The sequence below is a fragment of the Spermophilus citellus genome, assembly GCF_964194105.1.
Source record: "Spermophilus citellus genome assembly, chromosome: 1".
In the NCBI taxonomy this organism is placed as follows: domain Eukaryota; kingdom Metazoa; phylum Chordata; class Mammalia; order Rodentia; family Sciuridae; genus Spermophilus; species Spermophilus citellus.
Window position 1 is genome coordinate 130339658 of NC_138182.1, and position 72089 is coordinate 130411746.

At 35.7% G+C, this 72089-nt stretch overlaps 3 protein-coding genes across 5 annotated transcripts; 1 reads left to right on the forward strand and 2 right to left on the reverse strand.

Annotated features, from left to right (window-relative positions):
* Positions 1-13050: 13050 nt before the first annotated feature.
* On the reverse strand, positions 13051-43514 carry HMMR (hyaluronan mediated motility receptor). Of its 3 annotated transcripts, none has more exons than XM_081289071.1 (18): positions 43066-43514; positions 40517-40615; positions 39995-40074; positions 38451-38498; positions 36773-36868; positions 35567-35653; positions 35303-35403; positions 28916-28990; positions 28613-28788; positions 28017-28165; positions 26050-26264; positions 23903-24019; positions 20210-20356; positions 19800-19952; positions 19597-19696; positions 18301-18477; positions 15088-15250; positions 13051-14510 (listed from the first exon to the last, which is right to left on the reverse strand). In XM_081289071.1, exons 1-18 carry the CDS (start codon positions 43109-43111, stop codon positions 14491-14493), a joined length of 2049 nt encoding a protein of 682 aa, XP_081145197.1. In that variant the 5' UTR covers positions 43112-43514; the 3' UTR covers positions 13051-14490. The 3 variants fall into 3 exon arrangements, with proteins under 3 accessions (XP_081145197.1, XP_081145196.1, XP_081145198.1); XM_081289070.1 differs by having other exon boundaries at positions 36680-36868; XM_081289072.1 differs by lacking the exons at positions 39995-40074; positions 40517-40615 and having other exon boundaries at positions 36680-36868.
* A 149-nt stretch (positions 43515-43663) lies between these two features.
* On the forward strand, positions 43664-49981 carry NUDCD2 (NudC domain containing 2). Its single transcript, XM_081289100.1, has 4 exons — positions 43664-43920; positions 45915-45963; positions 46172-46323; positions 49501-49981. Exons 1-4 carry the CDS (start codon positions 43732-43734, stop codon positions 49582-49584), a joined length of 474 nt encoding a protein of 157 aa, XP_081145226.1. The 5' UTR covers positions 43664-43731; the 3' UTR covers positions 49585-49981.
* Positions 49982-58958: 8977 nt separating this feature from the next.
* CCNG1 (cyclin G1) lies at positions 58959-65262 on the reverse strand. Its single transcript, XM_081289113.1, has 6 exons — positions 65034-65262; positions 63726-63989; positions 61423-61676; positions 60960-61038; positions 60781-60879; positions 58959-60561 (listed from the first exon to the last, which is right to left on the reverse strand). Exons 2-6 carry the CDS (start codon positions 63987-63989, stop codon positions 60370-60372), a joined length of 888 nt encoding a protein of 295 aa, XP_081145239.1. The 5' UTR covers positions 65034-65262; the 3' UTR covers positions 58959-60369.
* Between the last annotated feature and the right edge of the window lie 6827 nt (positions 65263-72089).

The window sequence follows — 72089 nt, forward strand, 5'->3', positions numbered from 1 at the left end:
TCCCAACACCATTTGTTGAAGATGCTATCCTTCCTCCATTGCATGCTTTTAGCCCCTTTATCAAATATAAGATAGTTGTAGTTTTGGGGATTGGTTACTGTGTCCTCTATTCTGTACCATTGGTCCACTCGCCTGTTTTGGTACCAGTACCATGCTGTTTTTGTTACTATTGCTCTGTAGTATAGTTTGAAGTCTGGTATCGCTATACCGCCTGATTCACACTTCCTGCTTAGCATTGTTTTTGCTATTCTGGGTCTTTTATTATTCCATATGAATTTCCTGATTGTTTTATCTATTTCTACAAGAAATGCTGTTGGGATTTTGATTGGGATAGCATTGAACTTATAGAGAACTTTTGGTAATATCGCCATTTTGATGATGTTAGTTCTGCCTATCCATGAACAGGGTATATTTTCCCATCTTCTGAGGTCTTCTTCTATGTCTCTTTTTAGGGTTCTGTAGTTTTCATTGTATAGGTCTTTCACCTCTTTTGTTAGGTTGATTCCCAGGTATTTTATTTTTTGGGGGGATATTGTGAATGGAGTAGTTGTCCTCATTTCCGTTTCAGAGGATTTGTCACTGATATACAGGAATGCATTTGATTTATGCGTGTTGATTTTATATCCCGCCACTTTGCTGAATTCATTTATTAACTCTAATAGTTTCTTTGTAGACCCTTTTGGGTCTGTTAGGTATAGAATCATATCGTCTGCAAATAGTGATAATTTAAGTTCTTCTTTTCCTATTTTTATGCCTTTAATTTCTTTCGTCTGTCTAATTGCTCTGGCCAGTGTTTCGAGGACTATGTTGAACAGAAGTGGTGAGAGAGGGCATCCCTGTCTTGTACCAGATCTTAGAGGGAATGCCTTCAATTTTTCTCCATTCAGAATGATGCTGGCCTGTGGCTTATCATAGATTGCTTTAACAATGTTGAGGTATGATCCTGTTATCCCTAATTTTTCTAGAGTTTTGAACATAAAGCGATGCTGTACTTTGTTGAATGCCTTTTCTGCATCTATCGAGATGATCATATGGTTCTTATTTTTAAGTCTATTGATGTGTTGAATAACATTTATTGATTTCCGTATATTGAACCAGCCTTGCATCCCAGGGATGAATCCTACTTGATCATGGTGTATAATTTTTTTGATACGATTTTGAATCCGATTCGCCAGGATTTTATTGAGGATTTTTGCATCTAGGTTCATTAGAGATATTGGTCTGTAGTTTTCTTTCTTTGAAGTGTTTCTGTCTGGTTTAGGTATCAGGGTGATGTTGGCCTCGTAGAATGTCTTTGGAAGTTCTCCCTCTTTTTCTATTTCCTGAAATAGCTTGAAAAGTATTGGTGTTAGTTCCTCTTTAAAGGTTTTGTAAAACTCTGCTGTATACCCGTCCGGTCCTGGGCTTTTCTTAGTTGGTAGTCTTTTGATGGTTTCTTCTATTTCCTCTATTGTTATTGGTCTGTTTAGGCTGTCTATATCTTCCTGACTCAATCTGGGCAGATCATATGACTTAAGAAATTTATCGATGCCTTCACTATCTTCTATTTTATTGGAGTATAAGGATTCAAAGTAATTTCTGATTATCTTCTGTATTTCTGAAGTGTCTGTTGTGATATTGCCTTTTTCATCCCGTATGCTAGTAATTTGGGTTCTCTCTCTTCTTCTCTTCGTTAGCATGGCTAAGGGTCTGTCAATTTTATTTATTTTTTCAAAGAACTAACTTTTGGTTTTGTCAATTTTTTCAATTGTTTCTTTTGTTTCGATTTCATTAATTTCAGCTCTGATTTTAATTATTTCTTGCCTTCTACCTCTTTTGCTGTTGTTTTGCTCTTCTTTTTCTAGGATTTTGAGATGATATATGAGATCGTTTATTTGTTGGTTTTTTCTTTTTTTAAGGAATGCGCTCCAAGCAATGAATTTTCCTCTTAAAACTGCTTTCAATGTGTCCCATAGATTCCGATATGTTGTGTCAGTGTTTTCATTTATCTCTAAGAATTTTTTAATTTCCTCCTTGATGTCTTCTATGACCCATTGATCATTCAGTAACCTATTGTTCATTCTCCACATGATGCATGATTTTTCCTTCCTTCTTTTATCGTTGATTTTCAGTTTCATTCCATTATGATCAGATAAGATGCATGGTATTATTTCTACTCCTTTATATTGTCTAAGAGTTGTCCTGTGACATAATATATGATCTATTTTTGTGAAGGATCCATGTGCTGCTGAGAAAAAAGTGTAAATACTTGATGTTGGGTGGTATATTCTATATATGTCAATTAAGTCTAGGTTGTTAATTGTGTTGTTGAGTTCTATAGTTTCCTTATTTAACTTTTGTTTGGAAGATCTGTCCAGTGGTGAGAGAGGTGTGTTGAAGTCTCCCATGATTATTGTATGGTGGTCTATTAGACTCTTGTACTTGAGAAGAGTTTGCTTGATGAACATAGCTGCACCATTGTTTGGGGCATATATATTTATGATTGTTATGTCTTGTTGGTGTATGGTTCCCTTGAGCAGTATGCAGTGTCCCTCTTTATCGTTTTTGATTAACTTTGGCTTGAAATCTATTTTGTTTGATATGAGTATGGACACTCCTGCTTGTTTCCGCAGTCCATATGAGTGGAATAATTTTTCCCAGCCTTTCACCTTCAGTCTATGTATATCTTTTCCTATCAAATGCGTCTCCTGTAGGCAACATATTGTGGGATCTTGTTTTGTGATCCATTCGACTAGCCTGTGTCTCTTAATTGGTGAGTTTAAGCCATTAACATTTAGGGTTATTATTGAGATTTGGTTTGTTCCTCCAGTCATATTTGTTTATTTATGTTACTAAACCTGATTAGTTTTCCTCTTTGATTACTTTCCCCCCTTTACTGTCCTACCTCCCACTGATGGTTTTCAATGTTATTTTCAGTTTCCTCTTCCTGTAATGTTTTGCCAAGGATTTTTTGAAGAGATGGTTTTCTAGCTGCGAATTCTTTTAACTTTTGTTTATCGTGAAAGGTTTTAATTTCATCTTCCATCCTGAAGCTTAATTTCGCCGGATACACGATTCTTGGTTGGAGCCCATTTTCTTTCAGTGTTTGAAAAATGTTATTCCAGGATCTTCTAGCTTTCAGAGTCTGTGTTGAGAGATCAGCTGTTTTCCTGATTGGTTTGCCCCTAAATGTAATCTGCTTTCTTTCTCTTGTAGCTTTTAAAATTCTCTCCTTATTCTGTATGTTGGGCATCTTCATTATAATGTGTCTAGGTGTGGATCTCTTATGATTTTGCACTTTTGGCGTCCTGTAGGCTTCTAGGATATGGGATTCTGTTTCATTCTTCAAGTCTGGGAAGTTTTATCGTATTATTTCATTGAATAGATTGTTCATTCCTCTGGTTTGGAGCTCTGTGCCTTCCTGTTTCCCAATGACTCTTAAGTTTGGTCTTTTAATGTTATCCCATATTTCTTGAATGTTCTGCTCATGGTTTCTTAGCAGTCTTGCTGAACTGTCTATGTTCAGCTGCAGTTGGGGTGTCGCGATACCACACCGGCGGGACCCTTAGCCTGCTCTGGGCACAGGAGGCAGCTCCACTCTGCCCCCCAGGCCCCCGCAGCACCCAGCAGGACCCGGACCAAGAAGCAGTCCCTGTAGGATCCCCAACCCTGAGCCAGAGCCGCTTCGGGAGCCAGGAGCCAGTCTCTCCGATCCCCGCGACGTTCTGCTAGGAGCAGGCTCCTCAGGGCAACCGCCACGGGTTCCCCAATCCCAGACCAAAGCCGCCCCGGGAGCCCAAGCCTGGCCGCACCAGACTCTCCCTGCTCGGTGCACGCTCCGCTGGGAGCAGAGTCTAAGACGCACTTCCCGCGGGCTCCCCAGCTCCGGGACAAAACTGTTCCAGGAGACAGAGTCCCGCTGCCCCTCGTCGCAAGTTTCACTTGTGGCTGGCCTCAGCTCGCGGTCCCCGCAGGCTCCACGGCCCTGGGCTCAAGCAGCCACGAGAGCCAGAACCCAGCCTCTCCGATCCCTGCCACACTCTGCTCGGAGCAGGCTCCACAGAGGTACCCCAGCTTCAGGCCCAGGCAGCCCCGGGAGCCCGAGCCTGACAGCTCCAACCTCTCCCAGCTCAGTGTACGCTCAGACAGGGGCAGGGTCAAAGACGCAGTTGCCGCGGGTTCCCTAGCCCCGGGCCAAAACTGTTCCGGGAGTTAAAGCCTCGCCGCCCCTCAGCGCACAATCCACTTGTACCTGGCCTCCGCCCGGAGTCCCCGAAGGATCTCCCGCCCTGGGCCAAAGCAACCCGGGGAACTAGAATCTGGCCGCTCAAAGCCCTGCACCCGCCTTGCCAGGGGTGAGGCCTGAAGAGTATTCTCCTCAGAGTTTCCAGTCCCGAGCCTGAGCGATCTGTCTGCGCGACGCAGGCAAATACCAGCCTGGAATCACCTGTTCTGTAGTTGAATGGGCTGAGATCAGTAGAAAACAGGGATGATTGCATCAGCTCTCCATGATGGCGGCTGCTGTCCTCCTCTGTGTTCCGACCGGTGTCGGGAATCGAACTGGACCGATTCTCTCCTCTATTTCAAAGCTGGAACTCAGCACTCAGCGCGGCCAGTGTGCCACTGGCAGGAGCCTGCAGAATCCGCTTCGCTGTAATCCCGCTCTGGTGCCTCGAGGCTAATTAACTCGGGCGCGTCCCAGACTCCATCCACAGGGCGGTCCGCCGACCAGGTACTGCTTCCCTCCGTGTGGAGAAATCGCCCGCGACCAAGCCCCTGCAGCCGAATCCCGCGCGCTGGAATTCTGTCCTCTAGATTCTGGAGCACCTCAATTTCACTGGGGATTCCCACCAAGGTAGCCTTCAGCCATTTCACCTCGTGTTTCTCCCGCACAGTGGCTCAGCATACTGGTGTGCTGCACTCCCTTCGCCGCCATCTTGCAATTCTCTAAATTTAGTTTTTTAGTTGTAGATGGACACATTACCTTTATTTTATTTGTTTATTTGTATGTGGTGCTGAAGCCAGATTTAAAGTTAGGTAGTCAGTTTAGTTAGGTAAATCTGGTCTAATATTGAGTAAGATCTAAAATGGAGTCCATGTTGAGAATGAATTCCAGGAAACGCAGGACAACTCATCGAAAGTTAATGAAGTCCAGGAAAAGCCCAAGGCCAGAGCCCATCCCAAAGAAGTGTTAATGAACAGCCCCCAGCAAACTTGAAGGTGCTGACTCAGAAGTCCTTCCTGCCCAGATTACTTCTTTGGCCCACCTGTGTCCCACCCCTCCGGCCTTCCCACCTACATTCCATCACTGAAAGAAAACAAAATGGAGAGACAACCGCACTTCCACAGATTCCATCTCTTGGGTCCCCTTCTTCCTCCTGGAGAAGTCTTTTCTGCTGTCCTTTAATAAACTTCTATTTTCCACTCTGACCTTGCCTCAGCGTGTTTCTCTGGTGTAATGGGGAAGCAAGGACTGTCACTGGTCAACAGCGGTAACAGTGCTAGGTAAGTGCTCTACCACTGAGCTACAACCCCAGCCCCTGGTGTTTATATTTAAATATGTACCTTAAAAATTAACTTTGTCGGGGCTGGGGATGTGGCTCAAGCGGTAGCGCGCTCGCCTGGCATGCGTGCGGCCTGGGTTCGATCCTCAGCACCACATACCAACAAAGATGTTGTGTCCGCCCATAACTAAAATAAATAAAATATTTTAAAAAATAAAAAAAAAGAAGACAGGAACTGTCTTCTCTTAAAAAAAAAAATTAACTTTGTCAAGGTACAAAAACTAACCTATCAAGCTTAGAAGAAAATATAGGGGAATATCTTTATATATATATATATATATATATATATATGAATATCTTTTCTTTTTCCTGTTTTTTGGTTTTTTTTTTTTTTTTTTTGGTGGTGATGCTGGGGATCAAATCCAGGGCCTCGCAATATGCAACTAAGCCATGTCCCCAGTCCTTGTGTGCTTGTCTTATGTCAATTTAAGTATCGGGTCTAACTGAAAATGCCTAAAATGTAGAGTCAAAATTTTTCCTTTCATATTAGTGTTTTTAATTTTATCTATTCCATTAGGTGAGAAACAGTATCTCAATATGGTTTTAATTTGAAATTCCTAGATGTTGAGCTTCTTTTTCTGTGTTTGTTGGCTATTCTAATATCTTCCTTAGTGAAGTGTCTACTAAAAACTTCTGTACATTTTAAAAATTGTTTTTTTCAAATTATTGAGTTGAAAGAATTATTTAAATATTTCTGAATATGAATTTGTATTGGAATTGCTTTTCCTTAGTCTGTAGTTTATTCATTCATTTTCTTTTAATTCAATTTAATTAATTAATTTTGGTACTGGGGATTGAACCCAGAGTTGCTCTACCACTGAGCTACATCCCCAGTCCATTTTATTCTTTATTTTGAGACAGGTTCTCGCTAAATTGCTGAGGTTCTTGCTAAGTTTCTTAGGCTGGCCTTGCAATCCATAAATATGTTGTATATATATGCATATATGTTTAATACATTTTTTTTAAAGCATATACATGTATTTAAGTACAAATTTTGCATGGTACAGACACTTTGGTAAGCATTGAAATGAGTAGAATGCCTTCAATGAAGAAGCTGGAGAGAATGACCTGCTAAATTCTGATGAATCTTCTTTGCCAGTTAAAGAAGCTTCCCTAAGCCCATGGAAACAGCTTTGCCATGCTTGGTGATAGCATCATACAGCCTGTTCTAAGGGGATTAACTTAATTTTGATTGCCTTTTCCTTCTACAAGATATTACACTAGTCTATTACATCGATGACATTATATGACATGTCAGTGAGGAATGAACGAGGAATAGAAAGCAGTTTAGTATAAGAGAAAGCACTGCAAGAAGTCCCAACTATCTATCGCACAAGCTACTCTATTGCTCAGAGCCTTGAAGATTGTAGGCAAGAACTCTACCCTGAGCTATATTCCTAGCCGCCTTCTAAAAATCTAACAAAATTTGACTGGTGACTTGGATGACTTCTGATTTAAAGGACTATTCAGTGAGCTGAACTCAAGTAACCTTTGTAACAAGGTAGATGTCTCAATATCCAGCTCCATCCACAAATAGGAACCCAGACTTCCTTGAGTCCCCACCCTATTTTAAGGGATGTTTATGTTAAAGGATATTGTAGATACATAGGGCGTGAGTTGTGCCAGATATGCACTGGTTTCCCATGTCCAGTGTAATGATTAATTTTATGTGTAAACCTGAAAGGATCATGGGGTGCCCAGATATATGGCTAAACATTGTTTCTGGGTGTGTCTGTGTTTCCAGATGAGATTAACACTTGAATTGCTGGATTGAGTAAAGCAGATTCTAAATCAGGCCCAAATAGAAAAGCAGAGGTGGAGAGAATTCATCCCTTCTACCTGTTTGAACTTGCAACATTGGACTTTTTCTGCCCTTAGATGGAGATTTGCACCATCTGCTCTTCTGGTTCTTAAGCCCTTGAACTTGGACTGAATTGTGTCTGTCTTTTGGGCCTGCAGCCTAAAAATAGCTGATTATGGGTCTTCTCAGTATTCAAAATCATATGAGCCAAAATTCTTCATAATAAATTACCTTTTCTATTTATTTCCCACTGGTTCTGTTTCTTTAGAAACCCCTGACTAATATGGATTTTGGTATCTAGAGTGGTTCAAAAGGAACAAAATGTTAAGGATAAATTTTCTGAATTGCTTTTCAGGGATTCTGAAGTTGGCACTCTCATTAAACTTAATAGCCCTCTTTCCAGATGGAATATGTATATAGATGTAATAATCCTCTTTGCAGTAATAAAGACAGTCCATGGCATGGTTTGGCAATAGAGATACATAAAATATTTTCATTGGGTACTCCTAATCAACCACTTATAAAAGGCAAGGAGCTAGGTGACTATTTCAAATGTTTTAGGAAAACTGTTGGGTAAAATGAGGTAGACTGATTGTTCCTAATATCACTTGATAAAGTGATGCAAACAAAGGATGAGTTCAGGAATTCCAGTTTTTAGCTCAAGTGACCAAACATGATCTACAAGTGTTTATGTGTGCCCTTATAGAGACTTATCTCGCTTCACTGCACAGCTCAGGCTGATGAAAATTAAACACAGAATCTCATCTTCCCACTGGCTGACTTGCAGCTGAAGTTGAAATCCCAACTTTTCAGGATGTCTATTATTAAACTGAAGGCACCGATTGGGAAAGAATGGAATCCTTTAAGTTGTGATAACACATGAAAAGACCTCCATGAAACTGGAAATACAAGGACCACTAAATTCTGGTAAGTCTTCTTTGCCAGTAGAAGAGGCTTCCCTAAGCCCAGTGGAAGCAGCATCCCTGTGTTTGGTTATAATACCCTCCAACCTTGCCTGAGGGAATTAACCTCATATTGTCTGTGAAAATTATAATGGCCTCCCCTCCCACCTCCCAGCCAGTTGCCAAGGTAGACAATGCTGACTCTTTGAAGGACTTATCCTCATCACCCATCTTTGGGATAAATAGACCTATAACTAGACTCAAGCCTCATAGGCTCCCTAAGATAAGGAAGTGTTACCCATGAAAAGGTGCACAATACTCCAAAAGAAATTACCTGAATTTTCTCATTTATATGAAAATAATCTGGGAAAATGTGTAGGGAAGGATACTAAGGATGTGAATAAATGATGGGAGAAACATAAAGTTGGATCCAGTCATATTGCTGCTTGGGAATTTAGGAGTTTACAGTTTGGATAGGTGAACCATGAAGAAAAAATGGCCTACTGTTATAGTTTGGAAATGAGGTGTCCTCCAAAAGCTCATGTTTGAGACAATGCAGGAAGTTTCAGAGGAGAAATGATTGGATTGTGAGGGTTTTAACTGAATCAGTGAATTAATCCCTGATGAGATTGAGTGGTAACTAGAGGCAGGTTGGGTGTGGCTGGAAGAAGTGGTTAATTGGGGGGGCATGGCTATGGGATATATATTTTGTATCTGGAGCTGGAGTCTCTCTTTGCTTCTTGATTGCCATGATGTGAGCTGCTTTCCTCCGCCACCCTCTGCCGTCATGATGTTCAGCCTAGTAATGGAGCTGGCCCTCTCTGGACTAAGACATCTGAAACCATGAGCCCTCAAATAAACTTTTCCTCCCCTATAGTTGTACTGGTCAGATCCTTTAGTCACAGCAGTGAAAAAGCTGACTAAGACACCCATAGTGAGCAAACTGGAAAGCTAGTCCTGCCTTGATTTAATGTAGAGGAAGGGATTGAAGGTCTTAGGAAGATTGGAATGTTAAGACTTGTCTCTTAAGACCTATTCACTCACACTAGGAGGTTGAGAAGAAGTATCTTTTCAACAATAGTGTGAGAGATAAGTATTTGTCAGCTTTTCATCATTTTGACAAAATACCTTGGAAAATCATGTTAAAGGAGGACATTTATTTTGGCCCAGTTTCAGAAATTTCATTTGGTGTTGCTTGGTCCTGTTGCTTTAGGTCCATGATGAGGCAGAACACCATGGCTGGCAGCATGTGGCAAAACATATGTTCACTTCATGGTGGCCAGGAAACAAAGAAAGAGGAAGGGTCTAGGTCCCAATATCTCCTTCAAGGGCCTACCCCTATGGCATAACTTCTTTCACTAGGCTCTGCCTCAAATATTTCTACCACCTCTTCTCATTGCCACCAGCAGGTAAGCAAGTCTTCAACAAGTGGTCTCTGGGGGACATTTAAGATCCACATAGTAACAGTATCCTGGTGTTCTTTTCAGAGCTTCCTGGTCAATCTTTGTAGGCTAGACCTCACACTGTGATAACTGTAGTTACTGATATGGGAAATTTAAATGAAAGGGGAATAATGGATCCCAGGGTAGTGGGGCCAAGTGATTGGGGGAAAAAAAATCACCAAAGTTAATGTGTCACAGTTTTCAAAATAGACATCAGAACCAGAGGAGTAATAAGAATAGTCTGCTTGCCTAGACCAATGGCTTTGGTGATCATGGTTTTCCTGTGAGTGAAATAGACAGGAAGTCTATTAACTTCTTACCTAATATGTATAAGCACAAAAGTTCTAGGTCAAGTGAACAAAAACCTAACTTGAATCATAATGATGAAAGAATCTTAGACCCTGAATTAATTCCCAGACTTAAGTCAGTATACAGAAGTCCTTGAGCGAAGCAGAGGCTGGGTCCTTTAAGGAAGGATTTTAGTACATTACTAAGAATTTAGTGTTGGGCTGGGGATGTGGCTCAAGTGGTAGCGCGCTCGCCTGGCATGCGTGCGGCCCGGGTTCATCCTCAGCACCACATACCAACAAAGATGTTGTGTCCGCCGAGAACTAAAAAAAATAAATATTAAAAAAAAAAAAGAATTTAGTGTTAAGTGTCTCCCAGTCTTTCCCAAAGGGACCTACAGCCTTTTGACAGGGTTACTATACAAGGTAAAAGACAATAATCAACTTTTTTGGAATACTGGATACTGGCATTGTACTGACACAAATTCCAACAAACCCAAAATGTCAATGTGGCCCACCAAGTGTTGAACAGTGTCTATGTAGGCCCATCTCCCAGTGTATCCTGTGGCTATTTATCTTGGTCTAGAATACATACTCAACAGATGGCAAAATCCCCATATTGATTCCCTAACCTGTGAAGTGTAAGCAACTATGGTGGGAAGGCTAAGTAGAAGCCACTAGGACTTTTATCTATTAAACCAAGAGCATTATAGATGCTCTTCAACTTAAGATGGGATTATACCCTGGTAAATTCATCCTAAATTGAAAATATCATAAAGTGAAATATGCATTTAATATACTTAACATGATAGACATCATAACTTAGACTTACCTACCTTAATAGGCTCACAATAGCTTACGGTTGGGCAAAATAATTTAACACAAAGCCTACTTTATAATGAAAGTATTGAATATCTCACATAATCTATTAGCTTAACAATGGGGATATCTCTGAGTAATGTATCATTATGCAGTTTCATCATTATGCAAACATTAGAGTGTGCTTATACAAAGCTAGATGGTAAAGATCAATCACTTGATGTATCCTTTTGAAACAATCCAGAGACATGGTAAACATGAGAAATGTAAAGCTTCTGCCACCCTAACATGGTTGCAACTGTATTATTATTATTATTATTATTATTTCTGTGGTGCTGGGGATTGAACCCAGGGCCTTGTGTATACGAGGCAAGCACTCTACCAACTGAGCTATATCCCTAGCCCTGCAACTGTATGTTTTTTATAAGTAGGAGTATACTCTTAAAGTATAATAAATACATAAGCCACTAACAGTCATATGTTATTCAATGTTATACATAAGGAATGTGCAATGACTGGCACATGTTTCACATGACTGGCAGTGGAGGAGCTTTACCATGAACACATAATGTTCTGTGCTATTATGTTATGTTTCCTATAATGTCACTAGATAATCAGAAATTTTTCTGATTATCTAGTGACATTATAGGATGTATGATGGAACAACATATATGCATTCTGTCAATGACTGAAACATTGTTATGCTGAGTATGACTGTACAGTAATAAAAACAGAATGGTTGTATGGTACAGGAGACAGCGATTGGCATTTTGTAGACATAAGGTATGAAAACACAAAACACAATTGCCAAAAAATGCTGGAAACACACTAGAGTATTGGTTGTTTTCCCTCCTTATCATGTGGAATATGGAGAACTGTGGCTGGCTACTACTGCTCAGCATGCAAGAGAGCATTATAACCCATAGCTCTGGCCTGGGAGGATCAAAATTCAAAAGCTGAAGTGCTGTTTCTATTTAACGTGTGCCACTTTGGCAAAATTGTACATTTGAAGTAATTGTAAACCAAGGACCATTAGTACTAAATTCTTAAGGGTCTTGAAGAGATCAGTGCTATAAGTTCTCAAAGGATGCAGGGGTGGTGATCCCCACCACATCCATATTCAACTCACCTATTTAATCAGTGCAGAAGACAGATGGGATTTGGAGAATGATTGGATAATCCTAAGTTTAACTAGGGGATGGCTCCCATTGCAGTTGCAGTACCAAAAGTGTTTTCATTGTTTGAACAAATTAATGCAGTTCTTGGTTTCTAGTACCTAACTACTGATCTGACAAATTTCTTTTTCTTCATCTTTATTTACAAAGCTGAGAAGAAGCATTTTGCTTTCAGCTGGTAAGGCCTAACTCGGAAGTATATAAAAACTATCCACCCTATGTCATAATTTAGTACACAGAAATATTAATTGCTTTCTCCTTCCACAAGGTATTACATTGGTCCATTACATAGATATTAGGTTGACTGGACTCATTGACTCGGAAGTAATTTAGTCTTATGAGTAAGACATTTGCATGCCAGAATATAATCTGGCAAAAATTCAAGGACCTCAGTAAAATTTCTAGGGGTCTGGTGATATATGTTGAGATATCACTTCTAAGGTGAAGGGAATGTGGTTGCATCTGCCCCTTCCCATAACCACAAAAGAGGTACACCACCTAGTGGGCCTCTTTGAATTTTGGAAGAAATGTATTCTTTATTTGGGTGTGTTACTGTGGTCGATACTGAGTGACCTGAAAAACTGCTAGTTTTGAGTAGGGCCCAGAATAGGAGAAAGATCTGTAATAGGTCCAGACTATTGCTCAAGCTTCTCAGTTGCTCAGGCTACATAATCTGTCAGATCCAATGACACTTGAAATGTCACTTGCAGATAGGGATGTTCTTTGGAGCTCATAGTAGATCTCTATAGGTAAATCAAGGGGTATATCCTTTTTGGAGCAAAGACCTGCCATCCTATGTAAATAAGTACACTCCTTTTGAGAAACAGCTCATGGCCTGCTGTTTAGGCCTTAGTGGAAATATAACACTTGTCCACAGGCCACCAGTTATCATGTAACCTGAGCTACTGATTGTGAACTGGATGTTATCTGATCCACCAAGCCATAAAGTTGGATGTAAACAGAAGCACCCCATCATTAAATGAAACTGGTATATAGGTGATAGGGCCCAAACAGGCCACAAAAGTACAAGTTACATGATGAATTAGCCCATATGCCCACTACTGCCTTTTTTTTGCCGTTCTGTACCTGTGACCTTGTAGGAGTTTCCTATAATCAGTTGATAGGGGAGAAGGCTTTGCTTTTTTTGTAGATGATTCGATATGATATGCAGCCACTACCCTCTACAGTGGAGAGCTGTAACACTGTGGCCATTTTCTGGGACATTTGGGTATGACAGTGGTGAAGGGAAACCCTTCCAGTAAGCAGAACTTCCAGCAGTGCACCTGTGTGTTTACTTTGCTGTTACTTCAGCTTGACTAAAAGCAGTCTTAAACCATTTGATTTTATTGGACAATTTTTCTAATTTCTGTTTGCTTCTAAACCTATTTCAAATAATCACAGCTTAAAATTCAACCATGTATTAAGGTTTGACAAAATAATTTATTAAGAAAAACTATTCTGTGATTGTCTGTTAGTCCATCAACATTACAAAAATGGTGTTTTACAATCACACAATTGTGCAAATCAGATATAGCAGAGGGAGAATTACCATTTTCTAAAGAGTATCATTTGTGATTACTGGGAACAAGGGCCAGTGTGGTGGTGGTGGGGGGAACAAAGAAAATAAATATATCTTAAAGAAGAATTAATGTAGCTTCATAAAATGAAAATTTAATAACTGAGTAAATTTACTCTGTGATTTTATTTCATATTACACAAATACTAAACAAAGTTTCAGTAGATATACAAATCAAGTTCTCTAAAGAGGTTACTTGCAAAGTTTCTAAGATTTTTTAGCATATCTAATAATTATCGAATAATTTGTTATCGAATAAAGTGCAGGTTTATAAGCCTAATTACAAATTAAGATAGAGTCTAGGAATCTTTAAACTATTAAATAACTCAGTGACTTTGATAAATGATAATGAGGTTACTAGGAGTTAAGTCTGTCCTTATTTCATGTTTGAAATGGACAAATGGATGGATGATGAGTAGGTCAGAATAGACATTATTAGTAAATCAAAGCAGAAGCAAGAATGAGCAAAATGTATTTAAGCCTTTCTAATCCTTTTCAGATTAGAAAAGACTCCAGAATCAAGCTAAAATAATCTGATAATTAGAAACTTGAAACTGAGGTTACAGAATAGGGGAATAATAATCTGAAGGGTCATTTTTAAAGAGATGCTAATTTGATGGTGTGTACTGAAAACCGAAAAGCCAATTAGAATGTTTAGAATTAAATAATAAAGTATTAAGGAGTTACTTTACAATAGAAAATGTCATCAGAAATTTTGGTTAAAAAAAAAAAAGTTGAACTCCCTCCTAACTGAAAAAAGTTGAACTTCCTTTACATATCTGAGGATAGGAAGCTCAAATGCTCAAATTCACATTAAATATAACATTATAAGACACCCATTGTAAACATAATAATAACATCAACAATAATAGCAGTAAGTATAAAATAATCTTCAACAGGTTTTTCAGACATTTACTTGCATGATTCTTGACACTGCACAGGAGTTCAGTAGCAGTTTGAATTGCCTAGGAAGATTATTAAGAAGTATTATTATTTTTTTAAATTAAAACAAATTTCATCAAGTGTTATAAATTAAAAAGAGGCTTCTCATGTTCTAGAAGGCAGATGGAACAATATTTATACTCTGAAGCTTAATTTTGTTTATAGTTCTTTATATACTATTTAACCTACTTGGATTTATAGTGAAAGACACAAAGATTCAGCCAAAAGAGAAAATTTGCTTCTGCAAAACTACAAATTAGAAAATTATTATTAAAGGCCTAACAGACATTTAGGTTAAAATGTAAATGTTTTATACAGGGAATAAAAATTTTGGCAGGGAGAATATAGAAGCAAAAAAGTAAAACAAGGCTTCAAGGAAGATCTAATTTTAAAGGGGCTTAAAGAATAGACAGGATCTAGATCTACAGAAAGAGTATGACAGGAGGAAAAAAAGCATTATATGAATCAATCTTAGGAAGAATTTCCTATCTATAAAGGTATCAACAAATTTCCACAGTTCATAAAAAAGGTAAGTTGCTAAATGCTATGAAAGCACATCCAAAGGAAGAGGACAGTTCTATACATGTACTCATTTCTTACCTTCTTTTAATGGAGTTTTGAGGGCAAAATTTTCTTTACTTTCATGATGAAAGGCCTTTGAAGGATCAAAGTGTTTGATACCCAGAACTTTATTCAATTCCTCCTGAAGTTTTCTCTCATTTTGTTTCTTTTTAGCAAGCTGAGATCGGAGTTTTGACACCTCCTACATGAGAAATGTATAGAGAATAAACAATTATTAAAGATCATGTTGGTAGAAATGTATTATTACCAATGTTGCAGGCAAACTGGGCAAAAATCACTATTACACTTTAAAAAGAAATTACAAAATGCCTTTGAACAGCTATGCAAGTGAGATAGACTTTTAAGTCTTTTTGTTTCTCTGTAAGTACAAAGTTATTTTTCTAATAAAAGTTCTACTCAAAAGAAATTGCAGAAATCAACTACTGGCATGATACCATGCAAGCTCTGCTAACCTACTTTCTAGTGAAAAAATTTATAAAAAGGCAATCAATTAAGGCCTCTGAAAAATGGCTACAAAGGCAAAATACTAAATGAAGAAACATTTATTCAAAAAGATCCACAAAAAAATCTGTAGGAAACTTGAAAGTCTGGGGAATTTCAACCCCAACTGCTCTAGCCACATAATCCTTCCTTCCCTCCCAACTTCCAGAGACTTCTTGCCAGCAAGATCAAGGCATCAGACTTTCTCATCTTGCCCAAAGCTTCTATTGCTGTAGTTATATCCTTGCAAATGCAGCTGAGGGTAGAAAATCCCTTCTCCTGCTCAGCCTCACCTGTGGTACAGGGGTTTGACTGGGACACAGTATGTTGAAAATACTGTGACCCTGATCACCCTTGCTCAGGCTCAATTTCATGCCAGAAAAGGCAAGCTGAGAAACTTTCCTTGCAAGACCTCAGCTCTAAGGGCAGATGTAAAATTCAAAAAACCTCCCACTATCCCCAATTTCAGTTCTAGAATTATAGCTCAGATATTGTCTGAAGGAAAAACACACCATAAAATAGCTCCTAATTTCTTTCCAAGGGAAGTGATTTCACTTGGAAGAGATTTCACATGCAGAGATGAAGCCTAAGTGTGCTCTAAAGAGCAGAGGTGGTTGTGGCCACTTGAATCTAATGTATGAAATATGATATGTCAAGAGCTTTGTAATGTTTTGAACAACCAATAAAAAAAAAGTTAAAAAAAAAAAAGAAAAGGAACTGGGAGAAGATTAGGGATAGTCTAAATTGTAGGTGGCTAATTTTGTAGGACAGAAATGGGGAATAAAACAGCTGGGATGAGCCTTTCCAGAATCAGAACAAATACCACACAGTACTCTCATATATTACTCCTACAAATGAACCAGAATTTGATTGGATTAATATTGTAGGCAATTTGTATACCTTAGAACACTACTGAAAACAGCCATGAACCAGCAACTAGAAGAGTTATCAGTCATGTGTGTCAGTAAAAGACAGGAAGATAGCACTACCAAAGCAAGACTTACGCCAGAGTAACTTTTTTTTTTTTTTTTAAAGAGAGAGTGAGAGAGGAGAGAGAGAGAGAGAGAGAGAGAGAGAGAGAGAGAGAGAGAGAGAGAGAGAGAGAGAGAGAATTTTTAATATTTATTTTTTTTTAGTTCTCGGTGGACACAACATCTTTGTTTTGTATGTGGTGCTGAGGATCGAACCCAGGTCGCATGCATGCCAGGTGAGCGCGCTACCGCTTGAGCCACATCCCCAGCCCTACGCCAGAGTAACTAAGCATACCCAAACTATACCTCCCTGAATAGCAACATCAGAGGTACAACAGTGTTGGGAGGCAAGGTTGTCATGTTTGGCAGTATTCACCCTAGATCAACATTATTAGACAAGTGAAAACTACAAAGCAGGTATTAATTTATACACACTAGAATGGCTAGAATCAAAATGTTAGGTGATATCAAGTAATGGTGAGCATATGGAGAAAATGAAACCCTATATTGCTGATAGAAAGTAAAATGGTATAGCCCCTTTAGAAAACAGTTCCTTAAATGATTAAACAGAGCTACCATAAAACCCACCAATTTCACTCTTGGGCATATAACCCAGAAAAATAAAAATACATGTCCATATAAAAACTTGGATTTTTTTTAGGGGGAGTATATTGGGGATTGAATGCCAGTGTGCTTTCCCACTGAGCTACATACCCAGTCTTTTTTTTTTTTTTTGAGACAGGGTATTGCCAAGTTCCTGAGGCTATCCTCAAACTTGGGATCCTTCTGTGTTAGCCTCCCAGTTGCTGGGATTACTGGCTACTGCCCCTGGAGAAAAAAAACTAGTATGGAAATGATTACAGTACGATTATTATAATAGCCAAAAGGCAGAAAAAACTCCAAATGGCCATTAACTGATGAATACATAAATGTTTATTCACACAATGAATTATTATTAGTCCATAAAAAATGAATGAAGTACTAAAACATTCTACAACATGGATGAATCTTAAAAATATTATGCTGCTTGAAAGAAGACAGTCAAAAAGACTACCTATTATGAGGCAATCAATTAGTAGTTGCTTAAGGTTGAGGCTGGGATAGAATGAGGAGATAAGAGGGTAATAGTAAAAAGAACAGGATTTTATTTTGAGGTGATAAAAAGTGATCTATAATTGTGATGCTGCTGCATACATCTGTGAATAAACTAAAAACCACAAATTGTGTATTTTAAGTGGATGAATTATATGGGATATGAATTATATCTCAGTAAGCCTATTAAAAATGTAAGCATCTTGGGCCAGGGGTGTGGCTCAATGGTAGAGCACTTGCCTAGCATGCGTGAGGCACTGGGTTCCATCCCCGGCACCACATAAAAATAAAACAATTAAAATAAAGGGTATTATGTCCATCTACAACTTAAAAAAAAATTAAGTATACAAGTGTTTTTGAACATTGTTTGCTTTTATGGTACTTACATCAAGGAATTTGCTATTTTGCATACAGAAATGGATGTGTAAAGCTTTATACATTCTTCCAACTACACCAGTAATTTTAAATGTATTAAACCATAGCTGGAAAACCTGAGAACACTGAATATCCACCTCGTAAACACTAAAATAAATCCATTAATTCTCCGAATTTTCTCTGTAAACTGTTATTTTTTTTCTGAATTAGAAGACTTTCATCATACTTAAATATTATTAAGATATTAAGCCTTTAACTTGAATACTAAATAAAACTAAATGCTATTAATAAAACTAAATGCTATTTTACAAACCGATTTCAGTTGGCTATTTTCATCTTTCAATTTCACAACATGCTTGATTTTTTGCTTCAGATTCTGATGACCCAATAATTCCGCATATGAATCTCTTATTTTATTTAGCTGCTCCTGAGTTGCACCATGTTCACTCAACAAAGCCTGTTTCTCTGCTTCAAATGCATCCAGTTGAAGCTAGAAAAGATTTTATAAATGAAATAAAGACTTAAAATTATTAAATTTTACAGGTTTCATACAGAGCATAAAAAACTAAACCCCAAACCAAACCAAACCACAGTATGCTTACCTATTTTCCAGGATCTCAACAGATTTTCTGATAAATCTTTTAAATTTTTTAGTTTTCATTTTAAATATCATTAAGACAGAGGAAAAGAAACAAGAAAACCAACTAGATCTATCTGATACAGATAGATCTCATGTTATAACCAATGTGCTTCTACTGTATTTAAGTGCCAAACTTAGCATTTATCCATTTCTTCTCTTAAAATTATACTATTTGAGCTGGGTGCAGTGGTGCTTGCCTGTAAAGCTCGGGAGGCTGAGGCAGGAGGATCATGAGTTCAAAGCCAGCATCAGCAACAGGGAGGTGCTAAACAACTCAGTGAGACCCTGTCTCTAAATAAAATACAAAATAGGGCTGGAGATGTGGTTCAGTGGTCAAGTGCCCCTGAGTTCAATTCCTGGTACCCCCACCCCCCAAAAAGATAGTATTTGAGATAGATCATAACAAAATGCACATCACAAAGTAACATAGATTAATCATCGAAAGTTTATTATCAGGACAGCCTTCTGATTGAACTCTGGGGTACTTGTCCACTGAGCCACATCCCCAGCCCTACTTTTGTACTTTTTAAGGTAGAGACAGGGTCTCAACTGAGTTATTTAGTGCCTCGCTGTTGCTGAGTCTGGCTCTGAACTCTTGATTCTCCTGCCTCAGCCTCCTGAGCCACAGGGATTATAGCATACGCTACTGTGCCTGGCTAGAAAGCAACTTTTAACCTGTAAAGAGTACATTAAAAACTTATGGGGGCTGGGGTTATGGCTCAATAGTACAGTACTTGCCTAGCACGTGTGAGGCACTGGGTTCGACTCTCAACACCACATATAAACACATAAATGAATAAAGGTGCATCAATAACTAATAAAAAAAGACAAGGGCATGAAAATTTAAGTCTAGTAAAATTTTAAATTATATTTCAATAAAGGTGGGAAAATTTTATGCATAATCCATTTTATAAATCTTTAATTGGAACTTAAAATAAACACATATAAGTTTAATTCTAAGAGACAAACCTGAAAAGGTTTTGTTTTCTTATACAGTTCTTCATAAAGGAGACGCCATTTATTAACTTCCTCAGTTAATTCTGCCACTGTGTTTTCTTTCCCAACTTTTCTATATGGGAAAATTAAATTAAGAAAACATTAATTATGAAAATTAATTATGAATTAGAAAAAAATAACCATTACATGGTACTCACTTTCCCATTCTAACTTACCTTACTTCTTCCTCTTCCAGTTGCTTCTTAAAGTCTTCATCTTGTTGTTTGAGTTGGTTCTGCAAATCAGTTATCTTTTTAAGAGAAGAAACTGTCATTTCTTTAATTTCTACTTCTTTCAGTGCTGATTTGTTCTGTAGATCTACAAGCATCCTTTGAATTTGAGAGAAAAGTCACTAAATATTTTAGACATTGATTTTTCTTTCACTTCTTGCTTTTTAAAATCAAACCAAAATACCCCAAATAACTCAAGTATCTTAATTTTATGGATTTAAATAAAAATTTATAATTTAAGATGACCAAAACAAGCCATGGGACAATCCCTGCACCACTTAGTAGCTGGATTTTGACAATATTAAGAAGTTTTAATGGTTCTAAGGTATTAGTGTGAGCAAGCAGCTTATTCATACCTTGCATATTCTTGATTTGTGCTTTCAGTTGTCAGTATCTGATGTTGAACATCCTCTGCTCTTTTTTCAGCCTTGGCCACTTTTTCCTGTAGTGATGAGTTCTCCAGTCTAAGATCTTCTAGCTCACTAATTATTAATGCTTTATAGCTTATTAAAAAGAAAAACAAAGTTAAAGTATTTTTCTAACTACTATGAGAATGACAAATAGAGTGAATCAGTTTACATTTCACATACTCTTCAGCAAAGTTAACAAAACTTTATAATATATTCCTGCACTTACACATATAGGAATTCAGGCTTCTAAGGTAAGTGTTATGAAGGGAATGTACAAAGCACTTTAAGTTGGTAAAATAGGGGAACCTACATTTTGGTTGGTGATTCAGAAAAGGCCTTTCTAAGAAATTTAGAATTAAGCTGAGACATGATGTGTAAGGAGGCATTAGCTAGGCAGTTAGGGGAAAGCATTTCAGAGGATAAAGCTGATAGTGAGGTAGAACAATGTCCACTAAGGGGTCAGAATGGAATCTAATGAATAAGAGAGGCAGAAACAGAAGCCAGAGCCATGAAGCCAATCAGGGGCACAATGGGTTTACCTAAAGAATAAGGCAGAAACATTAATTTGTATGTAGATTACTCCAGAGATATGTGGAGGATGGATCCTGACAATTGGAGGATGGAAAACCAGGAGATCAGAAGGAAGACAATTATTTATCATCCCAGGTGAGCAATTACGGAGGCTTAAACTAAGGTGTTAACAATGGAAAGATGGGAGATCTCTTTTGTAGGCAGAACAGAAAAACTAAAGAGATTAATTGGATGTTGGTGGAAAGGGAAAGAAAAACAAGTCTAGGATTTATGGAGTGAAAAGCTGGAAGATAAAGATGTTATTGCTTGCAATTAAAAAAAAACATGATAAAACAATGAGAGAATAGAGGTGGAAAGAAAGAAGACCAATAATTATTTGATGCAGGTTATTATCAGGCAATAATAAAATATCTACTTCAATATATCAAGTACACAGAGATGTATGAATGAATGGAGCTGAAAAGATAAGTGTGTTTGAAGAAAAAAATTTTCATGTCATTAGCATACTGATAATATATAACGAATTAAGACTTCCTGAAGCACTATTTTTTAAAAAGTTTTTTTATAGTTGTACATAGACAGAATGCCTTTATTTTATTTGTTTTCTTTTATGTGGTGCTTAGGATTGAACCCAGTGCCTCACACCAGCTAGGCAAGTGCTCTGCCACTAAGCTACAGTCCCTCCCCTGAAGCACTATTTTTAAGCCAGTCTGCCCCTCCCCAGTGTCTCATTAAGTCACCAGGCTGGCCTCAAACTTGTCCTCCTACTGTCTCAGTCTCCCATGTTGCTCTAAAGCACTATTTTTTAAACCACTGAGAAGAAAAATTCCTTTAAAGGACACTGTGATTGTGTTATTTACATATATGTTCTGATATATAAAAGTTTTTAGTGAAATATATAAAAATATATATTATTTATCTACATGTTTACCAAATGTTTCATATAGAGGAATACACCACTAGGAAGGAAGTAGTATTCAATGACTAGGTAGTAGGCAACTATTTCTCCATAGGGACAAACAAAAAGAAATTTAATCTTCGTAACATTGTACACACAGTAATCAGTTGTAGGCGAAAAAATGAAAAGTAATACTTGAAACTTTAAGAAGAAAAATAGGTAAATATCTTCATGTTGCTGGGATAGAAAGAAGTTCTTATAAAATTTATAAATTTAGGGCTGGGGATGTGGCTCAAGCGGTAGCACGCTCGCCTAGCATGCGTGCGGCCCAGGTTCGATCCTCAGCACCACATACAAAAACGAAGATGTTGTGTCTGCTGAGAACTAAGAAAAAATAAATAAATATTAAAATTCAAAAAAAGTATAAATTTAAAAGAATAATTAAAATTTCCAAATTTAAAATCAAGAATTTCCACCCATCATAAGAAACCATGAAGAAAATGCAGACAGGCTACACTGTGGAAGAAAATATTTACAACTCATAGTGCTGATGAATTATCTACAATACAAAGTCATTTTACATTAGCATAGTGGCAAAATTTTAAAAGTACAGCAGCTTTGGTGAGAAAGTAGAACACTGGGTATATTCTTACCCTCACTTTAGAAAATGATTGGTATTAAATTTTAAAAATTATCATTTACATACAAGGATTCTTATACTTGTGTACTAGGAGACGCTAAGATAATTTTCATTAAATATACCACCAATAATAACCAAAACATAAATAAATAAATTTAAAAAAGGAAACAACCCAAATTTGCAAAGTAAGAATGCACAAAAAAATTGTGGTATGTTCATACTCAGATATTCACAGCATGACCATGAACAAACTATATTCTCATGAAACAATATAATTCTGTTCTAGAAATACATAAGGCAGAGTGAAAAGGCATGTCAAGTCATAGGAAATGGCATATGGTATGATGACAATTTCTGTTGATGCTAAGAGTAAAATTAGATAAGTGATATTTGTATGGGTATACATGTTATAAAACTATAATGCATGGGGAAAAAGGTGAGAAAATACTAAATGGAGGCTTTGAGACAGTGTTACCTGTTCAGAAATGGCATAGAGATGAAACTCATACAACCAATTTGTTGAATATCATTATACTTAATGGTTGTCTTTCATGGGTTCACATGTATTGATTTTATACTTTATGCTTTATTATTCATGTATATTCTTTTGTGTCTAATATATATATTAAAGTGGCAGAAACCTCCTCTCCAAATGGTCTAAACTATGATAAACAAAAATATTAGTACACTGTTATCTTTTGCAATTAAACTTCTGTTTTTTAAAGGAAAAATAACAAGAGGTAAAGAAGTAGATATACTACGCAGACAGATAAGCTTCTATTAAGAAGATGGACTGGGAATAGGAATATAATTTTAGGTTAAGACATATTAGAAATGATTTGTATTGGACATATACAAGAAGCAAGGAAAGGTCAAGGAGATTTTTTTTTTAAATCATGCATTTTAAAGATGACTGCACATTGACATTAATTCATATTGATGGGGAAAATTCCAGTAGAAAGGTTGAAAATTTTGAGAAACAAGGATCAAATATATAGTGATGTCACTGAAGGTTAAAAGATAGAAATAATCTAGTAGGTAAGAAGACAGTATGACTCTATAGCCATGCGGGTGTTTTTTAAGTTTGATGAGGACATAAAAGTTTTTGAATTTAAGCAAACAATATCAGGGAAGTAAAATAGAAGTGTCAAAAGTTCAAGAATGCATGAAATTTAAACTAGATAGTGGGAGTGAAACATTTCTGAATAAATATAGTGACCAATTTATGGCAAGTCATTTATGGTATGGAAAGTAATAACCAAGTGTCATAGAACACGCCTATAATTACAGTAACTTGGGAGACTGGGAAACTGAGACAAGAGAATTACAAGAACCCAGACCAGCAAGTTAGTGAAACTGTCTCAAGATAACAAAAAGGGCTGGGGATATAGCTCAGTAATAGAGCACTGTTGAGTTGAATCCCAAGGACCACAAAACAAAACAACAACAAAAATAATTTAAAGTAGTACCAGCCATCCTCTGTGTGATTACTTTGTTCACAGATTTCTGTAGATAAACACTTCTCCCTGCTCACATTATATTTGAGAGTAAAGGCTCCTAAGAAAAATACCTTTCAAATTGAGCAGTAACATCTCCAAGGTTTTGCACTGTACTATTATACCTTTCCTGCAAAATTAGGGTGGCCTGCATGTGAGCAGCATCATTTTTCTCCATTTCAGCTTCTTTTCTAAGAAAAAGAAAAATTTAGAAGATAAAACGTTAACAACAGATCATTAAGAAAGAGAATACATAGGAAATGTGAATCATACAACTCCTATCTTCATCTTTGCAGGACCTGCATTAGTTTAGAGTTTATAGCCTAATTCTCATATTTTTATTTACTGTACTAAGAGTACTGGCTTCATCTTATTTCTCTGCTCTTATTTTACTCTTTTTCATCCAAATTTATGCATTACTAAATTCCTTTTTTTCATACCATATGCATTTAAGTGGGTGTTTAAAATTTGGGGGACAGGAGGTAAGTAAAAGCCCTAATGCAGAATCTTAACAACAAAAGCCCAAAATTACAAGTTAAAAAGTACCCAGATTTACTCAAGTTTCATTCTCTGCACTTAGATACTAATACTAAATATAGTTAAACACTTCATTTTAAAAGTTCTTTTGGAAAAAGAGTTATAAGATTCTGTGGATTATTCTGATTATATGATTAATCCACATAATTAATTGTTATAAAAAATTCAACACTTAAATGGATTATTTTATATTGACAAAATAAATTAAGTCATCTTTATATATTATAAATCACAGAATTTTTTGAAATATTCATGATAGATTATCAAAATGGTGAAAAAGTTTTTACATAGTTATGTGAGCTTATGAGAAACCTTTTAAAGAATATACAAAAGTAAAACTGTAATAAGCATTGTGTACTTACAAACTAGGTAGGACACTGAAATAAGATAAATAGTTAATCAGGTTCATTAAGCAATGAGTTTAGATTTTTAAAATATACACATCACAACAAAAGCTATCAAATATTACTAAAGGGTTTGTAATAAAAACATTTTCTTCCTTATCCTTTAGAGAAATTACTTTCAATCCTTAGTCGATCTTTTCCTAAGCCTGAAATTTCTAGTCTAGGAGAGACCCTAGAGATCATCTTATAATTAAATTTCTTTATTTTATAGAAAATGACAGAAACTAATGATGTTTTGCTCAGAATCAGACAGTTAGTTAACAGATGCAGTAATAAAATTCTTATGTCTTGAATGCTACACCAGAGTTCTTTGTCTTTAGGATAAATGTCTCAACTATCCTCTGTGAAATTGATATCTACTCAGTTTCTTAAGGTTCCTGTTCTTTAAGACTGGGAGCAGTACAGAACATTCCCCCTAGTTATAGTTTTGTACTGTTTCCAAAAAAACAGGTATAAACTCTTAAGTGTTCTTTGCCATCACCAATCACAAAAAAAATAGAAAAGAGATTAATAACAAAAAAAATCCAACAAGAAAATGTGGGAGATTTACTATAATAATATATAATAATAATAATATAGGTTCATATCTAATCCATGGTTCCTTACTAATAAAATGTTTTAGTGATGAGTTCCCAAGGATTTGCAATTCAAATTCAAGAATCAAAATGGATATTTTAATATAAATACATAAAATGGTGAAAGAGGTATAATATAATGAAAGGAATATAAAATTAGAGTCAAAAACCAAAATGAGATGTTAGATTTTCTACTTTGATAAATTTCTTATTTTTTAATGTTTTCCATTTCTGGTGTTTTTTCCCCATTTTGTTTTTTGATTGCTGCCTCATGAAATGTAATGAAAAGTACCACTTATACTATGTAAATTGATGTACACATAGATAAATGCAATCCATTTTATTACTAAAGGGTAGAGTTATTAGTTTTTTTCACCTAAATTCATCACTGTAAAGCTGATGTACAGTGACTTTTAGAATACATAAGAGTAGTAAAATAGCACAAAGCTTCTGTCATTTGTTATCTAAAACTACTTCTGGCCTTAAAAATTTAAGAAGGGACAATACTTTTTATTTTAGCTGTCATATTGGCTTGCACAGACATTCTTTGCATGTATAGACTTTGTCTCTGTCTATTCCTTCTTGAAAAGTAATTTCAATCTCACATATTCACAATTGAGGTGAGAATCTTAAAAAAATAAACCAGGAAATAATTTTAAACATCTCAAATCATATATAAATAAGAGGTACACTATTAATACGAACTCTTTCAACTGTTCTTCTAGGAGTTTTAGTTCTTCTGCTGTAGTTTTTGTTTCCTCTTCCAACTGTTTGACCAGTCTTTCAGTTTGTTCTTCCTTTTGTTGAACTAGATCTAGTTCTTCCAGTGCAAGCTTTAATTCTTCCTTAAAAAGAGTTCTTTCTTTAATCATTTCTTCTTGATAAAAAAATAGCTTCTGCTGAAGACTAGAAGATAATTCCTATATCCAAAAAGATAACCAACAAAATAATTTGAAATGGCATTCTTAGGTTTTATGAAGAGACAAAAAAATTTATATATATATATAATGAAGTATGAAAACTAACTTTAAGAGTTTCAAAATAACATTAAAAAATATAGATATATGGCTGGGCATAGTGGCATATGCCTGTAATCCCAGTAACTCAGGGGGCTGAGACCCTAAACAACTCAGTGACATCCTGTCTCAAAGGTAAAGCGCCTCTGGGTTCAATCCTCAGGACTATATATATTATATATAAATAAAATAAACATAAACATAAATACACAAACACAAACTTTTTTCATGAGCTAATTTCCACATCTTAACACTGTGGCAACTTTCATTTCAGGCTTTTTTTTCCTATGCAACATACACATAAACTTATAAAACTAAAATTATATTTATATCTGTTTTACAACTGGTTTTTATGTATACTTTTCTCCTATAATACTATATAAAAGTATTTTATAATTTCAACATTATATAAAATACTTTAAGCTATATAGTACATCAATTATATAAACACATCATCATTGTGAAAAACATTCTAACATTACAAAGAAAGTGACTATTATCTTTGACTACTTCCCACCCCAACTTTAGTTGTCTCTGCCCAGAAACATCTACTAATTTGGAACATGTATGCCTTCTGGTCTTTGTCAATATATTTATATATACACATACATATTTTTTGGACATATGTAAAGGTCATTATAAAAAATCATAGATAGTTGAGATCTTTCTAACTCAATGTGTTCTACTTCATTTGTTGTAAGTTAACCAAATACATACTACTTCACATCAATGCCGCAGTCCGGCTGCAGCAAAATAACCGGGGGTGTGTGTGTGTGTGTGACGAGCAACTTGGTGTACATTGATACAGCAGGAGTGGGAGCCGCTTATTGTAGGACAGGAGCGGTATTTATACATTCCACACAGCTTATCTAATTAACATAAACTAGATACAGCAGTCAACCAATAAGGAATCTCCACACTTAATGGCTCGCTGGCTTACTTCACAAACCACTCCCTCTGGCATTTTGCCAGGCGCCATCCAGACTTGTTTACAGACTCTAACATTTCTCTGGCAAAATGCCAGGCACCATCCTGACTTGTTTATAGACTCTAACACATCAATGCACGTAAGTACCAATTGTCTCAACCATTACCAATATTTTACATTATTAAATGTTTTAATTTTCACCAATCTTGTAAATGGAAAAATTGTATTTCCATTTCCTTGATTACTACTGAGATGGAGCATCTTTCATGTTTATAAGATATGGGAGAATTATCTATTTCTGCACTATATTTTAGTGGACTGTTTTCTCTCTCTGTCTCTCTCTTTCACACACACACACACACGTAATGTTATTCATGTAATCTAAATTTTATAATTATATTTTTCCTGTAGTAAGATATTCTTCTAAAGACAACTCTAAATGTCTACATGGGCTTCAAATACAAAAATGTAATAGGAAAGCAATGTTAAATGATCCCTACTTTGCTACATCTGTATTTTAATTTTTTTCACATTATTAATAACCCCATAGTGAACACATTGTGAAGGTGTATGGCTAAGTCTTCAGAATATCCATGGTCATTTCCTCAGGATTAGATTTTAAAATTAGAATTGTTGGATCAAAGGATATATAACAAAGTTTTCTGACAGTGAAATTTATGACACATAATAAGCATTCTTTAATTTAAAAAAACATTGCAGTTAATTACTTTCTCTTGTTGGAGAAGTGACTCAATTTGCAACTCTTTTTGTTGTAGTCTTTCATATTCTTGTTTTTCCAGAATAAGCTTCTCTTTTAAGTTTTGCATCTCTGCATTTAGACTTTCATCCCTTTCCATTTTCCTGCTGAGAAGGTCTTCTATAAAAAGAAAACATTTAAAATACTGTAACAACATACAAACATCATTAAAAAAAAACCTAGATACCCAAAATACTTCATTATGCTGGTGTTTAGCACAATTCACAGATCAAATATTTTCAAAGGAAAAAAGCAAAAAATTATGAAGCTTGTACAATTATTACAACATATAACATATATTGTATGCTATATAACAAAACCCTCAAAACTAGTTCTATGTTATCTACCAATTTTAAATAGCCAGTCAAGGGAAGTCATGAACTGCACAATTGTTTCTTTTTCTATCAAGAAAAGCAACATACTGAAATAGAGAATAAACATTATAAAAAAATTTCAAATACAGAATAAGGTTTTCTGTTGTTGATTACATAATTTTAAAAAAGTTGTTTTGACATAGCAGTGCTTTTCTTAAATACAATAATACACTAACTATAAACACAATAATACCTTTTTCTCTTTCAAGCAGCTCACATTTAGCATTCAGGTCTTCTACTTGTTTAGACAAGATAACATTTTCCTCAATAGACTGCTTAAGGATTAAAATTTCATGATTCTTCTCTTTCACATGTTCTTCTAACTGGGCAATATCTAGCTTATATTTTTCCACTTGATCTGATGCACAACTATATTAAAAATATTGAAAAAGAGCATATCTTTTTAGGCACATGGAAACAGCAAAAAGATGAAAATGATGTTTTCATCAGTGTTTAACAAAATAAGATTCAATATTAAGCTACTTTTTCATATTACCTAATTTCTTCGATGTATTCTAAGAGTTTCTCTGTTTCAGATTTTTCATCAATCTTTTCTTTCTCTATTGAAACACTAAAAAAAAAATTGGATGTTAGTTTATTTAATAATTGCACATATGGGAAGGGGATAGGAAAGGCAGCAGAATACAAGAGACACTAGTATGGCAGTATGTATAAACGTGGATGTATAACCAATGTGATCCTGCAATCTGGACACGTGGTAAAAATAAGAATTCATACCCCACTTGAATCAAATGTATGAAATATGATATGTCAAGATCATTGTAATGTTTTGAGCAACCAATAAAAAAAAATTGCACATAATGCTTACTATGTATAAGATACTGTTGTATTAGGCAAGTGACTGCAGAGTTCAAATTCTTAATCATTAAGAGTGACTTACTTCTCAGGTTGACAGTTTATATGCAAGCGGGAGACTAATGATTTTACTTAAGTAAAAAAGATTTTCAAAGGTACTATGACAAAAGAGCTATGATAATGAGAATCATCTCACAACATCCCAAATCAAAGACACAATCTTATTTTGTAGCTTTCTTGGTCTCCTTACCCACCCAAATAGCATTTTGAGTGTCATAAAGCTTTTGTTTCAGGCTATCTGGCATTCAATTATTTATATGTTCAACTCTTCTTAACAACCTAATTTAAGAAATGAACAAAAGACTTAACTAGACATTTCACAACAGAAGATGTAGAAATGATCTATAAGTACACAGAAAGATATTCAAGGTTCATAGTAACAAAGTTACAAATTACCACTTCAAATCCATTAAAAAGGCCAAAGTAAACAGGATACATCAAATGGTATTAGAAATATAGAACCAACTTGTTAGTGGGGGTATAAATGATACAACAACTTTGAGGTTTTTTTTTTTTTAATGTTATATATTACCCTATGACCCAAGAATTCCACTTCTAGATATTTACACATGAAAAGTACAAATAAATATCCACAAAATGTATGTTTATAGTAGTCTTCTTCAGAGTAAGAAACTTTTAAAAAGGCCTAAAATGGTGAAAAGAACAGTAAACAAATAGAGATGTATTCATAGAATAGAATGCTACTCGGAAATAAAAAGGAAGAAGAGCATACATTGATAAATTGTGAAAAATTATGTCATACAAAAGAAGCCCCCAACCCATACTATAACAAACTTCTCAAATTTATGATGAAAAATAGAAAGTAGCTGCAGGGATGGCCAGCATTACACAGGTAGCAGTCAGGTAACGAGGGGTATGAAAGTAACTTTCTGAGGGAATGGAAATATTCTCTCTGTTATTTGGTTAATGGTCACAAAAATGTATATAACTGTCAAAAGTTATCAACCTGAATATTTAAGATCAATGCATTTATTATACATAAATTACAGAAGTAATTATAAAAAAGGAATATTACTGTGCATTAATCACAGCTTCTTATACCAGTGTTTCTCAGTTTGGTTCCAAGTACCATCTCCGTAAGATTACGCTAATGGGAAGATCATAAGCATTTCCTTATCATTGCTACTGAAGATGGGACAAAAGTACTACATTCATATAACTTTCTAGCATTAAATGTTTGAGAATGATTAGGGTTCACTGTCACTTAAGAGAAATAGGGAAGACTGGAGTGTAGCTCAGTGATAGAGTGCTTATGTAGCATACACAAGGCCATGGGTTTAATTCCTAGCACCACAAAAATAAATAAATAAATAAAAGCATACTCCTGGACCCCAGTGTGGGCTTCCTATGTAAACCATGGAGGATTGAAAAAAAAAAGGAGAGAGAGAGAAACAGGAAAATTAAGGAAGTGATAAGTGTTGAGGAAAGATTAAAATCTGACTAAGGAATAATTTGCTTAGAAAAGCCAGCGAAGAACTGCTAACAACCTATGGCTGCATCTCTCAAAAGCAAAAAAACTAGAATGAACACAAAATTAGTAGAAGGAAAGAAATAATAAAGATCAGAGTGAAAAATCAACGAGACAGAAACTAAATAAAATAAGAAGATAAACAAAAGGAATGTTGGTTCTTTGAAAAGATTTTAAAAATTGACAAACTCTCAGCCTAGTTTAAAAAAAGAAACCAGGGGCTGGGGTTGTGGCTCAGTGGTAGAGTGCTCGCCTAGCATGCACGAGGCACTGGGTTCGATCCTCAGTATCAAATAAATGTAAAATAAAGATATTGTGTCCACCTAAAATTTAGGAATAAATATTAAAAAAAAAGAAACCAGAAGACTCAAATAAAATCAAATACATTTATTTCATAAATAAAATGAAAGGGGTATGCTACAATTGACACTGTAGATACACAAAAAACTCAATGGAGATTATTACGAACAACTATAAGCCAAATTTGACAACCTGGAAGAAATGGATGACTTCTTGGACACATTCAGCTTAACAAGACTGAATAATGAAGAAATAGAAAACCTGAACAGATCAATAACAAGACTGAAACAATAAAGAAAAGTGTCCCATCCAAGAAAAGCCCCAATCATACAATTCAATGCTGTGTTCGACCAAACATTTAAGGAAGAACTGGTATCAGTTCTTCTTAAATTATTCTCACACATTGAAGAGGAAGATATTCTTTCAAACATATTAAATGGAGACAGGATTACCCTGATATGCAAACCAGACAAGTGAATAAAAAAAACTATAGCCAGGTACAGTGGCACATGCCTGTAATCTCAGTGGCTCAGGAGGCTGGGGAAGGAGGATCGTGAGTTCAAAGCCAGCCTCAGCCAAAGTGAGGTGCTAAGCAACTCAGTGAAACCCTGTCTCTAAATAAAATACAAAACAGGGCTGGGGATGTGGCTCAGTGGTTGAAAGCCCCACAGTTTAATCCCTGGTATCCCTACCCCCGCAAAAACAACAACAACAACAAAAACCCTACAAGCCCAAATCCTCATGAACATAGACATAAAAATCTTCAGCAAAATATTAGCAAACAGAATTTATAGCACAGCTGAGCCTGATGGTGCATGCTGTAATTCTAGCAACTTGGGAAGCTGAGGCAAGCTGATTCCAAGTTTGAGGCTAGGCTCAGCAACTTAGCCAGATCCTCAGCAGTCTTGTCTCAAAATCAAAAAATAAGAAAGGTTGAGATGTAGCTCAGTGGTAAAGTGCCCGTGGGTTCCATCCCTGGTACATACACTACACACATACAAAACTGTCAACAAAATCCGCAGCATGTTAGAACGATTATTCAGATTATTCACCATCATAAAGTAGGATTCTTCCTAGGTATACAAGGATGGTATAGCAGAAGCAAATCAATAACTATGACAAACCATATCAAGAAAACATAGGATAAAAACCACATCATCATTTCAAGAGAAAGAGAAAAGTTATCTAATAAAATTCAAGCCATTAGGCATGGTGACATTATAACTTTAATCTCAGCTATTTGGGAAGCTGAGATGAAAGAATCCCAAGTGTGAGGCCAACCTTCACAACTTAGTGAGATTCTGTCTCAAAATAAAGAGGAGTTAGGATTGGGGTTATGTCTCAGCAGTGCAGTGCTTGCCTTGCACCTGTGAGGCCCTTGGTTCAATCCTCAGTACCACAAAAAACAATCAGTCAATCAAACAAAAAACAACTTGGGATGTAGGATGTAGTCAGTGGAAGAATGCCAACCTAGCATGCACGTGGGTTTGATCCCTAGCATCAACCAAAAAAATTTAAAAAACAAAAAACCTTCAACATTTCATGATTAAAAAATGCTGAACAAATGAGGTATAAAAAATGTACCTCAATATAATAAAGTCCATTTATAATAAGCCAACAGTGAGCATATTGGGAAAAGTTGAAAGCTTTCTAAGATCCAGAAAAAGATAGGGATGCCCACTTTCAATCAAAGTAGTACTAGAAGTACTAACTAGAGCAGGAAAAAGAAATAAAACACATCTAGACTGGATAACATAAAGTCAAACTTTCATTGTATGTAGATGACATGATCTCACATATAAAAAACTACAAAGGCTCCACCAAAAATTTAAATTAGAGAAGTTGCATGATACAAACTCAACATCCAAAAATAGGTATCAATATTACTCCCTAATCATTTACTACATGAAAGAGAGAAATCATGAAAGCAATTTCATTTATGATAGCTACAAAAAAATTTAAGGAATAAATTTAATCTAAGATATAAAATATTTCTACAGTGAAAATTATAAGGCACTGATGAAAGAAATTGAAGAAGATACAAAAAATTGGAAAGACATCTCCTGCTCTAGGATTCGCAGGCTTAATATTGTTAAAATGTCCATATTACCCAAAGTGATCTAAGATTTAATATCATCCCTGTCAAAATACCATAGCATTCTTTACTAAACTACAAAAAATTATCCTAAAAATTCCAAGAAACCACAAACCACCCCCAAATTGTCAAAGCAATCTTGCACAAAAAGAGCAGAACACAAAAAGGCATTACACTACCTAACTTTAAAATATACTACAAAGTTACAGTAATCAAAACAGCAAGGTATTGAAAAAAAATTACACACAGACCAATGGATTAGAAGAGACATAAATAAACCCATACATCCACTGCAAACTGGTTGTCAACAAATGTGCTAAGAATAAGCACTGCAGAAAGGACTCTCTTTTCTATAAATGGTATGGGGAAAAATGGGTATCTACATTCAGAAAAGTGAAACTAGACCTTATCTCTCACCAGCTATAAAAATCAACTCAAAATGGATTGAAGACTTAAACTTATGACTCAAACAATGAACTAGTAGAAGAAAGCAGACAAATTGTTTTAAGACATTGGAATCAGAAGATTTTTTTGAACCAGACCCCAAAAGCATAAGAAGAAAAAGTAAACAGGACAAATGGGCTTGCATCAAATTAAAAATCTTCTGCACAGCAAAAGAAACACTCAACAGAATGCAGAGACAACCTACAGAATGAGAGAAAATGTTTGCAAACTATACATTTAACAAGGTTTGTTTTGTTTTTTGGTGGTGCTGGGGATTTAACTCCTGGCCTTGGGCATGCTAGGCAAGTACCTTACTATTGTGCTACATTTCCAGCCCTTCTAACAAGATTTTGATATCAAGAATATATAAGGAACTTCAAAATCTCAATAGCAAAAACCCAAATAATCTATATAAAAATGGACATTTCTCAAAAGAAGACATAAGAATGGTTACCAGATATATGAAAAGGTGCTCAATATCACTAGTCAAGTAAATGAAAACTTAGTCATATAAGAATGCCATCATCAAAAAGATTAAAAATTAAACAAGTGCTTATGGTGATGTACAGAAAAGGGAACCACTGCATACTGGTGGTGAGAATATAAATTAGTACAGCCATTATGGAAAACTGTAGGTTTCTCCTTAAAACAAACAAACAGACAAATACACCACGTTCACTGCAGCACTATGCACCATAGCCACAAAATGGAATGAAAATGAAAACACCTAACTGTATATCTACTAATAATGGATAAAGAAAATGGTCCATATAAATCATGGAATACTGTTTAATCATAATGAAGAATGACATCCTGTCATTATGACAACATAGATGGAACTAGATATCATTATATTAAGTAAAGCAAGCCTGGCACAGAAAGAAAATACTGCAATATCATTCATATGTAGAATCGAAAAAAGGTTATCTTATAAAGTTGAAAACAGAATGGTTATCAGAGCAAGGAATAGTAAGGGTAGGCAGAGAGGGGAAAGATTAGTCAATGGGCAGTAAGTTACCATTAGGTAGGAGTAAGAAGTTCTGATGTGTTATTTTACAGCAAGGTGACTACAGATAACAATTATATATGGCAGACCTCAAATAGAAGAAAGAGCCAGGCATGGTGGTGCATACCTGTAATCCCAGAAAATCAGGAGATTGAAACAGGAGGTTCACAAGTCCTAGGCTAATCTTAGCAATTTAGTGAGGCCCTGAACAACTTAGTAAGACACCATCAGAAAACAAAAAACAAAAAGGGCTGGGGCTGGGGTTGTGGCTCAGTAGTAGACTATTTGCCTAGCATGCATAAAGCACTGGGCTCGATCCTCAGCACCACATAAAAATAAAGATATTGTGTCCACCTAAAACTAAAAAATAAACATAAAAAAAAGCACTGAGATTGTAGCTCAGGACAAAGTGCCCTGGGTTTCTATTCTCAGTGTGGGGTGTGGGGGGAAATTCTGTATGTTTTTGCAATAACTGAGAAGATAGATATGTTTAACCTGATTTAAACATTACACAATGTGTGTGTGTACATATATATATATATATATATATATATATATATATATATGAACACCATGAGGCAGTCAATGAATGTGTGCCATTTTATATTTTTACTTATCAGATAAATAAAACAAAATAACTGGTTACACTTAATAATTTCTTTTATTCACTTACATTTTCCCCTCAAGTTGTGCTATTTTCCCCTGAGACTCTTCCAGATTCTTCTGAGTAACCAGCAGCTTCATTTCCATGCCTTCTTGTTTAGCCATCATACTCTACACCAGAGAAATTTGTTTTAAGAAATTTGAGTGCTTATATGTGTAATAAGAATTGTAATGCATTCCACTGTCATTTATGTTTTAAAAAAATCACTAAAAAAAGAAAGAAATTTGAAATATTTAGATCTAGACACAGTAATTTACCAAAGGTACCACTCACCCTCATTTTTGTTTCTCTTTTGTTTCTAAGTTTCATCAGCTCCAGGCTTAGCATTCTTATATTTTTCTGGTTACCATCTTCCGAAAACTAAGCACAATAAACATGCAAAAAATTCAGAAATATTTTCTGCTATGCCAAATATAAAATCATTTAAATACTGATCATTCTACCTATCATTGTAGCTATTATTTGCCTATACTATACTTTGGTAGAGAAAATAGCTTTTGATCAACATAATTACTGATTCCATACTAATACTGTTTTTGTCCTTTTCTTTCCTTAATGTGACTTTCTGTTTTATTTCTGAAACCCTCTGGGTGGTTACTTACATTTATATGCTGTAAAATCCACAGCAAACCTCTAAAATTGCCTCTTCAAGAGAATTTACTGAAATGTGTTGGCTTACTAAAACTAATCACCTGGTAAATCTGAAATATGCAGAATACCAGTTCCGTCCCCAGCGTACTAAATGAGAAGGCTCCCGGGAATGGCCCAGGTTACTGCTCCCTTCCCCATGCTTGAGTCTAATGCACTTTGACTCTCTAAGTGAAAAGAGCCCTGAACATTACAGGCTCTGAATTAGTGACTCTTATTAAACTGAACACATATTTACATCCTCCCTCAACTTCTATAACAAGCATATGAGGACCATGTTCAGCTCTTTAAGATCATGAGTACATTAATATTGATAAATGCAGATTATTTATTGAACATTACTTATTCTATTAATTCATTTCCCACTTTATTCCCATAAGGATTAAAGATAGAAGCATGCTGCTATGCTATTATGTATTTCAGAGAAAGATCTTTAAAATGAGGTCAAATGTAAAGTCTGTGATTTTTATTGATGATGTTAATTGGGGCTGATTATGAGAGGTGAGAAAATGTGAAGACATTAAAACAAAAAGTAACTTGTTTGTTTATAACCACTCATGTGCCAGACAACCTAATAAAAAAGAGAAACACTAGTTACTTGAAGTATTAATATTTAAGGTACATTCAGAGAAAGAAAAGGGCTCAAACAGAGCCTCCAATTCCCAAACAAGAGAAATGAGTTTTCTCAACATGCTTATTATTTATTTGATTTTAAGTGTTATCATGAGGTTCAAATACCTTAGATTTTAGTAGTTCATTAGTTCTAGTTAAGTCAATAAGCTGTTTTTCCAGTGAAGCATTGTTTGCAGAGAGAGATGTTTTTTCCCTGACTACAACATTTAACTTCGCTTCCATCTTCTCCAACTCATTTTCCATATCCTGGATCCTCTTGTCTTGAACACCACGCTCCTGGACAAGGACACGAATCTGGAGAAAACAAGATCATAAATGAATAATTCGCTAATAAAATACCAATGTAAATAAATGCTACTGGTAACAAAAGCATTAAAGCTTCTAGAAAAACCATGAGTTTTGACACCATGCTCTCATAGATATTCTTATTTTATCAGTTATTTGAATAATAATATTTACCTTATTGTAAATCTTAAAAATCTGCATGCATCTTAAGAACTGAAGAACTTTGTCATAAATTTCCAAATTCAATTAAGCTGTCTATTCACTTTAAAAAAGTATTTCTACCTATTACAGCTCTTCTTTTCTAGTTCTAATTACACAAATATTAATTATAGTTTGAGATGGGGACTCTTTCTTATTTTGAGAAGGCAGAACTAGGCTGTCAAGTACAATGTAGTAGGCATCAGCCATAACTCTTGCTGTTACTAACTAGTAGATTAAACAAAACAAAATAAGAAAAGACCCCCAAAGCCCTAATATTTGTCAACAGAAATGTAGAAGCCAGAGACAAGGAAATCCTACAACTTTAAAATGATCGGGGAAAATCTTTGCACCTAAAATTCTATACCAAATGAAATAATTTATGCAAGCTATCAGTTCTGATCCTGACACTACCACTCACTCACCAATTAGTTCACTGTGACTCAGTTTTTAGATGTTAAGTATCAATTGCATGTATCCTCATTGACATGTACCCTCAATAAAATGACAATCAGTATTATTAAATACAAAGAGATCAAAGCAACCAGAGCAAAGATTCACAATTATTTTGGTATATTCTTGGTTCTAAGATATCATTTGACTGTGATTAAATGGAAAGTCTTAATATAGCAAAAGAACATGTCCACCACATTCTGGTTAGTCATGGAAGTACGGAAAAGACTGGCAGAGAAGCAAAGAGTACAGTGAGCAATTTAGTATTGTGAAAGATAAGTGGGTTCTTTAGGTCAACACTGCACATACAAATGCCTGCCATGTTATAAATGTACTTCCCAGTAGAGGCAACTGAGCAGTTAAAATGTGATTAATGCAACTGAGGAACTAAGTTCTGTTCAGGATTAATTTAAAAACAACCACAAGTGCTGGGCACAGGGGTGCACGCGTATAATCCTAGCAACTTGAGAGACAGAGATAGGAGGATTGCAAGTTTGAGGACAGCCTCAGAAACTTAATGAGACCCTGGGGCTGGGGATTTAGCTCAGTGGCAAAATGTGTCTGGGTTACATCCCCAGTATACACCTACCACTTCCAAAAAAAAAAAAAAAAAAAAAAAAAAAAAAGCCAAAAATAGCCAGATGTGGTGAGCATCTACAATATTGGACAGTACAGTTAGTATAACTTCATCACAGTCCATCTAACCTGTTAGAATTGTATGCTCAACATGTTAATTCTCTAGCTATGTTGTCTTAACAAAGAATGTCATACAGGAAGAGTATACACTATAAATATTTGACCCACTCATCTGTCCATATATTGTAATTTTAATAAATGGACACAGATTGCCCAAACTACAACAGAATCTTAGTTTCTCAGTTGTATGTGATCCTTTTCCCATAATACAACATATTTACTTTTCAATAAAAGTATTGCTCACCTCTTTTTCTAGTCTCTTCAAATCTTTATCATTCTTTTGAGATTCTTTCTGTTTAAAAGCCAAAGAATAATTATAATCAAACTTAAGCACAAGAAATATCACGTAAAATTTGATTTTTAGCTATCTGAAAAAATTAAGGGTTTTCCAAATAGTTAATTTCTATTTTAAAGAGTTCACTGAGTCTGCAAAATATTTTGTAGATCACTTATTTGGTTAAGTGAAGGAAAGGTTCTTAAAATCTCAAAATAAGCCATGAATGGTGGGGCACACCTGTAATCCCAGTGGCTCAGGAAGCTGAGGCAGGAGTTTGCCAGACTCAGCAAAAGCAAGACACTAAGCAACTTAGACCCTGTCTCTAAATAAAATACAAAACAGGGCTGGAGATGTGGCTTAGTAGTCAAGTGCCCCTGACTTCATTCCCTGGAACCCCCGCTCCCCAAATACCTCAAAATACTTGAGGTTTAAGTTTTCAACCCAATAGGCCAATAGCTATTTCTATGAAGCCCCGTTGAGGGTGGTGGGGGGCAGGATAAATGGAAGTTTATGGATAAACTACTGACTACCTATCTTCTAATGTTAAATAGCAACAACACATTTTGATTATCCAGTCTCATACGGAAAAAAATCTTTTAAAATCAACTTAAACTTCAAATATGCAATTCCAGAGAAATAACAGAAAAATGTAAACAGTAAAATCTGATTCTAAGGCCAGGCGTGGTGACGCACAATTGTAATCCCAATGGCTTGGGAGGCTGAAGCAGGAGGATCATGAGTTCAAAGCCAGCCTCAGCAACAGTAAGGTGCTAAGCAACTCAGTGAGACCCTGTCTCTAAATAAAATACAGAAAAGGAATGGGGATGTGACTTAGTCCTTAAGCCCCTAAGTTCAATCTCCTGTACAAAAAAAAAAAAAAAAAATCTGATTTTCTCATTACCTTTATCCTAAGACACATAATTTCACACTATATCTTTTATATACAACAGCTTTTCTGATGTAGTAGCTAGAAACAGTATTGATTTTTGCCATCTAAAAATGGAAGAAAACATCTTAAATAAAATCTGTTTATTTGTTTCTACATTGAGGGGAAGGCACACCAATCTCATGTTTTATTAATTTTTAAACTGATATTATTTTGTATTAGAAAGTCTATTATTTGGGAGTTCTACACATACTTGTGTGGTTAGAACTATAGTTTTCTCAAAATACTACAAAAAAAACCCTATACAATTCAAGTGGCAGTAATTAATGAAAGTATCATATAGTTTGTATAGATTTATAAGAAAAATTTATCTAGATATAGAAATGACAGAAAAATAGTAATCATTTTGTAATTGTGAACTCAGGGCACATTTAAATATAGATTTAGTAAAGTCCTAGGCAGAATATAAAACTTGAAAGAGTCCTAATGATAACTTATTCCATCTATTTACAGATTTAATTATAATTTTGATTTATACTTATAACTCATTCTAATTACATATAATACCCTTTGGATATGTTTTCAATGATAATTGATAAGCCAGATGGCAGTAAAAGCTCCTCACCTTTAATCTCAAAGTCTTAGCTTTTTTAGCTGAAGAAGGGATGGTACTATCTTTGTCAACACTAAGATTTTGTTGAGATTCTGCAGAAAAATGAATTGTACCAATCATAGTTAGTATTTACATGTTTCTACCATACAAAACACAATTTCTATATTACTGCAACTAAAAACACAGCAATATAAAGTTATTCTTTTCTTGATAATATATTTCTAAATAATTAATTGTACAATATTTATACATCTAAAAACCTTTCTCATTTTCCTAATATTCTCCAAGAGAAAGGTTAAGGAAATAACCAAAGAGAAAATTACATATCTATGAGTATATTGCTTAATATACAGTATGATGATGAAAGCATTATTTTGTATCTGATCCTTTCATAAATCCACCAAGAAAGTGTAAATATAATTCTAGTTTTATATCTTTTGAGATGCAACAGCAACTTTAAATTTAAATATTGTCACTTATAACTTTAAAACTTATAAAATAATATAACCATTGTTTTATTTTGGGGCCCATTACCTTTTTGTTTTTTAAATCTCTGTGATTTCTGAAAGGATACCGGTCCTTTAGATATTTCTGAAGTGTTAACATCATAAGCACCTGGAGATGGTGCACAGCCTAGAAAACACAAAGTATCAATGTATTATATAATATTATGTATGATGTGAAGTTAAAACTATGTCATGATAATGTGAATATAAGTGTAAAAATGCCATTTATAATTGGATTCTTTGTTTCTGTAAGTGTAACAATAGCATCTATTTGAAATGATGAAGAACAATATCCTAATCTTGCCAAGCTTTTCTAAGACTGGGTCAAAGGAACAAAAATCTCATGATTTTGTTGTTCTTATTTTTTGCAGTACCACTGAGCTACATCCTCAGCACCCAACCCCCACACACTTTTAAAGAAAGCCTCCCCTGGGGCTGGGATTGTGGGTCAGTGGTAGAGTGCTCGCCTAGCGCGTGCGAGGCCCTGGGTTCGATCCTTTGCACCACATAAAATAAATAAAATAAAGTTATTGTGTCCATCAACAATAACAACAACAAAAAGACAGTCCCCCCCCCCCTTTTTTTTAAAGACAGTCTCACTAAGTTGCCCAGGCTGACAACTTATACATATACATCAATATATACTGTATATTAATGATGCTGTTACCTCAACCTTATAAGTAACTGGGATTACAACAAGCGTGTGCCCCTGAATCCAGCTCATAGTTTTGTTGTTAAGAACTAAATATACAAAATAAAATATTTGGTATCAACTGTCTTCAAATAGAGTCACTAAGATAAATACCATGGGATTCTAGGAATCATAACTAAAATGACCTAGCCTTAGTATATATACTTAATGGAATACTACTCAGCTTTAAAGAAGAAAAATAGTAAAAGAATAAAATTATGGCATTTGCCAGTAAATAGTTGGAGCTGGAGAATATCATGCTAAGCGAAATAAGCCAATCCCACAAAACCAAAGGCCAAATGTGTTCTCTAAAATGCGAATGCTAATTCACAAAAAGGCAGGGGCACTAGAGAAGAACAGCATTTCCTTAGATTAGGTAGATGGAAGTGATAGGAGGGGAGGGGAGGGGATTTGGGGATAGGAAAGATAGTAGAATGAAACAGACATTATTGTGTGTGTGTGTGTGTGTGTGTGTGTGTGTGTGTGTGTGTATGTGACTACATGACCAATATGATTCTACAACATATACAATCAGAAAAATGAGAAATTACATCCCATCTATGTATATCAAAAGTGCATAAATTCATTCTACTGTCATGTATAACTAATTAAAACAAATTTAAAAATTTAAAAAGAGTCTGTAATAAAAATTTAGAGTAATAATATATCCCTGGCTAATATCAACATGTATAGATGATATCAATTACAATTGGAATGCAGAGACAGAAAGCAATTGCACTAATAACAAGTAGAAAATTTTAGTATTTACTAAATGCTGCCATTGTGCTAAACAGGTTAGAGATATTACTTTATTCAATCCTTACAAAAACTTTACATATTAATTTATAGATAAGGAAATTGAGGCTCTACAAATCTATAGTCATATGAAATATGAACTATACTATAGTTTTACTTTCAAAAAGTTCATACTGTGTAACCTCATTTAACTGGAGTCCCAAATTTTAAGGAATTTCAGGGTGCTTACAGGTAGCAGAGTTGAGATGGGACTCTCAGGATTTAAATATTAGCATAAAGCTTTAGCTGATTTGAAATCAACAGGTTAGATCTATTCTCTAAAAAGCTATTTACTTGTTTAGATTCTCATGTAAATAAAAAGAGAATATCAAAGAACATTGACCATTCCAAGCAACTACTACTGTCCCTAAAATATCTTTCAAATAGTAGATAGCACTCATTAGTAGATTCAACTAGCATTTAAAAAAAGTAAAACATAATAGAAAATATCAGTGTAGCTCATAAACAACAAAGTTAGGCATTTTTTTTTCTAGAATTTGTTTTAATTCTGTGTGTAGAAATATAAAATATATTGTCAATGGGGTGGTTTTCCTAGTTTCTTTGAGGATTTGTCACTTACGTAGAGAAATGCCTTTGATTTATGGGTGTTGATTTTATATCCAGCTACTTTGCTGAATTGATTTATTAATTCTAAGAGATTTCTGGGTCCGGGCCCATGAGGCGACGATGGAGGCAGGAAGGCTTTTACCCAGCGCCTGACTTCCCAGACAGGGAAGCTGAGGACAAGGCAGGAGTGTCTGACACTACCTCAGGACTTTGGGAGACGAACGCCTCCCACCCTGTTCCCTTCGCCCCAGGCATTCCTCGTGGCGCTGCTTAGGAATATTCCTCCCCGTCAGAAGGAAAGGTCCTCGGGGCAGGGACACTGTTTCACTGACCATTGTGTCATTCGCATCCTTAACATGCTTGGCGTGTGTCACAAACGTTTATGGGAAAATAAAAAACAGGGAGCCCCAGCCCTCCCTAAAGTCGCTTCAGGCTCTCCCGGATGAAGGGGACCAAAAAGGGCGAGAAGCGTAAGGGCATCTCCCGTCCCTCCGCCGCCAACCTGCACCTCCCGACGTACACACCTGAAGGATCATTGAATCGCTTCAGCGGCGCCTTAGGAAAAGACATACTGACAGCCGGCTTCCCAAACGAAGCTAAATCTCCTCAGCGATTGCCGACAGCTACTCGTTTGAATTCAAATATCCCCGCAGAGTCCCCGTCCACCAACATATTAGCCAATTGGAGAAAACCAAATCCCCGGGGCAGACCAATCAAGCAAGGAAACACCAAAAGAACATGCGCACTAGCTCCTTGCCGCATCCAATTAGAAAACCTGTATATTGAGGCTCCCAGCCAATGGGAGGCTGGTTTTGTTCGCTGCTTCCACGCCCAATCACTGTTGCGGTTGCTCACTTGCAGCCTAAACACTAGCAACATTTGCGCAAGCGCACTTCAAACTGGAAAGTTAAGGTTGCATTTTGGCGTCACATAAGTGAGGGGGTAATGAATTCCTACATCACTGGTTCCAAACTTCTCCCACCGTTCTGTCCCTTCCCTTGATTTCAGTTCTTTTGAACCGGTTCCTCTCAGTGCCTTAAATGGCCCTTGAGAGGGAAAAAAGGGCACACAGGGAGTCACCACCTTGCGCCCCTGCGCATGTGCAGTGACCCGAGGCGGAACCGGAGCGTGGGGATTTGGCGCCTGCGCTCTGGTGGCTCGGTGCAGCAGTGCTGGCCGGCGGCGAGAGCATGTCAGCCCCTTTTGAGGAGCGCAGTGGGGTAGTTCCGTGCGGGACGCCCTGGGGTCAGTGGTACCAGACTCTGGAGGAGGTGTTCATTGAAGTGCAGGTGCCACCGGGCACTCGAGCTCAGGATATCCAGTGCGGTCTGCAGAGCCGGCACGTGGCCCTGGCCGTAGGCGGCCGCGAGATCCTCAAGGTAGCGGCTAGTCGGGCGGGCGTTCTCCTTCCATAGACCTCCGGAGCCCCGGGGCCCTAAAGCCCGCCTTTCCCGAGGAGTGGTTGTTGGTGGGCAGGTCGGCTCCTCTCTCCGGCAGCCTGGGAAAGGGGTGAAATTGGCCTGTGTTTGCTCTGTTCAGAGCACCCATTCTTAGGGCAAACCTTGAATTGTGGAAATTTCGAGATTGCATTTTACTGTTTAATTTCCCCAAAAAGTCAGGCTTCTGCTTGCGATTACTCCAGAGGTCGTGCGGAGAACAGGTTAACTAGGTCGTTAAAGGGACAAGCATTGATCGTACATACTCTCTTTTCCGGGCACTGATCTAGGTTTGGAAATGAAAGACCGATAAAATCCTCCTGCTGCAGAGCGGGTTACGTTCCTAGTAAATATGTAGGCTGGTATGGGAAAGCACAACATGGAAGGGACGGTATAACAGGGTGAGAATTAAGAGATAGTGTCAGGTGACTTGTCATCTGGAATTAGACATACCCTACCTGTTTGCAAAGTGGTCAAGCCAATTGTGAAGAGGAGTAGAAAAATAATTAACGCCCATTTCTTCTCATCGATGCCTTTTGGGTCTGGACCTGCTTTTTTCGTTGCTAAACCCAAAGCAGTCAAAGTTCACATAACAATTTGAAATTAAGTTTTGTTCCTAGATTAGAATCCCAAGATGTTTGGTTATCTTGTAGTGTGGAGGTGAAGGGAGACTACTTGGTAGGATACCCTGCTGTGCCAGTTTTCTAGTTTTTTAACCTTAGTCAAAAAGTTATTCAAAGTTCTAAAGACCTCATTTATATGCAAGGTGTGGTAATTATAGAACCTTTCTTAGGATTGTTTTGATCAAAGTATGGTATCCATGTGATTGAAGAGCTTGCAGAGTGCTTGGTATGTTATTGTCTCACACTGCTCATCTGTTACAATTATTTCTATAGAAGCACCTTGAGTGCCTGGGATGATTTGTGCAAAAGACATTGATTTGTGTCCTCTTGGATCTTAATGAGCTTTCTGAATATCTGTACAGTTCCTACTTTCCAGAATAATTAAAATTCCCAGCACCTTTTTATCTTTTATTTGGAGACAGTCTCCCCCAGTTGCTGAGGCTGACCTTGTACTTGGATCCTTCTGCCTGAGTCTTCTTGAGTTGCTGGGATTACAGCCATTAGTCATTATACCTGGCTAAATGATTTTTTAAAAATAACATTTTAATTTCAATTACTATAACTTAAAAGTATGTGTTTGAGCATGGGCATTTTCATCTAAATTTATATTTTGCTTTTTTTTTTATTGACACAAGGTTTTGTGAAAAATTAGAGCACTGTGTCATGAGCTACAGTATATGCTTTAAGGTTTTTGTTTTTAATGCCAGCATGTCAGCGAAGAGATTGATTCAGTTTTTATGTTTATTTATGTTTATTTTAAACCATTTTTTAAGCAGGAAATCCCTTTTTGTATTCTTAAATTTGATTAGTAAAATTAAAGCATTTAATATATAAATTTTACATTTGGCCAATTAGTGATCAGTAGTACTTCTTCATCTTCTAAAAAGTTAAGTCTGGGCACAAGGGGGCATACCTGTAATCCCAGTGACTCAAGAGGATGAGGCAGAAGGATGGTAAGTTTGAAGCCAGCTTCAACAATTTAGCAAGACCGTGTCTCAAAATAAAATGCAAAGTATAAATGGCTGGGAATATAGCTCATGGGTAGAGTACCTTTATGTTCTAATCCCCAGTACCACAATAAATAAATAAATATTCAAGGGCCCTGGTCTTCCTTTAGGGAATTCTGTGTTGCTTGTCATAGTAAATATTCCTATAACCTAGATTTCATTTAACCCTGGAAGGAAACTTAAGGTTGAGCACATAAATGTAGTGAAATGGTGTAAGATGTGTTCAGTTTGAAATTAGCTAAGTCTTAATGAAAGCTTTGTAAAACTAATGTGAAACTCTATATTTAGTAACATGTTTATTTTTCAGGGCAAACTCTTTGATTCTACAATAGCTGATGAGGGAACGTGGACTTTGGGTAAGGATAATCTTTTAGAATTCATAGAATCTTTGTTAAAATTAATTTTTTGTTGGAACTTAATATCTTTCCCCTTAAGTCCTTTGTCTTCAGAGCTTTGGAGAATATAGAAATACTTTGAGAACAGTTATATGCAAAAATTACCTAATGTTTTTAGGAATATATAAAACTTAATAAACTCTAGTATTTTTGTAATTTTTTTCTTTAGAGGATAGAAAAATGGTTCGTATTGTTCTCACAAAGACAAAGAGAGATGCGGCAAATTGTTGGACTTCTCTTCTGGAATCTGAATATGCAGCTGATCCTTGGGTACAAGACCAAATGCAGAGAAAACTTACATTAGAGAGATTCCAAAAAGAAGTAAGTCAGATGACTCTATGAAGGTGTATGGTTAAATATCTAAAAATAAGAGAATAACTATTATTTGACATTAAAACTCAATGTGTTTATGAAAGGTAATAAAAATTAATGTAATTTTTAAGGTAAATGATTAGAAAATTTGCTTTTATAATTTTTTAAAGTTTTCTTGAAAATAACTTATTTGTATTGCTATGATTTTGAGTTTAAATTTACTTAATGTACATCAGTAAATCGTGAGTAATGAATTCTTTTTTTTTAATATTTTTTAGTTGTAGATGGACATAATACCTTTATCTTTTTTTTTTTTTTTTTAAGAGAGAGTGAGAGAGGAGAGAGAGAGAGAGAGAGAGAGAGAGATTTTTTAATATTTATTTTTAGTTCTCGGCGGACACAACATCTTTGTTGGTATGTGGTGCTGAGGATCGAACCTGGGCCGCACGCATGCCAGGCGAGCGCGCTACCGCTTGAGCCACATCCCCAGCCCCACCTTTATCTTATTTATTCATTTTTATGTGGTATTGAGGATCGAATCCATTTTCTCACGCTTGCCAGTCAAGTGCTCTACCATTGAGCCACAACCCCAGCCCCAAGTAATGAATTCTTATAAAGTTAGTATTAGGATACATATATGGCATAAAAATGTATAAGGTCCCTTCACCATCATTCCCTCATTTGTTTCATGTCTCATTTTCATCTTATATTTTGGCATTTCTGTTTGTTTCATTTTTAGTTTAAGTGGAGGTTCACACTGTATTATTGTTGTTGTTTTTAACATTGAGAGTTTATTAGTCATCTGGTCATGGTCCTTTGATTGAATTCATAATGCAAAATATTTATATAGCAAATTGCTAAAAGGGGTGGTATCAAATCAAGAGAGAATGCAAAAGGCAAAGCAAGATTTTAGTTAGTGAATAGAGTATATTAAATACATTTGATTTGAGAGGCAGAGATACTCATACCTCTCTCTGAGGCATTATGAAAATATCCATGATGGAAAGGAAAACTGCTTGAAAGACAACCTGTTCCACTGTTGTCTGAGATGAAAAAAGTGAGTTTTTAATCATCATTCTGCTGTGTACTCTTTCTCATATTTACTGAGGTGTAGTTTGTATATCATATAATGGAGCTATTTTATGTGATCCATTGGGTTCCACGCTGTGTTGTTTTTCATGTTGTCTTCTCATTTAATAGTGTATCTTGGATATCTTTCCCTAATAGTACATATGGATAAAATTCAGTCCTTTTAATTTGCTTCAGAGCATTTCCTAGTTTGGGTCTATTAATTATTTATTTGGCTGTTTCTCTTTGATAATATTTGGATTTCTCCATTTTCCTCTATTTTAAGCAGAGCTTATGTTTCTGTCTCTGTAAAACTACTTGAATGTTCCAAGAAACATATCTTTGAGACAGATATCTAGGAGAGGAATTACCGAGTCAAAGCACTTTTAAAAATTTTTGGTGAATAATTCTTTTTATATGATGATTTCCAAATACATATATCTAGCCTAGACTTTTCTTCTGAACTTTGGATCTGCATATTCAATTACCTCTTCAGCATCTCCATTTGACTATCTGACAGATGTACCAAACTCATCATGTCCAAATTAGTAATCTAATTTCCTCCATAAATTTATTTGACCTCCTTCCTTCTCATCTTGTTAAACGCAATTGGGTCTAGGGATTTTGCTCAGTAGTAGAGCACTGCCTAGCATGTATGAGGCCCAAGGTTCAGTCCCCAGCATTGCAAAAAAAAAAAAAAAAATGTTAAATCAGTTAATGGAAATTAGTTGCATAGGTCAGAAAAATTGGGAATCCTCTTTGATTCCCATCTTCTTTCTCACGACCTTTCCAGTTTGTTAGGAAGTCTTATTAGAACTATCTTCCAGATGTATTCAGAATTTAACCACTTATCACTACCAGCGCTACTACTACTCTGCTGTGTACCATCTCAAATATATTACCTGGATTACTTCAATAATTTTCTAACTGGCCTCCTTCCTTCTACCTTGCCCAGGCTGTCTTCTCAAAATAGCAGTTGGAGAAGTCCTTTTAAAATGCAAATTGGATCATACAATTTCTCATAACTCTGCAAGTTGCTTCTCTTACTGGATTAATCTAATCAGTTACTCTATTATCTCCCCAACCTTCTCTTCTCTTATTGCTGCCCCCCTCAGTCCTTCTACTCCAACCATACTGTTCACTACTAATTAAACATAGTAGCCTTTTCTTTAGTTGTCCTGACTTGAATACTCTTTTTCCATAGTTTAGCTAACTTCTGCATTGTTTTCAAATCATTGCTCGATGAAGCATATGTTGATCAATCATCCCATACTATAGATTTCTCCCATTCCCTTACCCTATCCTATCCTATTTTTTTTTCTCTTTTTATGGCATTTAACCAGCTTTTAACGAACTAGACCAGTGATTGGCAAACTGTGGCTTGTGGGCCAAATTCAGCCCAATGCCTAGTTTTTAAGTAAAGTTACTACTATACATCATGCTCATTTGTTTGTGTATTATCTTGCATGCAGCAATTTCACATAGTTATATACTTGTGAAAGTTGTATATTTGTGTATACTTGTGTTGTCTGCAAAGCCTGAAATATTTACCAAATGACTACTTAAAAGTTTGCCAACCCTTGTATTCAATAATACATGGTTTATTGGTCTCTTCTACAATGGAAACGCCACTAGAGCAGGAATCTTTGTTCACTCTTGAACTTCACATGCCTTTAATGGTGTCTTTCAAACAGTAGTAATTCAGTAAATTTGTTAAATAAATGAAATTGCCCAATGAAAAGATGAAAGCCTGAGGTGGTATGTATTTTATAGAATTGCTGTGAGAGTTAAATGTGTTGATATATATTTACAGAACCCTGCATGGCAATACAGTAAGCTTTCAAGATAGCTTTTAAAATCGGTTTACATATTGATATTCAAATATGTTTCTTTATAAGCTTGTCAATGCAGTACTATACATATCAATCTAAATATCTATAAATTGTAAACTTGAAAAATACTTCATTGTTTTAAATTTTATTTTGGTGATTACAACGAGGTTTGGTATCTTTTCAGTTTTTGTCCATTTAGATCTCCTTTTTTTAATCAATTACTAGTTCATACTTATCTTTTTCCTAGTTTAAGTTTTATATCATACATTTTTTTCATGTCTTTTAGAATCCTGGTTTTGACTTCAGTGGAGCAGAAATCTCAGGAAACTACAGTAAAGGTGGACCAGATTTCTCAAACCTTGAGAAATAACTGCTTTTCTTTTTTTTGCTACATTCTGTGGATCCTAGCTGATGTTGCCAACTTAAAGGAACAGATTATGTGCTAGAAGAAAAATATGGATGCTTGCAGTTAAATTGCAAAATACATTTAAATATGGTTCTAAAAATTGCATTCAAATATGATTTACATAGGAAACGTACAGCGGGAACTGTCTGTGAACATATGGCAATTTTTTTGGACTTATTTTTGCTCAGCATGGAGTTTTATACGCTACATTTTACCAGTTTCATATTTAAATGCATTTTTACTATTAAAAACATTGGGGTGCGGATCATATTAAATGAAAGGGTGCCTTCAGAGAAAATTAAGTTTTTCTTTTGATAAGTGTGATGCAGGAATAAAGTTCAATAAACTTTTTCAGAAAGAGGATCGTATGCCCCTTCATCTAAGTACATTAATTCACATAAGTACTAAAAAAAAAAAAAAAATTAACAAAAATTCCACAAAAGTATTTTGGGTAACAATATTAAAAGAGTTAATGTAAATTTCTTAATTATAGTGTTATTTCTTAAGGGATTACTTTATGTCAAGAAATTGAAAAAGTTAAAAAAACTAATAATTACTACAAATGAGAAGTATTAATACAACAGAGAAGCAGCTAAGTGAATACGGTTATTGGGCATGTCGTTTGTAGTAGTAGAATGCAAATTTAGGTCACTATAAAGCAGAGGCATTATTTTTCTCTTAGTGATTCAGAAATATAGACAGGGATTTTTGTTGTTTCTTATTTCTGGTAATGGGAATTTAACACAGGGGTGTGTTCTGCTGAGCTACATCCATAGCCCATTGTTTACCCCATAAGACACAAGATTTCACTAATTTGCCCAGGCAGCCTCAAACCTTTGATCCTCCTGCTGCGACTTCTTGAATTGCTGGTATTTACAGGTGTGCACCACTGCCCCTGGCTATATATAGGAATTGTCAAGATTTCATTTCATCCTGTATCCTTTTTAATTTTTTTTTTAAGGAATCTCAAATGTATAGCAAAGTTACAAAGTAAAGTACACAAAATTTCTTTCTTCCTGAGCCATTTGTAAATAAATTTAAGAGATAATTCACTTTAGTACTTTACTGTGTATTTGCTGCAGAAAAGGACATTCACTTTCATAACTATAACCCAACCATTAAAATTAGGATATTTATGGTGACATTACTACCATCTGTTCCTCAGATATTCCCTCTAATCACAGTAAACTGATAGTCCCAATAATGTCTGTCATAACAAGAAAACTCTTTCACAATCATGACCTGCCTGTAGATGTCAGTCTGGAACAAGTTATTTTTGTGTTTTGTTTTTAACCTCCCTTGGCTTTCAAAACTTTGGCATTTTCAAAGATTACATTCTAGCTTTATGTGATATTCCTTTTGTTTATTTAATTATTTATTTGTGATGTTGGAGATCAAACCCATGGCCTTAAAGCATGCTAGGCAAACACTCTAGCACTGAGGTACATCCCCAGTGTCTCTGATATTTTTTCATGATGAAATTCAAGTTGTGAATTATTGTCAAGAATGTTATAGAAGTGATCTTATTTTATCCTATCATAGATTAATGATTTCAATTTGTCCTACTTAAGATAGTGTTACTTAGATCACTGAATAAGATAGTGGCTGCCATACTTCACTATTAAGTACCTCCTTTTAAGATTAATTATTTTGGGAGAAGGTAATTTAAAAGTACTACCATGTTTCTAGTCAGATTTTATTTTATTTATTTATTTTTTAATATTTATTTTTTAGTTCTCGGCGGACACAACATCTTTGTATGTGGTTCTGAGGATCGAACCCGGGCTGCACACATGCTAGGCGAGCGCGCTACCGCTTGAGCCACATCCCCAGCCCCCAAATTTTAAATTTATATCTGTAGAATCAATGTCTTACTTGGGTGAAAATCTATTATTTTTATTACTTTGATGTTTTAAATTCATAAAATTAAATTATTGGCCAGTAAAATACACATGCTAGGTGACTTCTGTTGTTCTTTTAACATATTCCCATGATTATTTGAGTGATTTCTTACTCTGATCTAATATACACCAGGGTAATTACACATTCCCTGCCCCAGCCCAAGAATCAGCCATTTTTCCAAGGAACCCACATTCTCTTTAGTGAATAAGGGTATTTTTAAGAAGCTGGGGGTATAGCTCATTAGTTGAGCACTTGCCTAGCATGTTCAAAGACCTGAGTTCAGTCCCCAGCACCACATACACAAAACTATGATCTGTGTGTAAGTAATTACTGTTAGTTTGTATATGTGTAGTACATCTGTGTGTGTATCTATATATAAAATTATATGTAAAATCATATGACTTCACACCTAAACTTTGAATCCAAATCTCATCAGGTTCATTTTACTTTTATCTCTTTTTATCTTTAAAACTCCCATAGCTATAAGAAGTCTCATTCCTATTATACTTAATCTATTTGACTACCTGTCATAGGTCATCTCACAGGGAGATCTAATATTCTATGCTGAGCAGGGACATCCTCCTCATCATCTCTGAACCCCAATACTTAACTCTGGATCACTGTAGCCTGTCCTCCTCTGATGCCTACTTTGTTCATTTTACCTAGTAATTTCAGGAATGAGTTGTTCTTTTAATTGGTTTCTTTTTGGCATTTAGTTTTACAGGAAAATTTTAACTTTCTGGGGTATAATTCACTGAAATTTAGCACATGTATAGATACATGTGAACAACTTCATAATCACCCTAAAACAGTTCAATCACTAAAAATACCCCTATGCTATCTTTGTAGTCACCCCATACCTCCCAATCTCTAAACTTTGTAAACCACTGATCTATACATTTTTGTCTTCTCAAGAATATATAATATAGCCAGGCATAGTAGTGCATGCCTGTAATCCCAGCAACTTGGGAGGCCGAGGCAGGAAGAACACAAGTTTTAGGTCAGTCTCAGCAACTTAGCATGACTGTTGTTTCAAAATAAAAAGGGATGGGAATATAGCTCAGTGGTAAGGCACTCCTGGGTTCAATCCCCAGTATCAAAAAAGGTATGCATTTAAATTATAAATGGGATCACTTAATTTTTTAGAAATAGCTTTTATTGACATAATTCACATACATTTCAACGAAAGTATATAACAATATGCACAGTATATATAGCCATTACCATAGTCAATTTTAGAATATTGTCATTTGAAATAAAATCCTTGTACGCTTTTTTTAAAAAAAAAAATTTAGTTGTTGATGGACCTTTATTTATTTATATGTGGTGCTAAGAGTTGAACCCAGTGCCTCACCCGTGCTAGGCAAGTGCTCTGCCACTGAGCCACAATCCCAGCCCCCCAAAACCTTGTACACTTTAACAGTCATCTCTTCCTGCCTCACCAGCCAAGCAACCACTAATTTATTTTCTGTTGCATAGATTTCCCTGTTCTAAATATTTCGTATATGTGGGATCAAATAATATGTGGATTTTGGTTACTGGATTATTTTACAACAGCGTTTTAGAGGTTCATCTGTGTTCTAGCATATATCAGTATTTCATTTTTATGTCTGAATGTTCCATTGCATGGCTCTATCATACTTTGTTAATTCATTTGTAAATTGATGGGTGTTTGGGGGTGTTCCATCTTTTATCTATGCTTTATATTGCTGCTATAAACATCTGTGTAGAGGTTTTTATGTGCATATGTGTTTTATATGGAATAGAATTTTCAGGTTATGTTTAATAATTTGAGGAACCATTAGATTGTTTTCCAAAGCAGTTACATCATTTATTCCCACCAGTGGTGTACCAGAATTCCAGTTTCTTCACATGCTTGCCAATACTTACTTGACTCTTGGAATCTAGTTATTCTGGTGGATATAGAGTGATAGTTCTTTGTGGTATCTCTGATTTGCATTTCCCTAAAGCCTATGTCAGTCTTGTGCTTATTGAACATTTGTGTATCTTCCCTGGAGAAATGTTTTTTCAAATCCTTTGCCCCATTTTGTTTTTCTTTTTTTTTTTTTTTTTTTTTTTTGATACCAACAATTGAACCCAGGAGTGCTTAACCACTGAACCACAGCCCCCTTTTTATTTTATTTTTAAATTTTGAGACAGGGCCTTGTTAAGTTGTTAGGCTGGCTTTGAACTTGCATTCCTCCTGCCTTAGCTGAACTTCTGGGATTATAAGTATGTACCACCACACCCGGTCCTTTGCCCATTTTCAAATTGGATTGTCATATTATTTAAAGTTCTTTATATATTACCTCAAATATCTGGTATATGATTTGTAAATTGTCCTGTGGGTTATTTTTCACTTTCATGATGGTACCTTTTGAAGCAGTGAAGTTTTTAATTTTGATGAAGTCTAATCATCAGGTTAGTAGATCATGCTTTTGGTATCATATCTCAGAATGCTTTCCTTAAACCCAATCATAAGGATTCTTTCCTTTGTTTTTGTCCTAAAGTTTTATGATTTTATGTTTTACATTTAAATCAGTGGGCTGTTTTAAGTTAACTTTGTATAAGGTTTGAAGTTTAGGTGAAGGTGATTTTTTTGTATGTGGCTGTTCATTTATTTCAAAATGATTTGTTGAAAAGACTATCCATTCCCCAGTGAATTCTCTTTGCACCTTTGTTCAAAAATCAGTTGTTATATATTTATGTGTTTTTGTATGCTCTTTTCCATTGAACTATGTGTAGATCCTTTAAAAATACCATACTGCCTGGATTATTATAGCTTTATATTGCAATTGGTTAGCATGATTCCTTCAACTTTATTCCTTTTCAGAATTGTTTTGGCTATTTTATTTCCTTATCTTTCTATATAAAGTTTAGAATCAGCCAGGCAATATCTATGAAAAAATCCTTGTAGCTTTTTTTTGGCAGTACTGGGAATTAAATCCATGGAGCTCTTTCACTGAGGCACATCCCTAGCCCTTTTTATTTTGAGACAAGGTTTTGCTCAGTTGCTAGACTGACTTGGAACTTTTGATCCTCCAGCCTTAGTCTCCTGATTCCTGATAGGGTTTTGAATGGAATTGCCTGAGCCTTTCAACCCAAGAACATTAAGTATCTCTCCATTTAGCTCCTTTTTGATTTCAGTCTTCAGCATTTTGAGTTGTTTGTAGTTTATCTATTTTGTTAGATTTATTCCTAAGTGTTCATTTTCAGGGAGGAGATACTGTAAATGTTTTTGAAATTTGGGTTTTCATTTGTATATTACTAGCATCTACAACAAATATGTTAGAGTTTTGTTTGTTGACTTATAGTCTGTTACTTTACTACACTCAATGATTAGTTCTAGGAGTTTTTTGTTCTTATTGTTATTGATCCCTTCCTTGAGTTTTCTACATAAACCATAAATAGGAAGTTTTATTTTATCGTGTTTAGTCTATATACCTTTTATTACTTTTTCCTGCCTGGTGCACCAGCTAGAACAATAAAGTGGAAGAAATGATCTTATCTGTTCTTTAGGGTTTTGAAAGCATAGCTTTTCATCATTAAGTAGGATATTAGCTGTACATTTATTTTGTTCTGTTTGTTACTGGGGATTAAACCAGCAGTGGGGTGGGGGGGGCAGAGTGAGGGGGGCGGTACTCTACCACTGAGCTACCTTTCCAGTTCTATCTATATATTTACAGCTTTATATTATTATTATTATTTTTAATTTTAAGACAGTGCCTCACTAAGTTGCTGAGGCTAGCTTCTAACTTCAATCTTCCTCACCCTCCTGGGTTGCTGGGATTATAGACAGGAGCCACTGTGTCCAATTAGCTGTAGTTTTTTCATACATAATTTCATCAGATTGAGGAGGTTCCCATCTATTGATTTCTAGTTAGCTGAGCTTATTATCAGAGTATGTTGAATTTTCTCAAATGATTTTGCTTTGATCAAATGTTTTTACCCTGTTAGGAACGTTAATATGGTGGCTTTATATTGATTTTCAAATTTTGAAATTGTTTATCTCCACACCCCCCACCCCAGACTTGGTCATGGATATTGTTCAGTTGATCCATCTAGATTTAATTTTCTGAAAGAGACACTGTAGAGTCTTAATCCTTTATGAATTTGCCGGAAAGATTTTAAATAAGCATTTATTTTTAAAAAATAATTATATAATTTATTTAAGCTATCCAGTTCATTTTGGTTAAGTTTTAGTACTTCTTGTCTTTCAAGGAATTGGTTTAAGCCTGGCACAGTGGTGCTTACCTGTAGTCCCAACATCTCCAGATGCTGAGGCAAGAGAATTGCAAATTCAAGGCCAACCTCTGCAACTTAAATAAACAAAAGGGGCTGGGGCTATAGCTTAGTGGTAGAGCATCCCTGGCTTCAATACCTAGTACAAAACAAAAAAATAAAGAATTGTTTCATTTTACTGTGATTGTATTTGTTCATATTTCTTTGTGTTCTTTTAATGTCTTTAATGTTTATCAGTTTTATTCTTCTTTTCATTTTTAGTTCTGGGGATTCAACTAGTATGAACTATAGCCTTTTTTATTTTTTGAGACAAGTTCTCATTAAGTTACTGAGGCTGGCCTGGAAATTGTAATCCTTCAGTCTCCCAAATTGCTGGGATCATAGGCAAGTGCCACTGCCCCAGCGTTTTTACTCTTTTCAAATAACTGATTTTTAAATTTGTTAATTTTTGTCTAGTGTTGGTGTTGAATTTCATCAATTCCTCTGTTTTTTTTTCTTCCTTTTGCTTGTTTTGGGTTTTATTTTTTACCTAAAGTTAAAGCTTATTGATTTAGACCCTTTTTCCTATTCAATAGAAGCAGTTGATGCTGTAATTTGCTGAGTATTAGTTTAGTTGCACTCCACAGTGTTATTTTCATTTACACTGTTTAAATTATTTTCAAATTCCTTTTAAGGCTTCCTTTTAGAGCCATGAATCATTAATTTCCAAGCACTTGCAGATTTCCTTATTGATTTCTATTTTATGTTCAGAAAACATTTTATTATTTAAGATCTTTTAAATTTGTTAAGATTCTTTTTAGGATCCATGAAAGGGTCTTCCTTGGTGTGACTATTTACATGTGCTTGAAAAGAATGCTTAGGAAGCATTTTTAAGATGGTTTAAGTCAGATTTGGTTGGTGGTTTTATTCAGTTCTACATTTTTGCTAATTTTCCAATAATTCTATATATTACTGACAGGAATGTTTTAATTCCCTGTGATTTGACCATTTCACTTTTCAGTGTTGTCAGTTTGATTGATGTATTTTTAAGTTGTGATATTCTGTGTCTACAACTTTAGGATTTTCATTTTAGTCAGTCAATTGCTTTATCATCGTATGTCCTTTATCCTTAGTAATTTTGGTTGCTCCTCAGTATACTTTGTTGAATTGACATAAAAATTGTTTTATCTTCTAGTTAAATTATTTTGTTTACTGTTTTGGCTTATGTAAAATTGTGTCACAATTTGGCAATGTATAAGCAATGACATCTTACAAAAATTAATTACTGTAAAATTCTCTATTATTATTGTCATGATCATAACAACACTGAAGTTAATGTGGCTAGAATTAGTTTTGTTAGAAATTACAGTTTCACATGAGTCCAATGAATCCTCTATTTACAATTAATCTATATTACAAGGTAATGTAAGAGGTAAGAGTATGGTAAGAACATGGCCTCTGGAGTCAGAACTGCCTGGATTTGAATTCCCCCTCCAAGTACCAAGTAAGTGACCAGAGGCAAATCATTTAGCTTCTCTGTGCTTCTACTTCATTTGTAAATTTGGATGGCCTCACTCACTTTAGAGAATTACACATGATGATTCATATAAAACATCTAGTAATAGTACCTGACAACAAAAACTGCCATTGCCAGCTTTAAAATATTAGTTAAGGGTTGGGAATGTAGCTCAGTGGTAGAACGCTTGCCTAGCATGCACAAAGCACTGGGTTCAATCCCCAGCACTACAAAATAAAAGAATAAATAAAAATGACTTTATAAAAAAAAAGTTAGCACAGAAATAGCTGTAAGGATAGTAGTGTGTAGTATATCTCAATTTAGACAGCATGTTTCATAATTAGAAAAACAATCAGGTAACTTTTTAAAAAATAACACTATTAAAGGTTTTTTAAATGTCTAATAGGAGTCAAATGCAAAAGAGTTTTTTCTTTGATCAGTAATTCCTGGCAATGTCCACATTATAAGATATCTTATTAGTTGTAGTTAAATATTAATAATTTGAGATCATATATTGTTTCTATTGAACAATAATCACCAACTGATCCAACCAGGATTAACATAATTAGTCACTTTGCTGCTGGAATGCTAGTTAATTAGGCTGAGAGGGTTTGCACAAAACTTGGGGTGGGGGAATCACAGTCTTCGGGACAGGAGTCCCTTGTTGCCTGCAAAGCAATAAACCTTTTTCTTTTTTCTCAGAACAAAAAAGCTTCAGGTGGATGGAATCTACATCCGTAGCAGTGATGAATCTAAATGACAAAAGTGATTAATATTGCACAAACATCTTTTTAATGCATTAAACATTAACTTGTATCAAAATATTACAAAGTGTCAATTAGGTAATGGCTGTACATTAAAAGAGATTTCAATTTCTGCTTCCATGTATCTTTAGTAAAAAATTTCAATATACTAAATAGAGACAGATCTTTATCATTTTTATTATTTTATTACTATGCTAAAATAATCAGAAAAGGAACAAAACCACCCAGCAAAGGATTGCATTTCAATAATTTTATTGAAAGGTATATTCCTTAGTACCAAACATAATGGTAGTTTGTTAGGTTACATCTGCCAACTCAAAATTAACACTGATGTTTTCAAAATATTGAAATATCAATCTTTTGGGAAAACTGAAAAGTTATCCTTGACATACCTTATAAAAGTTAAGGATAAAATAAACTGTGGTTCTTTGGTTTATTTTTCAGTGCTTATATATCCATAACATTGTCAAAATTGGTTACAGCCTTTCTGGATAGACTCAGGCTACACACTACACTGAATCATTGCTTACAACACTTTAACATGGTATGTCTCCTTATATTCACACGCTGATCTGGAGAATAGTGAACACTACCTCAGAGATCTCAGTAAGACACAATAGGGGCATTTGTGAAAGTATATTCTCCTAACCCATTATATCCCATCCTATATACAGGACACCTAAACATGAAGGAGTTTTATAGGGCTCCTATAAAATTCTATAGGTTTTTATAGGTGCCCTGTATATAGAATGATGGGACATAATGGGTTAAACAAAATTTTACATTAGAAGCAATGGCAGTTGTCTGTAGTGAAAACTTTGGGGAGTGCTTTATCTGGCCTAAATTTAACTTTAACAGGGTAAAGCAAGTTTTTGAGTGTTAATTTATTTTGAGTTACTAATATAATAGAAACATTTTCTTAATGAGGCAGTAAATTCTATGTAAAAGTTTTTATATCATGAATACAAACATCACCTGTTTCTAGAAGAAATATTAAAGATAATGATTATGCCAAATTTACTAGGCCTATAATTTTTGCTTTATATAAAATGCCCTCAAATTTAAATGTAATTATCATATAGCATTGAACCCTCATCTCTGAATTATCTATTACTTGAATTATAGGTGCCAAGAAATCATTTACATTGCCTAGACTATTAACCCTTATCTTGCCTTAAAGTGCTTTTGTGAAATGTTCATTTTTGATGTAAATCTGATAATTTAAGTAGGTTACCATTTCAGTACCACCTAAATACAACATATTGATCTGTACAGAAAAATCAATGTAGGAAATGAAGATTCACAGTTTACCTTCCCATGTTTATAATCACTGTTTCACATTTATGCCTTTAGCTTCATTTGAATGCTTCACAGGTGAATTTAATCTAAACATTATTTTACTACATCATACTATTAGACATTTTTTTTTAAGTCCGAGAACATTCTGCTAGGCTTTATAGCTTAAATTCATTATAACATTATGGAATCCACATCTCAGGGTTCTGGAGAAAAGGCCTCAAGAGAAGAGGTTTTTTATTGCTACAGAAATAGACCTTAAGTAAACAACAACCAAAACAAAACAAAAAAAAAATCCCAACTTAGCAGAAGTCTGCCTAATTACTACTACAAGTTAACTGTTCATTATTCTCAGATTCATAATCATATGTAGATGTTAAGTATTAACATTTTGTTTTAAGAGAAAAAAGAAATCATTACTGTGAGTTAAGAAATTTAGATGACAAGAATATATAACATATGCAGTGGCCAAGTTTACATTTTTTATCATCTAATTACTTCCTAGTAGTTCAACTGCTATAACAATGATACACTGGCAATTTCCCAGTGCCGAGATCATCTCCTTATATTACTCTTTCTTTAAGTATGATTTTTAAAAAATATGGGCCAAATTAGTTTTTTGTTTGTTGTTTGTTTTGTTTTAATGGATATTTTTGGTCCTCTTATCCTACTTAGGCTTGTATAACTTTAAATGAGCTAAAGCTTGGGTTATGCATACTGCAAGATGATTGGGGGGGTCCTATTTCAGTGCTACTTTACAAATTTGGACTATCTATCATTGAGGATGTTTTCTAAGCTGATAATTTAAATGGTCATTAAGTGAAACAAACATATTAGAGGTTGGATAATTCCTTTCTCTAAGGGTGTTGCACCTTATGTGTAGTAAATGCCTTCAAATATTAGCTGACTAGATCAATGTCATTTTTCCCTCTGCTATTCCAACTCCATTTTGCTTATTTTGAAAATAATATTGCAATTTTTCAATTGTAGAAGAAAATTATGTCATTGGAAAAATTTCTCTATGTGAAGAATAACAACCATATTTGCCAGTTAAGGAACCGTTTCAGGAATTGTTGGAAGGTGAGTTATTTTATAGTAACTATGCTTCAGTTGCCGTGCAGTACGTCCAGAAACAATCCATTTCAACTTCTGAACATTTGGTTTGGAACACTTGTTTGATGAATATTCAGTTAAACACTTGGATACAAGCTCCTGCCAGAAGGTCAAATCTCTGCCATGTATCTGCACATAAAATTTTAAAAGTTATTAATGAATTAAAATAAAGTCTTGTATTTAACTACAGTAACAAATACAGCCTACTAATGTGTCTTTCCTTGTCAAAAATGATTCAAGGCTAGCTACTTAAGTTTCAAATAAACACATTTTATTTCAGGAGATAGTACAAGTGGTCAAGTTTCTTTCACAGTTGTTAATAGGATTTAAGCTATGACCTTGACATACCTTGGAATGTTTCTGAAGACATTCTACTCCTTCTGTTAACTCTACACAGTTCTGTGCTTGAATCTCCAAAGCTATGATGGACAAAGCCAACACAGAAGGCTGAAAATAAATAAATATAATGTAAATGTCAAATATAAAAACAGATCTACATAACTGTTTACTCTTTATAAAATATTTACCTTTGCTTTAGAAAATATGATCCTGCAATGACATGCCTTAAGTTGAGCTTCCAGTCTTTCAAAATTAAGGCTATTTCTCCTTTAAAAAGAAAATGGAAGTGATTTTATTATATCTAGTCAGGAACAATTTTTTAAAAAATATTGAAATCTGTTTTTAAAAACAACATGCACATTTATCATAGGAAGTCATTTGAAATAAAAGAAATTTCCCTTTTAATCAGAGACATTAAGTTTTTAACCTGAGTTTTAAATGATTTGAGCCAAAAATAAATAAAATGAACAGAATCTTGCCACAAGTATCAAGATTTATTTTCATTTTAATCTATTTCTGTACCTATTGAATGTTCTTTTCCTATAAATCTGAATTAGGTGCTACACTGTTACAAATATTGATTTTATGCAATATATAGACAATATCATTCAAATTTCTAAAGTTCATTTGTTCAAAACAAAGTGCACATACCTTTCAAATGGCAAGTTCTCTTGAATGAGTGAGTAATAGAGTTGCAGAAATTGAAAGGCAGTAGTAGCTTTAACTTTCCAACACACCTTCTCCAATACAATCTTTTCCATTCTCATCAGGTCTGAAACCGTGAATCTATATTGACTTATGCGGATCAAGTCAGTTGCCAATGGGACATTCCTTTCTTCTTCTACTGATTTTACAGCCAAATAAAAGCAGCTCAGTCCAACACACCCAAGGTGCTTGGGCTGTACCTAAAAACAAAAACCAAGCCGATGCGTCTATCATTTTCAATTAATATAGAATAAAGGATAATATAGAACTCAGACTCATCATTATGAGTCATTATACCTAAAATGTAGCCTGTCAACACTACGTACCCCTGTTGGAACTATTTTTTGACCAATATAACTAGTTTTCAGTACAATGTGTGGCTTCAGCATAACAAAATTCTGACTTTAACTGGTCAATGACTTAACACAAGTACTCAAACATGTTATAGCTTATACACAATTTTCCTTCCAGGATGTTATATTTTTTTTTCCACACTGTTTTTGCAGTAATCAAAAATATTTTAAAAATACTACTATAACACATACCATTTACTTTGCCTATAAATTTCAATCTACAACAAATCCTTTTTATGTATTTGTCATTTTCTAAATGTCTACAGTGTGAAACTGTAAGGTTTTAATCAATATCTCTGTTCTCCTCTTAGAACATTTTTGAAAAAAATTTTAATTTTTAAATTTTTCTCTTATAAGCCTTTAACAGTAAATGTACACTTCTTTTAAAGCATAATTAATTTTCTTTTTCTTTTTTTTTTTAAGAGAGAGGGAGAGAGAGAGAGAGAGAGAGAATTTTAACATTTATTTTTTTAGTTCTTGGTGGACACAACATCTTTGTATGTGGTGCTGAGGATCGAACCCCGGCCGCACGCATGCCAGGCGAGCGCGCCCACATCCCCAGCCCCAATTAATTTTCTTATTATTATGACTTCTCCTATGACGATTATCTGTAGAAACATTCCCACATAAAACTATTATATTTGAAGGACAGCTCTATACTCTTCATTTTGTGAAGCACAGATTCAAAGGTAGTGCCCACACATGGTGTCTAAAGAGTTGTTTAATAAGTTTTTCAACCATTCAATTCAACAAATATCGAATTCTTTCTATACATGATGCATTGTGTTAGCTACTAAAGACTAAAATGTGAGTTTCATTCTAATTTTGACATTATCCAGTGATCTTGTGGGTACAGGGAAGGCAGATGTACTTTTAACAGTTAACCTTTTAAGCTTGAAAGCTACAAGGATGTCTTACAGAGAAATAACTATATACCCATACTCCTGGAAAATGATACTTCTTGAAACTGAAATATTTAAAACAATTAGAATTTTTTATGATTAGCAGAGAAATATATCCTCATTCTTAATCATAATCTAGCATTCTGCCTTTAACAAACTTCGTTAAATTTAAAAAACAACTGTGCATACAGTAGCACTATTCACACTAGCCAAGCTATGGAGCCAGCCTAGGTTAAATGAATGAAACTGGAGACTCTTGCTATGTGAAATAAGCCAGTCCTCAAAAGTCAAAGGCAGAATGTTTTCTCTGATATGTGGAAGCTAATCAAAAAAATAGGGGGGGGGGTGTTGGGGGGAGATTTTTTTTTTAAAAAAAAGAAGAAAGATCAGTGGAGTAGACAAAGGGAAATAAGGGAAGGGAGGAGGGTGGGACAAGGAAAGATAGTGGAATGAATCTGACCTAACTTTCCTATGTACATATATGAATACACTACAGTGAATCTCACCATCATGTGCATTCACAACACACTAATTTAAAAAAAAACTATAAATAGCAGAAAGACCAGTAGAGAATAGAGAACAGATGGGGAGAAGAGGTGAAGGGGAAATACTGGGGACTGAATGAGAACAAATTATAGTCCATGCTTTTATAATTATGTAAAAATGAATCCTATTGTCATGTATAACTAACCATCCCCCCCCCACAAAAAAAAATCTGTAAATAAATGGAAATATTCAACCTGTCAAGTTTTTAAAAACATCCAATTTTCCATCTGGAAGACTCTGCAATTATTTGATATAACTAATAAATGATTCATTATTCTTGATTATGATAAGGAAGCATCTAATACAGTAGTGCACAAAATTCCTACAGTGTTTTGGTTATTTGCTGAATATACAAAAGTTTATGAGTATCAGGCAGAAGCTAGCAACTACATCTCTAACACAATGAACAAAATTAAGAAATATTCAGGGTAATATAGCTTAAACATACCTTCATTTTAGACAGAAATCTGTCCAGCAAATTCACAGCTAGAGAAAATGTCTCCGTGTCGAAGCCAAAGAACTGAGTTAGACTAAGAAGATCTTTTACTTCAAAGTCCCTTAGTCTTGCAGTCATTCTGAGGCCATTATCGTGTGCAGACTCAATTAGCCTCAAGCCACAGACCTTTGGCTGACATCTAGACTCCTGTTCCAACAGGGTATTCAGCTGGTGTAGCAGTTTCTGAGAGTCAGTTGTTGTCAGTACCTCTATCATCTATATATAGAACAAATCCCAGTTAGGAGTAACAGTAGCTCTTTCTGCTTTCCTTGGCTATCTTTGCATTGTGCAAAGAGGTATTCTATAGTACATATCTTCCCTCTCTCAATGGGGCTAGGGAATCTAAATCATTGCAAAGCGCTGTTACATTTCCCCTGCCCCCTTCTACAAGTTGGTCACATTGTAAATTCTGAGTTTCTAGAACACAAGAACTATACATTTTTTAAAAATGTAAGTCTTCAAGAAATATTGTGCAAGTTGCTTACTGACAATGGATAACAAACGAACAGACATTGTAAGGCAGGATACCAAAACTTTGGGATCGAACAGTAGCATGTATTGTGCCTCGTATTAACAATGTGAACCATTCATGTTACTTAATTTTCCTTAACTTTTATGTAAAGTGGGAAAAAGGTTATTACCTGCACAAGTCTACCTATGCAGATTAAAATGAAATCGTTTAGAGCTTAGCACATAGGTAGATGCTTAATAATCACTGAACAATAATGAGCTCATTTCCACATCTAAGATGAAGGTAACAATATCTGATTGTAACGATTACACAAGATGATTAAAGAGTGTAGCACGGTGCTCGTAATGGTTGATTTTTATCAGTATTATGGGGCGAGAGGGTGCTTTGCGGGGCACGTAGTAGGCTGGCGGGGCGGGGTGCGGTAACCTAGTCTGCGAGATGAACCTGGGAATTACTGTAACTGTGCATAATACAACTAAGACCCCTCAACAGTTAAGTCTAGATACGCGGAAGTTAACTAAAGCCTCACACCAATTTAACGACGGGAAGGCAGGACACCTTAGGGTTGAACCACTAACTTCAGGGGTCCAACCTTTAGGATCCTGGAGTGGTCGTTGGGACTGACACCTCAGGAGCACTGAGCCAGCTCCGCCCCTCCAGGCTCAGACTAGCCTGGGCTTGTGCACACACTCTCAGGACTAGGGCGCGGGCCAGACTTAGCCCTCCGCGCGTGCCTCCACCATGCTTTCCACACGCCCGAGAGTCACCCGAAACCCCACTCAGCTCACCTTGACAGAGACGGCGGCTCCTCAGCAGTAACCACCCTCCCCGGGCCTAACTCCCACTTCGCCCCAGGATATCAAATCCAAGAGATCGCGAAGGGGAGGGGATTCCAGAGACAGACTGGAAAGGCCCGGGGAGGGGGAGCTGCGGGTGGTGGTTTCAGCAACGCAGCCGAGACGCCTCTGCACTCCTCAGGGTCAGCTCCGAGCCAAAGGGGCCACGCCTGGCCTCCGGAGTGATATATTGGAGGGCGGGCCTTTCCCGCGGGGGAAGCATTTTTGCCACTGATTGGTGTGGTTCTTTTGATGGATGGCCTCCGTGGTCCAAAGAGGGCTGGCCCATAGAGGCAAAAAAAAAGCTTGGCCAATCAGCGCACACTTCCTATTATAAGGATTCGAATTCTCCGCCCTGTTGAGGCCACGCCCCTCTCCCTAAGCGTCTCTCATTGGAGAATTTTCTAAAGGGTCTTCACGCCGGAGGGGGCCGAACTAAATACAACGTGCCAGCGCTTGTCACGGCCGGTCGTTCTGCCGCCAGCCAAACCGTCAGGCTATCGTTCCAGAACGTACGGGGAATTTTCTCTGTAGTATTGTAATTGCATAGTGGTTCTGCCTCCTCTTTCTAAAAATACAATGACAAGTTAAAAAAAAAAAAAAAGTCAAGCTTTGGTTTTTCATTACACATGGAGAGGTGGTAGATTTTCTGTGGTGCGGTTTATTAAATTCCAGCAGGTCCTCTTTGTGAACTTTGGAAATCGACTATCTTCGTCGCGTTTTGCTTTTTGTGTAATTTGTCAAATAGCGTGATGGCGTTGGACTGTGTAATTTCTTGATCCTCTACTAATTTTTTTGAACATGCTTTTAAAACAAATTTAAATAGTAATGTAAACAGTTAAGTTGATTTAAAACGAAAACTGTGTGGCGGACCATTAAGAGCAATACAGGAAAATCTTCATTGTAGTGAGTGTGAATTTCAGTCTCCTATCTGGGTGTAGAGTAATATTACTCTTCTTATTTAATATAATGAACTTAATCTGTATTGGCCTTTTCCCTGCCAGGTTAGTGGAAAAATAATTAGCTGGAACTCTTTCTGGATTCCTTCCCTCTCTCCTGGATTATCACAAGTAATCAGGGTCTACTAGTTAACAAAGTCTGAGGAAGCCGGCATAAGAGATCAGTCCTCAGCGCGTACAGACTGCAGCTAGATATCTTTGTCCTCATGGTCAATTCCTGTTCCATGGTTCTCTGGGCATTGAAAAAGTAAAAATCTGAAAGATTTTGCTGGTACCTCTGCTGTTTGCCTTGCCATGTACTTTCCTGAGCCAGAGGCCCAAGACCAAGCCCTGGAATTGGGGACGGTGGTGTGAAGGGGAAGGGGGAGGAAGGCTAAGGGAGAAAAAGTTAATGCCTCAAGATAATACCTCAGTCAAATTATCAGGTCAGTTTTAGAAGTTGTGGCACAAATGGGGAAGGGGCTTTTGCCGTCCTTGAAAGTAGACAATGAAAATAAATTGGCACTTTATTGATTTTTTTGTGATGCTAGAGACTGAACCTAGGACACTATAGCACTGAACTGAATTCCAGCCCTGTGAATTTTTTATTTTGACACAGAGTCTGGCTAAGTTTCCAACCTGGCTTCCAACTTGTGATTTTCCTGCCTCAGCCTCCCTAGTATCTGGGATTGCCGGCATGCACCACCAGGCCTGGCTTACCGTGGTAATTTAAATTTAATTGAAAATACTACCTGCAAAAATATGTGAGTTTGCAATGTACAGTTCTCCTTTCAGTTTTTAGGTCCTGTTATTCCTAATTATTAAATTCCCACTATATAAGAAAAAGAGTTTAAGAACTATAAAATATTTATAGCAATGACAAGCACACACAAGTTTGTTAATATTTATTGAACTTCTAATTTGTGCCAGTGGAGGACAGACTAGAGTAGTTCCTTGCCTTGTAGAACATATAGTATTGTGGGTAATATGAGCACATAGATTTAAGAATAAAATAAACTTATTAGCTTTGTGACTGTAAGCAAGTTATTTAATAACATTAAGTTTCTATTTTATAAAAAATAGGAAGTAAAAAATATCTTACTCATAGGGTAATTGAGAGGATTAAATAATGAAAATACATAAAGAGTTAGGCAGTATTCCCAGAATACAACAAATTACTTGATAAATGGTGGCCTTTATTATTAACTTACAAAGTCACAAACATTTATTTTTACTCTCCCTTCTTTTTTCTTTTTTGGTGCTGGTGCCAGAGCTCTATGTATGTTAGGCAAGCATTTTACAATTGGGCTGTATCTCTAACCCCTAACATTTTTAATGTATGTATGTATTTATTTATTTATTTTTGCAGTAGTGGGGATCGAACCCAAGGGTATTGTATCTCTGAGCTATATCCTGGCCCTTTTTTATTTTTATTTTCAAATTTTGAAACAGGGGATTGCTAAATTGCCCAGGCTGTCCCAGAAATGGCAATCATCCTGTTTATACCTCCTGAGTCATTGGGATTGCAGGCATGTACCACTGAGCCTGGATAATGTTTCTTTTTTTAATGTCTTGCTTAAACATATGTTTGATTGTTTTTTATTGTCAGACTAAGTCTTCTATTCTCAGCCTAGAAGGAAAATCAGAGTAGTAGAAATGTTTAGCAGAAATAAAAATATCTTCATTGCATGTATTAATTTCTACATCTCATTTACACTTGAAATTTTCACTTGAAAGCTTTAGAAAATATATCATTGTTTCTATAAGAAAAAATGTATTCTTCAAGATTTGAATATTTTTACTTTTTATGTAAAACATTGTTTCACTAGCACTGAAGAAATAGTAACTAAATATAAATCAAATCAAATGAACTTTCTTTTCCTTTTCTTCTTCCCCTTCTCCTGCCATTTTATTCCATAGTATTAGATACAGACCATCATTTGAATAATTTAAAAGACCTAACTAGAAAAATCTAAAAATTAACAATTATATATTCTTGGAAAATAAGAAAAATGAATCTTTCATTACCTATGATCTTATTTTTAAAGAAGTGTAGATTTACAGATGACATCCTATCAAGAATTGTTTAACTGGCTGATTTCTAGAGTATGGTCTAGATTCAATGATATATTCAATTCCTGTCTGTACTTTTTTCTCCATCAGCATTTAAGTACAATAAGAACTAATGCTCAGAATAATTACCTTGAAGCTAGGCAGGAATCCAGACAGTAACGGGAAGATTTGATCATATTCTCTACAGGGTAGTATAGAAGAGCCTTTGAGCAATGAGGATTATGACATGCAGGTTTAACACTGGTGATGTGTCTAATACTGCCCTGACTCACAGGGAAATTCCTAATTGTTTCTATTTCCATCTTGGAGGTGATAAAGGATTTGCCCCCCCCCCAATATGCAAGCATTTTACCTTCTGTTCAGACTCACTGACAAATGTATAGAATGTTTGAATATAGAATTGTTCAACTATGAAGAGGACCAAGGAAGAGAGGATCAAAAAGAACTCAAGTGAGACCCTCAGGAAAGTATCTACTTCCTGATCTTTTCTTGTAACTATTTATAGCCTCCTCCACCTCTCCAGGCATGCTCTGGTGAATCTACTCTGTTCTGTTCCTTTGAAGATAACTTGCTTGGTAGTGGCTTCTTTGATTCCTCATTCTAATTTAAATTTCTTTTCCCTTTACATTGTACTGAAATCTGGATCCTCTTAGGTCAGAACCTTTGTTACCTAGGGTGGCAGTAAACTGATGATAGCTTCATTGCTTTAGGTCACAACTTCCCTTGTCTCTCTAGCCTTTTAACTCTTCTTTCCCCTATCTGATTTTGCCTTTGCTCTTTCCTCTACCCCAACCTCATTATCCTAACAATTAGTGAGTCCCAAGTTGGTTGTTTACTACTGCCTCCTGTTGGTGGTGGGTCAAAGCCTCTTTCTAGCATCAGTTTCTGCTGCTGCTAGAGGACCATGGGGAACCCTCTTCCTCAGAATTCCAAGGGTGGCTGCATGAGTGTGCAGGGAAAACATGTAATTAAGGTAACATATTACATGTTTCAGTTTGTCTTCAAAACAAAACAAATCACACAAAAAAAATTTCAGGAAGAGATGCAAACTCTAGAGTCAGTGGCATGAAGAGGTGGGCACTCTCATGTGTTCCAGAAGAGCACATGAGAAGATTTAAGCTAAGTCAGTGTTAAAGGTCACCATGGAGGAAGGGGCTTCTTAGAGATTTCCAAGGTAATATAATTCCTGATCTGGGTTTTGAAAGATTTAGCCAAATGAAGAGATGATTGCAAAAGACAATGCAGACAAAAACAACACTATGTACAAAGGCATAGGGGAAAGGGTAAACTGATTTCTGTCAATGAAATGTAGATCACTCTGGCTAAAGTATGAAGGTATGAGGGATGTTCTAGCAACGAAACTGGGTAGAGAAGCAGTTATTCATCCTGAAGGACTGTGAATACCACATCCACCATTCTTTTTATTTATTTTCTCTCTCTCTCTCTCTCTCTTTCTGTGTGTGTGTGTGTTTATACAGGGATTGAACTCAGGGGCACTCAATCACTGAGCAACATCCCCAACCCTATTTTATATTTTATTTAGAGACTAGGTCTCATTGAGTTGCTTGTAGCCTTGCTTTTGTTGAGGCTGGCTTTGAACTCCTGAGCCTCCTTCCTCAGCTTCCCCAGTTGCTGGGAATACAAGTATGTGCCACTACACCTGGCTCACAGCCATCATTCTTAGAATATAGGAACTGCAGACTTTGAGGCATGCTCTGGTGACTGCAGACTTTGAGGAACCAACCATAGAATTCAAAGATAATGAAAGATATGGAAAATGACAATCCCTGGGAAGAAGGCAAATATTAATCTTTTCTCGGTGACAATGGACCTGAGAGGAAGAAGATAAGCAATGAGTGCTAGGCTTGAGACTTATCATCCTTTCCCAGCAATAATGTGTTTCCGACTTTTATAACCTCTTTCCTGACTGCCCAGAGTGCCATGTTCTGCTGAAGTCTCCATTGATTAAGTTCCCCTTGTTGTAACCTATAAAACACAGACCCTTCTTGTTGGCCATTTTCTACCCCAAAAATGAGCCTCTCCGATGATGCCTGACTGATTGACTTCAAAGCTTAATAAATGGCATTGATGAATCCCTTGATGTCTCCTTCCATTTTGGTTATTTGCGCTTACAGTTAATGCCATAACTGAATGTGGATTCAGAATGAACACTTGGCATCAGAATGAAGATTGGAGAGAGGCAATCAAAACCCAATCAGGAAGAAAAGTTAAGAGGACATTGCTTTAGGGGCTGGGGATGTGGTTCAAGCGGTAGTGCACTCACCTGGCATGCATGGAACGCTGGGTTCGATCCTCAGCACCACATAAAAATAAAATAAAGATGTTGTATCCACTGAAAACTATATATATATATATATATATATATATATATATATATATATATATATATATATATATAAATTCCCTCTCTCTCTAAAAAAAAAAAAAAAGGACATTGCTTTAATCCAGACAAAAAGTGACAAAGTGAAAGGGAGGGAATCAGAGTAGAAATGGTGAGATAGAGATAGAATCAAGGGGATTTAGGAGGTGGAAGGATGGATTGTGGTTAGTGATCAAATATCTTAGTTTCTGGTTTAAGCAAAAGGTTGAATGGGGTTCTATTTATATATTTATCAGGAAATTTAAGAAAAAGACCAGGCTTTCTAGGGGAAAACTTTGAGCTGCAGGACTTCAGGTAGAGATTTTCAAAAGTCAGCTGGAGAGACACTGGGTTCCACAGATAATCTGGGACTCACCAGAATATGTGGGTAAATTGAATCGTAAAAATAGATCAGCTAGGGAGTATTATGATTTAGATATGAGGTGTCCCTTAAAGCTCCTATGTTAATGTAGTAATGTTTAGAAATAAAATTATTGGATCATGAGAACTGTAAGCAAATCAGTCCACCCTAGTTTGAATGAACAGACTGGGTGGTAACTGTAGGCAGGGGGGACATGGCTGGAGGAGATGGGTCACAGAGGACATGCATCTTCTCTGAGGCCCCTTCCTCCCCGCCCCCAACTCTGCTTCCTGTCCACCATGAGATGACCTGCTTTCCTTCAGTATGTCCTCAAGTCATGGTGTCCTGCCTTACCGTCGGCCCAGAGCAATGGACTTCGTCATCTACGGATGGAGACATCTGAAACTGAGCCCTAGATGAACTTTCCCTCCTCTTTGTTGTTCTTGTCAGGTATTTTGGTGACTGCAATGCCAAGCTGACTAAAACAGGGAAAGTTGAAAATGGTAAGTCTGAAGAGAGACTCTAGGGAAGAGGAGTCACTAAAGGAAAGATGAAAGAAGGAAGAGGGAAACGAGAAGAGAGTAGCTTACAGGAACCAGGAGAAAGTGTTTCAAGGAGGGAATGAGCACAGTATCAGATGCTGGAGAGAGGATAAAATGAAGCATGAACAAGATAGAAAATGAACTGATGAATATATGAACCACTCCTACAGGAACTTGACTGTAAGGGGTAGAAGCAATAGCCAGAGGGTGGATGTGCTAATAAAGATATTTTGCTTTTTAAAGGTGAAGTAGACTTGTACCTGTTTAAATAATGTCAGGAAAGAGCAAGCAGAGAAAAAGAAGTATGTGTGTACTAAAACAATCTGAGGCCTCATAAGACTCTAGTTAATTTACTTGATACTAGTGCATTTACACTCCTGTAAGCTGTATTATTATAGAAGCTTCTGGTCAAAACTCACAGACTACAATGGAAACAAACAACACAAAGAGCAGTAATTTTATGTATTTGGAATGCTTAAAGTTCTGTGGAATTGGTATTATTCAGTAAAACACTAATTGCTTTATAAATGTTTATCTTGCCTACAGTTATTTTATGTGCATAATTTCCAGTTTCAAATTATTCAAAGGACTCTTCTTGATTTGAAATATTTTCACTGGAAAAGGAAACCCTTACACACTGTTGGTGGAAATGTAAATTATCACGGCCATTATGGAAATAGAATGGAGGTTCCTCAAAAAATTTAAAAAATGGAA

Bases quoted from the DNA above. Each gene is read 5' to 3' on its own strand.
- CCNG1 (XM_081289113.1), bottom strand. From the start codon at position 63,989: ATGATAGAGGTACTGACAACAACTGACTCTCAGAAACTGCTACACCAG. The intron at 61,677-63,725 runs GTATGTTTAAGC...TTTTGTTTTTAG, and splicing joins GATTTCTGTCTAAAATGAAG to GTACAGCCCAAGCACCTTGG. The intron at 60,880-60,959 runs GTAAATATTTTA...ATTTATTTTCAG, and splicing joins TCATATTTTCTAAAGCAAAG to CCTTCTGTGTTGGCTTTGTC.
- HMMR (XM_081289070.1), bottom strand. From the start codon at position 43,111: ATGTCTTTTCCTAAGGCGCCGCTGAAGCGATTCAATGATCCTTCAG. The intron at 38,499-39,994 runs GTGAGGAGCTTT...GCTTTTAAACAG, and splicing joins CTAAGACTTTGAGATTAAAG to AAAGAATCTCAAAAGAATGA. The intron at 36,869-38,450 runs GTGAGCAATACT...TGTTTTCTCCAG, and splicing joins TGAAGAGACTAGAAAAAGAG to ATTCGTGTCCTTGTCCAGGA.
- NUDCD2 (XM_081289100.1), top strand. From the start codon at position 43,732: ATGTCAGCCCCTTTTGAGGAGCGCAGTGGGGTAGTTCCGTGCGGGACG. The intron at 45,964-46,171 runs GTAAGGATAATC...TTTTTTCTTTAG, and splicing joins TGAGGGAACGTGGACTTTGG to AGGATAGAAAAATGGTTCGT. The intron at 46,324-49,500 runs GTAAGTCAGATG...CATGTCTTTTAG, and splicing joins TAGAGAGATTCCAAAAAGAA to AATCCTGGTTTTGACTTCAG.